Below are 72,089 nucleotides of genomic sequence, written 5' to 3'. Positions count from 1 at the left end.
GTGTAAGCGGTGCACGTTCCTTTTGTCTCCACCTCCTGTGACACACTTGTGTTAAGATCTTGCCTGTTGGTTTACCCGTGATGCTGGTCCTCCCATCTCTTCATTAGCCATGCGACGTTCTCTGTTGGGAAAAACACAGTCACATCGGAAAACGTGAGCTGTAACTATCCCGAGCAGGAAAACCGAGGGATTCTCGGCTTCTCGTTATCGTAAGAAACTTGCAGCCAGTGGTGGAGCCCACCCTGGGCCAGAATTCTTTATGGACATGCATCATTAGACAATGAGTAACAAGATACGAAAACAAAGAAAGACTTGCATTTATATAGCCCCTTTCACGACCACCAAACGTCTGGATGCGCTTTACAGTCAATGATGTGCTTTTAAAGTGTAGTCACCGTTGTAATGTGGGAAGTGCAACAGTGCAAAACAAGCTCCCACAAACAGCAATATGATAATGACCAGATAATCTGTTTTGTTATGTTGATTGAGGGATAAATATTGGCTAAGACACGGGGATAATTCCCCTGCTCTGCTGCGAAATAGTGCCATGGGATTGTTTACGCTCACCTGAGAGAGCAGACCGGCCTCGGTTTAACATCTCATCTAAAAGGTGGCACTCCCTGAGTATTGCCCTGGAGACTCAGCCTAGATTTATGTGAACCCACAACTGCCTGACTCAGAGGCCAGTGTGCTACCCACTGAGCCAAAGTTGTCACATATTGTGCAGAGGGGTCAATAACCAGAGGGTAGATTTAAAATAGTTGGTAGAAGGATTAGAGGGGAGATGAGGACATTTTCCTTCATCCAAGAGGGTACTGGAAGTATGGAATTCAATGCCTGAAAGGCTGATAGAGACAGAATCCCTCATCACATTTAAAAGTTACTTGGATGTGCCCTGAAGGAGCGGTTAGCTACAGGGCTGAATATGGGGCGGTGCATAGAACAGGCGACCAAGATGATTATCTGCCACCATATGTTTAAGTACTCTGGAGTTTGAATTTAGCTGTGCTCCTTGCACATTTTCTCTGCGCACAGCTTGTCATATTAGCTCTGATAGCTTTGGTGGGTCTGCCCTTGCATAACACTTACCAGTGGGTCCAATTCTATGCACAGCGCACAGTTCAGATTGAGTCCCAGTTTGAGATTGCACATCACTGGGGAATATTTTTTGACATCTTACTCTCACAGATTTTTACCACCTTTTTAACTGCTTTTTCTTTCAATTCTGCCATAATCAGCATTACTTCCTCTTCATCATGCAGGCAATCATGTTCAAACTCATAATAAGATTCCGTCGCGCATCTACGAGTGCACCCTCGAAGACTGTCGATTAATACCAACGCAGCCAGCATTCCGATCAATAAACTGCCACCTGTTAATGCGTGGGTGGAGTGATAAGAAATTGAATTAAACTATAATCCATGGAATCCTAGAATGATACAACTCAGAAGGAAGCCATTCAGCCCATCGTGCCCGTACTGGCTCGTTGGAAGAAAAATCCAATTCGTCACAACAATCCTGCTCGTTACCCATAGCCCTACACATTTCCACCTTTTATTATTTATGCTAATTGCTATTGAACGTTATTATTGAATCTGCTCCTATCACCTTTCATGCAGCACATTCCAGATCAAAGCAACAAGCTGTGTAAATTAAATTATTCCTCACGTCACCTCTGGTTCTTTTGCCAATTATCTTAAATCTGTGTCCTCTGATTACTGACCCTTCTGTCACTGGAAACAGTTTCGCCTTCGTTACTCTATTCATTACTTTTGACACCTCGATCACATCTCCCCTTAACCTTCCCTGCTCGAAGGAGAACAATCCCAGCTTCTCTCGACTCTGCACATAACTGAAGTCCCTCAGACTGGTACCATTCTGATAAATTTCCTCTGCATCCTCTCTATTCCCTTGACATCCTTCCTAAAGTGTCAGAATTAACTTTCAACAGAACTGTTCCATTCTAGAGGTTTACCGGTCTCTTTTGTGATGGGTGACTCAAATTTTGAAATCCTTGTTCTTGTTTTCAAATCCCTGCACCTTTACTCCTTTAATCTCTTTGAGCCCAAAGTCTCTCCTGCATTCTCTGCTATTCAAACTGAGGTGATACACCATGCCTTTCATTTCCTCCACTCTACCATGTTGATAGGCTTTCAGCCATCTTGCCTTCATGCTAAACTCCTCAAGAATACTACATACCCCCTTTCGACATACTTCCGAGGTAGTACTTTCAGCTGCCTATCTTCTACTCCAACTCGAGGCTGATCTTCAATTGTGAAGGGTTTTAGGTGATTTGCTGCATTTAAAGTGCCACATTAATGCAAACAACTTTGCAGTTTCTGGCCTTGGAGGAAGTGCAGTGTAGATTTACTAGAATGATATCTGGACTCGAAAAGTTAAATTACGAAGTGAGATTACACAAACTAGCGTTGTATTTCCCAGATTTTAAAAATTAAGTCATGATTTGAACAATGTTTTCAACATTTTAAGTGGAACTGATAAGGTTAAGAGAGATATACGATTTACGTCAGTTGTGGAATCGAGGACTAAGGACATAGTCGACAAATTAGAGCCACACCTTTCAGGAGTGATATTTGGAAACACTTCTACAAACAAATGGGCTGAAATTGGTCAACGTTCCGCCCGCAATCGCCGAGGTCCCGCCACAAATGTCGGGTTTCCGTGTCCGGATACGTCCATCTGCCATCAATGTCTGTCTGGCGGAAGATTGGAGAGGAAGGGTTCCGCCAAAGTCAGATTGTGCTGCCCTCCCATGCCGGATGTTGGAAAAGTGCCATTTTCTTCAGTTATACTGGCTTCAGATCAACCTTATGCCCGCCAAAAGCTCCACTTGGGAAAAGCAGGTCTGATCTGGACGGCAGTCAGCCACCAGTGTGATCGGGTGGGAGGGAGAGGTGGATGGCAGTCCGTCAACATGGAGAACGGAGGCTGGTGATCTGATGGCAGTCGGGCAGCAATGCCTGATGTCCTCTTCCTCCCTACACCTCAACAACGGAGTGGCCCTCCCTTACCTGTCACTGCCTCTGCTTGAGTAGGTTATGCAGGAGGGCAGCGGGATGTCTGCAGATGTGTGCGTCTTGATGATAAGGTAGGTTATGGGACCGAGGGTGCGGGAATATCCAGGTCCTCCAGATCTGTCTGCCCTGAGGGTGTGAAGTCAGGGGCTTGCACGACACATGCAGCAGCCATCTCTTGCCTCATGGCCTCAACACTTTCCATCGTGCGCTCCAAAACTGAAATGAGCCGGTCCATTCTCCGATCATACTGCTGGGTGAAGGAAATGATGCTGCAAGCTATCCTAGCCATGTTCTGCAGTATGTTACGATCTATCTCCATGCCAGTGCCCTGGGTGGCGGAGGTGGCAGCGATAGAACTTAGTGTTCTGGGGGCGGAACGGTGGGGGTTGGGACGGGGGGGCGGGTGCAGGAATGATCTGCTGTCTTCTGGTGTTGAGAACGGCGGGATGGAAGATGCTGGGGCCTAATGGATTTTGTGAAGGCCAGAGATCGATGGTCTTTCTAGATTCGCGCTGTACGACACATCATCTGCAAGAAGTGTACAACATTTCAGTCTGTAGGAGGGGAAGGGGGAGGAGTGGTGGTGGTCAAACTGAGAGATGAGCCGTACCATCTCACATTATGCCAACAAGTTGTTAAATCTGTGCATGTCCACACCAAAAAAGGGCGACAAAATGTCAGTTTAAGCGTGAGTGCATTAACATTGCACATCCTTTCATGTCATGAGCGTTGCTGACACTAGAGATGAGTATAACCTTAGCACGTGGTAGCGCCGGATCTGGAGCAATGTCTGTGGTTGCATGGCGGCAGTCACCCGCCAATGCCAATGCACGCTCCTCCAGCCTGGTCAATTCGACCATCTCTTCTGTGGCCCCTACAGTCGCACTCAGGCTTGCTTGGCTGGCTGCTTGTTTTTTCTGCACGAAGAAACGTTGCTGCCTTTAGCCCCTTTGCTGATGCCGCCACCCCCCCAGCCCCCAACCCCCACCCCCGGCCCCACCCGCGCCACGCACACACATACATCTGCCGCACAACGTTTTCGGCTTTGGAGAGACAGGGGCAAATAAATTTGCACTCACTCTAACTGACACCAGCAAATTGTTCCATTTGCGGCATTGGTTCCCGCTCAATGTTGCCCATTGCAGTCACCATCTCACCGATGTCCATCCAAAGATGTCGATATTGGGCTGGGGAGGCTTGCCAGCTGGGGATTCATGTAAACATTCAGTCTTGAATGTGATGATACCTGATATACAATGAAAGGAAAATATGCAGCGTAATGATAAGACAATTTTTCATCAAATATGGCTGAGATTTTCGGGCGATCAGCACGCAAATTCGATCGTGGGTCAGGTTCGAAATTATTTTTTTTCTGTCAGCGGAGCGCAACCCCACTATCAAACCGCCACCACGCTATATGCCCAGAATTAGGTTCTGTCAGGACTAAGCAGACCGACACGCAGTGTCGGGGAGGAAATTTAGATAATTTTATGACCTTGTTAGCAGCCTATTAAAACGAATTTTGAGCTGAACTTACCGTTTTACCAGGTTTTTCATGGGGTGTACGCTGCTCGGGAATCTCGTCAGGTATGGATGTTAGGAGTTGCGTGACCATTAATTCATTTTTTTACTTGCCAGCTGCAATTTTTTTGTAAATGCTCCCATCTTATCGCTTTTAGCTTCCCAAGATCAAAAGCTATTTCTTACTGCATTAGGAAGGGGGATTGAGCTTTATGTTTGGAATGAACTCTCTATCCAGTGTCATCTCATTGGAACATCCTATCTCACCATTGACATCTCAGCTTCACCAGCCATCTATTACATTAGAATTGGTGCCCATGAAACTATATCAGCTTGCTCCTCAGACTCCCACCATAATCAGCCACACCACCGGCAGCACCAGGCACACTAGCAGCACCAATTAAAACATCGACATTCTTCACAATCATTTGGTGCTGCACAGGTCACAGGGCATCAGCACCCGACATTGCTGCCCGGGAAGCCAGATTTACCTTACTTGATACTGTACACCATAGATGTCACATGATGCGCCCAGTTGGCACCACCCCACACCAGCATCATAAAGCATAGGTACAAAGAACAAGCCATTCATTCACATTCATCACCATTGTGGGGAGTACCGTTATGTCTCAACATTCACTGCAACTCACTGTGCCACATACAAAGGTGCAGACAAACCTGACCACGAAGGCAAAGTGTTGAAAATAATGTTTTCAATCTTTGACAGCAGATTAATAGAAGAGCCGACGGCCTACGGGCAGCAAGGGCCTGCCCAAACTGCAAAATTTAGATCATTTAAAGACCTAGGTCCGTGCAGCAAAGCAGGTCTCCAGTCGTCCTGGTTAATCCTTGGCAATGGATAATATCCGAGCTCTGTCAAGGCCGTGTGGTGGTTGATGTGCAACGGTCACCACACGTTTAAAAAAAAATCACGCAGTGGCATCTTCCATCCCCTCAACTGGAGTTCAGGAGAGGAACATGCGGGGCTTCATTGAAATGTCTGTGAACTTTTGCGGAAGCAAGTCATTCTCGTTCGAGGGATCGCCCATGATGATGAATAGAAACTTTACATTAACATTTTCAAAAGACCCAAATGCTTGCACTTGTGTGTTAAGAGTTGCTATGATTAGACTAGGACGAGGGTGAGTATGACGGTGGCTAGTGAGAAGTGGAAATTATAATGTAGGTAGAGAGGCGTAGGTGGAGGTTCAAGGTAAGTTGGTGTGAATATGTACAGGAGTAGAGTTAGGAAGGCAGACTGGTGGGGATCTGGTGGGTGGCACAGCAGCATGAGGTGGAGTATGGCTTTGTATAATGTTTTGTGACCCATTCAGAACATTAAAATTTGTGCTACTGCAGCAGGCTCCATCTGACGACAGTACTGCTTGTGCCCTCATGTGCAATGTGCAACCAGACTACAACTGTCTCCTGGGGAGGTACCTTCCACCCATTGGAAGGGAATTTTCTGTAACTCCGCCCATAAGGGTTTGGAGGGAGACATGGAAGAGCCTGAGTTCAGTCGTGCATTTTTGTGCAGAGCTTGTCAAAACTTTTGCTGGTGGCACAGTCACGGAATTTGCGGGCTCTCTGGAAAAGAACTATTCTAAAGCAGAGGTTCCATTTTTGATCTTTGGATGTTCGGGGATTTCACAATTAATTTCAGTGTCCAAGGGTTTGGGAAATGTCAAAATCAGGCGGGGTGCAATCTCCTTGGTCAAATATAAATGTCCCCACTACAAATTGTCCCTGTACGGCGGATGGGTTCAACCCATACGGTTTACATGTCACGAGGGCAATTTTATCCAAATTAATTTGCCCGGCAACACCACACGGGGCGCGGGGGGGGGCGCGGGGGGAAGATGCTAGTTTTACTTCTCGCCCGATCTAACTCTGCATGGACTTCACTATTGTGCTGGAGGTAAAATCGACCTCCCCGTGGGTTTCACGTCCAGCGAGCGAATTTAAAATTACCGCCGCTTTGTCCCCTCACAATGGAAGGATGGTGCACTTGGCTGAGACGTGGAACCAAATCTCAGCAACGGAGCAGCGTAAAGGGAGTATTCAGGCTGAGATCATGGAAATAAAGCCCCATTACCATTCATGTATCGGGCACAATGGAACTGTTACTGGTTGTAAGTAGTTGCCAAATACAGTGTCACATAGCAGAACGTGTATTTACAGTTATACAACCGTTAATGAATTTCAGAATTTGTCACAGCACCAACCGGACAACTCAATCAGGTCCAACTGGCTCCTTCTTTCAAGACGTGTGTTGAGATTTGCTCAGCAAATTGAATTCAATGTGTTCGTAATCTTACTGGATCTTACAAAAGGTTCCGTTAAAGAATTGTGTGGAAATAATTTCCCTCAGAATCTCAACGAGTAGCATTGTCCCATCTCCTGAGCCGAAGGCTACTCAATAAGCACGTGACTCGCGTTCGAAGATGTGGCCATTAAATTATGGAAAAAAAATCAATGATCCGGTGATGGTAAACTTGTATAGGAAACGTGGGCAAATTGAAACAGGAAAGTAGATTTTATTGTGGCGCTGTCAACAAAATCGAGGGGGAGATCGGATGAGGAACGATGAATGGAATTGATATTGGAAAGGAAGCAACATGGAGAGAGCAGGTCCTGCTCAGCTCCTCAATAAGGAAACTTAATATTCGAGGCTGCATGGTCCTCAGAAAGCATAGCAAATAGTGAAAGGAGGAGAGGAAGGAATTTCCATAAAATACAACGTTACTGCAATTGAAAGAAAATATATCAGTAAGAGAGAGCAGGGAGTGGAAACACTCCGGATAGAATAAGAAACAGCAAATAATGATGGAATCATTCAGCACAGAATGAGGGTATTCGGCCCATGGTGCTTGTGCCGGCTCTTTGAAGGAGCTGTTCCATTAGTTCCACTCTGCTGTCAGCTTCCCATTGCCGTGCAGTTCTCACTTTCAATTATATGTCCAATGGCCTTTCAAAAGTTACTATTCAAGCTGCTTCCACCACAATTTCAGGCAGTGCTCCCAGATCACAACAATTCGCTGCATTAAACAATTTCTGCTGATTGCTAAAATCGTTCTTTCGCCAATTATATTCCAGCCTTGTCCTCTGGTTACAGACAGTCCTGGCAATGGAAACACATTATCCCTATCTCTACTATCAAAATCTTTCATAATTTTAACTACCTCTGTTAAATCTAACCTCGTCTGAACTAAGACATAATTCTAGTAAATCTCTTCTGCACCCTCTCTAAGGAACTGAAATTCTTCCTATAGTGTGGGATGCCAAAATAGATTACAGTACACCAGCTCAGGCCCCAGCAGTGATATAAACTGGATTAGCTTAACGTATTTGCTGTGGTACTATGCATCTCAATTTATAATGTCCAGGGATCCGCATGCTGTTCAAAGAAAGGTTGCAAATTAACTAGAGACATACTGATATGAATGAGGTAGCTTCGGGAACATAAGTACGGAGAACAGTGAGGCATGCAGAAAAGGCAATGCTGTTAAAAAGAAGAGAGTGGGGCTAAAGGATACATACTCTGATTGTCGAGAAGTGTTAAGTGATGTTCCACAGTGGTCTGTTGTCGGAGCTCAACATTTCACGGCATTTACTATTAACTGGGATACAGGAATTGAGACTTAGGCAACTGGCACAATCTTGGGAAGGGAGGCAAGACATGGTGTTGGAAGCATAGGCTGCAAAGTGACATAGACAGATTCAGTGAGTGGTCAAAACTATAGCATATAGAGTTCAATGTGGGCAAAGAGAAATTGGAGGCTATTTCTCTGAGGTATATATTGGTACGCAAATCATTGAACGTTATTAGACAGATACAAAAAGCAATCGATAAGACTCATGAAATTTTGTCCTTAATGTTCGGGGAGCGGGTTGGTAAAGTGAAGAAAGTTATGAATCAACTCTTTCTAATGTTGAACACACCACATCATCTGGAGAGCTTCCTTCTGTTTTGGGCACCTCAGGAAGGAAATATTGGCCTGCAGTGGGTGCAGCCCAGACTGACATTGGGCTAAAACGGTTAAATTACGAGGACAGGTTGTATATGCTAGGGTAGTGTTTCCTCAAGTAAAGAAGATTAAATGGTGATCAAATTGGGGTATTTAAGATGATTGAAGGCTATGATAGAGGAGATAAAGATAACTTATTTCCTCAGGTATTTGAGTCCAGTACAAGGGGGCATAACCTAAAATAGAGCTAGACAGTTCAGACGTGATGTCAGGAATCTATTTAATCTCAATGTGAAATTATCTGTGCCATTAAAATAACCGGATGCAATCGGAGTTAATTGTCGGGTATCTCAGCTGGAGGGCGCCAGCCGATCAGTTCAATGGGGGAGGTCTACCCATGCATCGCCTCTCGTCCTTTACCGGAATCAACCCCTGCCTCTTCCCTATCGGCGGAAGGTGATGGTACTCCTCCCTGCCGCTCTGAATCTCATCACATCGGTTCTAATAACAGAATACAACGCTGAAAGTTTGTCTGACAGTCAGTGAATCTTCACAAAGTTATCACCAGTTGATATTTCAGACAGCTGCAGCCAAGCGGAGGTCAGTGTGAAAGTGGAATTTATTTACGCCAGTGCGTCTGGAGGAATTTTAGGGAATGTAGCTGGCGATAAAGTCCCTTTGGTAAAATATTGAGGAGGTTAAAATTTCAAGATTAGAGGAGCTGGTAATGAACGCTGATGTGTGAGGATGTCCGGAGTGTCATAAACAAGCTGAAAGACATTCATGAGCACACCGAACTATTGATAGCAGCTCACCTAACCAGTACACGAGCTTACCACTCCACAACCTATACACATAATGCGCTGATGTGCTGGATCCTGTAGATAACCACATAAGTACATGCCACGCTGTTGTACTTCATGATTCTGGATTTAGAATCATAGAAATTTACACTACAGAAGGAGGCGAATGAAACAATCGTTTCTGTGCCGGCCGACAATGAGCTATCCAGCCTAATCCCACTTTCCAACTCTTGGTCCGTAGCTCTTTAGATTACGGCACTTCAAGTGCACATCCAAGTACTTTTAAAATGAGATGAGCGTTTCTGACTATACCACCCTTTCTGGCACTGAGCTCCAGACCGCTATACTCTCTGGGTGATACAAGTTCTCCTCAATTCCCGTCTGATAGTTCTACCACTTGCTTTAAATCTTTGCCCGCTGGTATTGACCTCTCTGCTGGGGAAAATAAGAGCTTCCTATCCATTCTATCTCGAATCTTTTCAAAATTCCTTACACCTCAATGAAGCTTCACATCAGCCTCCTCTGTTCCAAAGTAAACAACTCCAGCATATCCAATCTTTTCCATCTTTTTTCATCGCAAAATTCTCCAGTTCTGGCAATCTGACTTGAAGCTGTTGTGACCGATGTAGAGAAGCCTGCTCCCCAGCCTTGGTGTGTGGCATACCTGTCAGTCTTTGACTCATGTTCGACACTGCATGCCATGGGCTGCATTGGCGTGTTATTAATAAACGTTATTGATTGGATATCTGGCTATTTCCTGGTCCTTTACCACACCTTAAGTTGAACAATAGTGTGCCTCCTCAGAACCTAACACAGAGCTGGCTAGTTTGACACATTCTGAAATGTTATCAATCAGGAGCGTAAACTATTACCGATTTCGCTCAAACATTCCGATTATTGGGAAATCCTTAACATTTTAATAACAGAACCGTGGGAACTAGAGACAGTTATATCTCTGACAATTAAATGCTTTTATTTTCTTTCAAAAGATTCACCTTATGATGATATGCCAATCCATCGTCTGGAAAAATCACGTGTTCAGCACTTGCCAGCATCACGAGCAATATCCAGACTGTGCACGCTATCACTCCTTGAAGGTCACTAAAGTTCCAAACTGTGTTTTGCTTTGTCACCTTTAATATAATACTTACCTGCATGTCGTGATAGGGGTTTAAAATTGGTTTTGTTTAATTATTCTATCATAAAATTAAATAAAATGCGTGTAAGCTTATCTAACCATAGTAAAAGCTGCGAAGCAAAGCATGATGGTAAATTGAGCCAATATTATTTTAATCATTGTAACTGCTGAAGTAGATTTGTTATGTTAGAACTGGATGGTCACGGCCAGAACAATAGTTAGCCACGAAATAAATCAAAGGTCTACAATGCATTTGTTATCGCTAAAGCTACAGGCCAAACTATTGTTTATATAGAAGTTCTGCAAAATATCAGATAAGGTATTGAATGTCGAAAGCTGGAAATTAATAGCAAGTGTTGAAACCCAGGCAGCTGCAAGCTGTCACATGTGGCAGGTGGGGCGGGGCGGGGTTGGGGGTGGTAGGGGGAAGGTATAAAAGAAGCAGCTATTGAACCCTGAAGGCACTATGGACACAGAGGAAGACTGGAAGAGAACTACCATCAACAGAACACAGCAAGCGACTGTGTCACAGTCCCGCGGTGGGCACCGCCGGGTTTTGGAGAATAAGATTGTCGACTATTACCTTGTTCGGTTTTACGTCATTGTATTGGATGTAAACCATTTAATAATATATGTTGTGCTTATTTCTAATAGACCTGTAATCAGCGTGGTTTGTTGTGGTCATGGACATAATTCCCACAATTTATACACCCTCGCTGATACAATGTTACCAAACATGCATCCTGGTCATTACAGCAGTGACTACACTTCATTGGCTAAAAAGCACTCTGGCACATCCTGAGCTCATGAAAAGCATTATCGAAATGCAAGTCTTTCTTTCATTAATCAGCATATTGTCTAATTCTTGCTGGGTTTTACTGTTAGCTCTTGTTACACTGTTATCTCCATATTCGAATGTAATCTCCCAGTTCCAATTTTATCTCATCAATCTACATATCTTTGCTGTTCCTGAAGTAAAGCTTTACTCAGTAGTGACATTGTGATCAAAGATAGGGTCAGCAACCGCAGAGTTAAAAATATTTCTGAGCGGCTTAAACAAAAGAAAAATGTAAATGTTGGAAATTTGATATATTAAAAAAAATGCTAGTAATACTCAGCAGGTCAGGCAGCATGTGTGGATTGAAACAGAGTTAATATATCAGGTTGATGACCTGATGAAAGGTCGCTGATCTGAAATGTTAACGCTTTTCCTCTCTCCACAGATACTGCTCGACCTGCTGAGTATTTCTCGCATTTTCACATTTTAATTATCATCTATTCATAGTGTTCACGTATAGTTCCTATATTAGCGGTTCTGCCTTTGTCCCTTGTTAAAAAAAGCAATGCAAAAACGTCCATATTCTTATACTGGGTGGATAAAATGCGTTGCTGCAATCTGTGAAGTTTGTGCAAGTGCAGAAAGCAGACTGACAAGTACGTCACCAAGCAAAGAATCACAGGTTATCAGCTGTAATTATCAGTCTGCTGCACCAGCAGCAAATTAAAGTACTGGGACAGCCACTGCTTCCAGTGTGAGACATCACTGATCAATGATATGTCTTCATCTCAGTTCTATTCAGGTGGCATTGCTCCATTTTATCACGGAAAGCAGAGATGGTGTAAACATAATCACTCCCTAATAGGAAGAACAAGCCTTACTGTCCATTGAGACTTTTGTCCAGATTCCATTGCTATAACTCAGTGCTCAAGCTCCCGTGCCATTGAACACTTTAGGTCAGAAATTGCAGCTGGAGGCTTCACGTAGGCGGATGCCTCTGATGGAAAATATTTTTCCAAAATTACCTGGTGGTCCCGGAGGAATGAATACTTCTGCTCCGAGACCTCGATGCGCAGCCCAGCGCAGATGACGACGCGTTCCATGAACATGGAGTCGTCTCATTGATAGTAATGGTGAGTTCCGTTTGCATGGAGCTCCCATTACTTTCAGTGAGAATAGCCCACAGAACTCAGAAACACAACAACACAACACATAAATACAAAAATCACCACAAACATTTAAAATTCATTGAAATTTAAATAAATTAAATGTTTTAGAAAGACATTTTTTTGATTTTTTTAATCATTGGGGGCTTTATTGCTTTCATGCTGCAATATTTCCAGATTTCCACTATTCTATGTGATGAAGTGATTTTGACCTGATCCTTGAACTGTCTAGCTATAATTCTAAAATTATTCCCCGGATTCTCAACACCCCCAACAAAGCGAAGATGTTATCACTATCCACCCTACGAAGTCCTATGATCATCTTAACCACTTCAGTTAGATCACAATCTATTCTGTTATGCTCAAATGAAAACAAGCCTTGTCTCGGCAACCAGTTCCCTTAATTTAACCCATTAGACCCGGTATCATTCTGTTGAACATGCCCTGGAACGCCTCAAATGAAAATATGTCATTCCTGAGGTGCAGTGTGCATCACACAAGATGGAGCGGCGGGCTGTATGATGGCAGCGCGGACCACGCTAGGGCCATCCTTGAGGTGACGCGGGAGTAGGCAGACAAAAAACGATGGCGGCCCACAGCGCTGACACATTCTTTTTAAGAAATGGCCCGAGAGCAGCAGTCCATCATACTCGAATCCCACGAAGCTGGCGTTGTTATCCACTCACGCCAGCCTCGCGGTCAGCGGGGCAATTCCACAGCGGGGCATTAAGGGGCCAGCGCGGATTGGTGATGGGTCGCGGCACATGGCGATGACGTCATCGCTGGTTACACGCCAGTTCATGGCGCTAACTGCTGAAGCGGAAGCGCCCAGCGGCCGAGGTGAAAATTGTCGTGCGCTTCCGGGCAATGAAAAGGGTCAACATCGCCCCTAAATTGTTTATTTTTCGTTAAAAGCAGTTTTGTATAATTAAATCAGGAAACTGCTATTGTGTGATGGATTCCACGCCCCACCGCCCGCTATGGAGTTCCGAAACAAGAAGATGTTAAACTCATCCTTCTGTTTTCTACATTGCATTCCTGAACTAATATTTTAAACGATGCAAACCATGTTAATGAAGGAGCCATCATCAAAATTTTATGACACAAATACATCAATCTTTTGAAACAATTTACAATTTATACCTGCTCTCTTATTTTTGGCATCTGTATATGTTCTCGTCTCATATATGTAATTGAATGTAGATAGAATTTTATCATGAGAGAAATTGTACACTTTTTTTAAATACAGTTCGGGAAGACACTTACGTGAAAGCAGATAGAAACAATCGGATAACAATAATGCAACAGACATGCAATTAGGGGGATAGATAAAGGAATCGATAGGTATACAGGGCATGTTATATCAGAAAAATGTGAATTTTAATAAAAGGAAAGAAATAAAGATTAGTAGGTGTTAGGGAAAATGACCCTCATTCAAAATAAAAAGATCGTGAAGAAAAATTGCCCTCAAAGACGATTATATATGCGGGTTTTTTACATAAACTTGATTCAAACGAAAATACGAACAATTATGCAGGCAAAGATCTGGTCCATCGAGCCTGTCCCACAAAATTGCGATATCTTGCGTATCACAACATATAAATTCCACCCATCGGAAACCAGGTGATCTCCTGGGAGAGCTGTTTAAAACCAGCGAAAATTGGGAAAGAAAATTCTGGGAAATTCTTCTCCGACACATCTGGGCGATCGAATCTAGTCCAGGAGATCACCACAGCCTTGAATTCCCCGCAGTACGAACTCTGTAATAGCTGAGCTCCGACCCAGCCGGAAACAAATTCAGCTTTCACTTGAAGGAACTCAGTGAATCTGTATCCAATACATCGTCCGGCAGCTTGTTCTAGAGGTCTACTATTGGCTGGTGAAAGAATCACCTCCTGACGTCTAACCGAGATCTTGCACCACACAACTTAAATGTGTGCCCCCCTGGTCCTGCCTCTCCTATTTCATTGAAATTAACTGAAAGCTGGAACATCATCTGCTCCCTTAATTATCTTATAAACCCCAATCAGATCCCCCCCTAATCTACGCTGCTATAAAGCAAGCAGTCTCAACTAATTTAGAATATCTTGCTAACCATGATGTTTTAAACCTGGAATTAGTGCAGTAGCCCTCTTCTACGTGCATTCCAGAGCCTCAAATCGCCCACCATGCGAGGAGAACAAAACTGGACACAGCATTCCAGGTGCAGCCTGATAAATGTCGTGCACAAGGACAAAACAGCACACCCCGTATTATACTCAATTATCCAACGGATACACTGCCGCAGCCTATTTTCTCTAGCTATCATGACATTGGTAACCTACCTTAAAGGATGTATGCACTATAATGACCAAAACGCTTCCTATCTCCACCATCTTTAATAGCTTTCGCTGGAGTGTGTTTGAATGTTGAGCATTTGCACCGCCCACGTGCATAACATGGCACTTCTCAAAGTTGTGCATCATTTTCCAGTCTTCAGCCCAATCTTCCAACACATTAAGATCTGCGTGAAGTAGCAGAGCATCTTCTCCAATTCTAAGACTTGCACAGTCCTTTGTGTCATCTGCAAATTTTCAAATTGTGCCCCTAAATCCAAATCATTAATAAAAACAGTAAAAAGCAACTGTCCCAAAACTGATCCCTGAGGGACACCATGGTGACCAGTCTCCAAATAGATCCAAATACATCTATAACTATTCTTCGCCTGCGACCTGCCAGCCAGTTCTAATGCAAACTTGTAGATAAGCCTTTGTGCAGTATCTTATCTAAAGCTTTGTGGAAATCTAAGAAGACAATGTCTACTGGGCTTCCCTCATGCAACAACTTTGCAACTTTTTCAAAAATTATAAATAGATTTGTGAGGCATGACCGAAGTGTTATGAAGCCAGGTCGGCTGTCAATGACATGTCCCTCCTTACACATGCATTCATATATTGCTTCCATTAGGATTTCGTCATGCATCTTAGAATTACTGATGTTAAGCTGATGGTATTATATTTACCCGGGTCTCTCTTGTCACTTTTTAAAAAAAATAGGGACTACATTAGCCTCCTTTCAGTCTGTAGGAACCATTCCACAGTGCAGTGAGCTGTTAAATATACAGGCCAGAGGCTCTCACAACACATGTCCCTTCTCCCAGGATACCCTTGGGTGGATAGCATCTGGCCCGTTTACTCTATCTATTTTCGAGCTATTAATTCTTCCTGATACGATATGCTTATCGATGTTACTGTTCCTAACAAACAAGTATTATCCTTCATTTGTATAGCAGTAGCAAAGCGAATAAATGTCAAAAACTAAGTTGGATATCCAAGCCAAAGCTTGCAGTATAACAGTCTGGATATATTGTAGGCTGCCTGCGAATTTCCTCTGAGGGCAGTGCTCAATGACGTGCACCAGCGTCTGATTAGGAACTCCACAGTCGCATGATGGGGATGCTTTAATCTTCCATCTATAGAAAAGGTGGCAGCATCTACAATGACCTGTTCTGAGGCGGTTGATGCTTGTCCACTGTTTGCAAGGAAGATTTGATGCATCAGGTTGTACTGTCGGGACGTCTATACGGAATGCATTGAATATTTTGCAGTTATTCCAAGCATCTTATCGTTGGTTACCAAGTCTGAGGGGAGATCGCTGAAAGGCATTGGCGACTGTCCACATGGGCTTTCTAGATTTGAGATGGATTGGTGATAGTTTGTTGAAGTCTGCCTGGAATGGCATGTCTTTGTCGGTGTAGTAGTTGTATTCTCAGGAAACTGCAGATTCGCTGTGTTGGTGTGGTGGTACGATGTTTGCAAGCATGAGCAGCCAAGGTGTTGCTGTCAGTGTAATTGTGCCGATGATAATTCTCATAGTGGAGTTCAGCTGGACAACAACGGATTTGAGATGCGGACTTCATAGCTATGCTGGAGAGCAGTACTCCGCTGTCGAATATACCAGGGTGACTACTGCTGTAGAGAGGGTTTCAGAATATTTTCTCCATGTGGATCCGGGAAGATTCTGGATCAAGTTGGCTCTACCCTTTCGTTTCCACCCAACATTCCGGAGACGTTTTCTATATCATGGGAGGCGATCAAGCATGACTCCTAAATCGGAGGGATTTTTTGGCATAGTTTACCTCTGCGTCGCAAAAGGAGCTATTCAAAGCTGGGTTTGCTTGTTGCGTGTTGAAGCTGAATGTCGAGGTTATGATTTTCTTTGCGCATTTGGGCGGAGTTGCCATCGACAGTACTGGGCCTCCATCCTCTCCAAATCAATGGTCAGGATTTCTTCCGTGATGGACAGAGTCGTGCTTTGCATGGCCAAGCAATGTAATCAGCGTATATAAACGTGTGAGACTCTGTTTTGGGAAGATCACTGGTGTAAACGTTCAATAACATGGGTGCCAGCACAGAACCCTGTGGGAGTCCGTTGTTTAATGACTTGTATCTATTCTACTGGGTGTGACAGTACACATGGAAATGTCGGTTGCGAAGCATTAGCAATATGAAGCCAACATTTTGGAGCATCATCGTCAAGGGTGAAGACTACTGCAAAGTACTAATTCAATATTTCTGTCATACCTAGTGACTCTTTTCTAACCTGTCCTTGAACAACCTGCTGTGGTCCAGTAGAGATTTTGATAGTTCCCTCAATCTTCACATAACTACACATGCTCTTCCCATTACTGCCACAGTGGTCTAGAATCAATTTTTCGATTAGCCTCATGATCTAATACAATCCACCTTTTCTTTTATTGTCCCTTGTATTCAACCCTGTTTAGTTGAGAATTAACTGTTTTTAATTTATAGAAACGTTTCTGTCTACATCTTATTTAACTGTGTGCATAGCCAGCCAGCCACCTTGACATTTTGCTACCACATGTCTTTTTTTGAGTTTGGGTACAAACTTTCTGCATCGGTCTCATCAACACCGAGGAGTGTTAGTCAATTTACACATTGAAAGTCTTCTGACATTTTGGAAACGTTTGCTCTTCTGCAATCCGTTACAAGATGCAGGTTCTCAGTACTATATCTCTGCAAGTCAATTGGAACTGTATCTTCCTCTTCTTTCTTATACAACCCTCCCAGTCGTGGATAACTTGCTTCCACACTAAAATGAGTTCTAAGGTGACTAATGAGACCAATGCCGGATCTATAGACTCTGTCACAGGTCTGGCAGATGGTGGTTGCAGGGATATGTGGGCGGGGTGCTTGATTTATCATATGCTCCTTCAGCTGTATGTACTTTGCTTCCGTGTGCTGCCGACAAGGAGACTCGAAGTGTTCAATGCCTTCTCGGATTCTTCTCCTCCACTTGAATCGGTCTTAGGTTCGGAATTACCAAGAGTCGGTGGGGATGTTACATTTTTTCAATGAAGCTTTGAGGGTGTCTTTGAAGCGCTTCTTATGTCCTCCAGGCTTTCACTTGCCGTTGTGTACCTCAGATTAGAGTGCTTGTTTCAGGGGTCGAGTATCGGGCATATGGACAATGTGGCCGGCACAGCGATGCTGATCGAGCATGGTCAATGCCTTGATGATGGCGATCTTGGCGTGAGAGAGAATGCGGATGTTGGTGCGCCAATCTTGGCAATTAATTTTCAGGATTTTTTAGCAGTGCTTTGACGTGCTTACTGCACATAGTCCATGTTTCTGAAGCATATAGGATGGCGGCATTCACTACTGCTCTATAGACCGTAACATTGTTGCCTTGTTTGAGTTCCAGGTCTTCGAGCACTCTTTTCCTCAGGCGACCGAAGGTTGGTACAAGTGTCGAGGTGTCAAACAAGGCACCAGCACTCTTTTCAATCTTTGTCGCTGCTATGCTTCATCTCACCTTTAAAAATCCCCTCCCTGGTGCGGAGTTAATCTTCAATACATGCGGAAAATTGTTCAACCTTAGGCGCCTTTTGTATAGATCCAAGGTGTTTCCATCCTATGTCATTGAATTGCAGTGTGCAGTTGAAGCTTGTGTTTGCATTTAGGGTAAGGGTTAGGTTCGTTAATGGGGAGAAAAAGCAACAAACCTGAGGACTGGGAGAAATTTAGAATTCAACAGAGGAGGACGAAGGGATTAATTAAGAGGGGGAAAATAGAGTACGAGACGAAGCTTGCATGGAACATAAAAACTGACTGCAAAAGCTTCTATAAATATGTGAAGAGAAAAAAATTACTGAAGACAAACTTAGGTCCCTTTCAGTCGGATTCAGGTGAAATTATCATGACGAACAAAGAAATGGCAGACCAATTGAAGAAATACTTCGGATTTGTCTTCACGAAGGAAAATACAAATAACATTCCGAAAGTACTGGGGATACTTTCGAGTGAGACGGAGAAACTGAAGGATATCCTTATTAGGAATGAAATTGTGTTATGGAAATTGATGGGATTGAAGGCCGATAAATCCAAGGGCCTTGTAGTCTGCATCCCAGAGTACTTAAGGAAGTGGCCCAAGAAATAGTGGATGCATTGGTGATCATTTTCCAACAGTCTATCGAATCTGGATCACTTCCTCTGGACTGAAGGGTAGCTAATGTCACACCACTTTTTTTTTAAAAAGGGGGGGGAGAGAAAACGCGAGGTTATAGACTGGTTAGCCTGACATCAGCAGTGGGAAAATGTTCGATAAAATAGCAGGGCATTTGGAAAGCAGTGACAGGATTGGTCCAAGTCAGCATGGATTTGTTAAAGGGAAATCATGCTTGACAAATCTTCTGGAATTTTTTGAGGATGTAACTAGCAGAGCGGACAATGGAGGACCACTGCGTGTGATGTATTTCAAAAGGCTTTTGACAAGGTCCTGCACAAGTGAATGGTGTGCATACTCAAAGTGCATGGTACTGGCGGTAATGTACTGATGTGGATAGAGAACTGGTTGGCAGACAGGAAGCAGAGAGTTGGGTAAACGGGACCTTTCCAGAATGGGATGCAGTGATTAGTGCAGTGCTGCAGGGCTCAGTGCGAGGATCCCAGCTCTTTGCAATATACATTAACGATTTAGATGAAGGAATTGAATGTAATATCTCCAGGTTTGCAGATAGCACTAAATTGTGTAGAGGTGTGAGCTGTGAAGAGGACGCTAAGAGGCTGCAGCTTGACATGGATGGGTCGTTGCGTGGGCAAATGCAGTATAATGTGGATAAATGTGAGGTTATCCATTTGGGGGGCAACAACACGAAGGCACAATATTATCCGAATGGCGGCAGATTAGGAAAGAGACCTGGGTGTAATGGTTCATCAGTCTTTGAAAGTTGGCATGCAGGTACAGCAGGCAGTGAAGAAGGCAAATGGTAACTTGGCCTTCACAGCTACGGGATTTCAGTACTGGAGCAGGGAGGTCTTACTGCAGTTGTACAGGCCCTTAGTGAGGCCTCACCTGGAATAATGTGTTCATTTTTGGTCTCCTAAACTGAGGAAGGACGTTCTTGCTATTGAGGGAGTGCAGCGAAGGTTCACCAGACTGAATCCAGGGATGGCTGGACTGTCATATGAAGAGAGATTGGATCAACTGGGCCTTTATCACAGGAGTTTAGAACGATGAGAGGGGATCTTATCGAAACGTATAAGATTCTGACGGGACTGGACAGGTTAGATGCGGGAAGAATGTTCCCGATGTTGGCGAAGTCAAGAGCCAGGGGATATAGTCTTTGGATAAGCGGTAGGCCATTTAGGACCGAGATGAGAAGAAACTTCTTTACTCAGTGAGTTGTTCACTTATGGAATTCCCTGCCTCAGAGAGTTGTTGATGCCAGTTCTTTGGATATTTTCAAGAGGGAGTTAGATATGGCCCTTAAAGCTAAGGGGATCAAGGGGTATGAAGAGAAAGCAGGAAAGATTTGCTGAGGGAATGATCAGCAATGATCTTATTGAATGGCGGTGCAGCCTGGAAGGGCCTAATGGCCTACTCCTACACCTATTTTCTAAGTTTTTAAGTTTCTATGATTTCTCTTGCAGCAGACAGCAAGCAAATTCGGCTATAATTACTGCAGTCGGATTTATCACCCTTCTTGAAGATTGTCACGATTACACCCTCTCTGCGATCCACTGACATGCTCTCCTCCTTCCAGATAAGAGGGATTAGTTCATGGTCTCTTGCCATGAGTACTTCTCCAACCACACTTTAGTACTTCAATGGGGATTTCATCTGCTCCGGAAGCCTTCCATTTTTTTCTATTTCCACAAACATTCAATCTGGGTTCGATGGTTTAAATAATTAGAAACAATTAGATACCAAATTTACTAATGGATGAGCAAATGACAATCTGCAAAATCAGGTGACAATTTGGTTTGGTGTAAGTGTAAAGATTTGGGTTTGTGTGGGGAGCTTGCAAGAAAAGGGACCTTGTTTCAGGTGGCAATAATATTTCTACCTGCTGATGATAAACTGATGCAAGTATTTACAGTGGAATCAGTGTGCCTGTTGCACGATAGTATACAACTGGCATTTGTGAACTATCTGATGATGTTAGTGAGGTGAAAAGAAGGGATTGGATTTGGCAAATAATTCAAGCATCTAATTAACTAGAGCTCATTCGTGAGATCAAAGTACTTGGAGGTACCATAGACCCAGAGCTGGCGATTCCTGAGCCTGAACGTTCCAACTATAACCTTGTTTTTCGCAATCCCAAATTAGTGTCCGCAGAGCTAACTTTGCTCATTGATTTCGAAAGAACAGTCTTAAGGGTGTTTATTGGATTGCCTGTCCCTAATGAACGCCCTAATGTAACTTTGGTGACTCATCGGAGAATTTTCTCTTGTATAAATCAGGGCTGCTTTCAATGCGTTACTTCAGTACATCAGCAGGAACCTTGCTCCCAACCGTTGTTCCATTTCGTTGAAAATGGGTTTAGCAGACGGCACAGTGATTTGCTATTCGATTCTTGCAATTATCGGCATTCCTGGTAAGTAAAGACGCGCAATTGTTAATTTTGGATGGCCATTCTTTGAATGCATTGTTTTATTTTCCATTTCTACATGCTGTTTGTCTCCACATCTTTGTTCCTAGATGCCAAGTTTCTGGTGGCAGATTATGAGCAGAAGTCTCTTACTTTTCCTTATTTGCTTTAACATGACAACTTTTGTGATATCATCGTCATTACAATCGGCCATCTATCATCGGAAAGGACCTTGTTCTCTGAATGTATAGTTCGCACGATATCGATACCATCGGCGATTTTAACACGCCTTTTGATAAATGTTGCCCATCCAGAGTCCCAGGACGTTCCTCCAGACGGCCATCCACTTGAAGCTGTTGGAATTTTTTAGCGTTGACCACATCACTTAACCGCTTCACTGTTGGCCAAAAGTCGATCCAGTTACTTTAATTACGGTAGCAGGTGTTAGGGCTTGACCTGACATACTGTAATGTTACAACCATCGATGAAAGTCAGCAACAAATGCACATTGCCGATATATGAAAGGTCTGCAGTTTGCTCGTAGTGGGATAACATGAGCCAAAGTGGCCAGGTGGGAACCCACCGGATCGGGTGGACCGCTGCTTCTAAACCCGCACACTATTTTAATCTGGTGACTTTAATAAATAGTAAAATCAGACAAGGTGTAAAGCCAGCCTTCCATCCAATCTTGTTGTTTCCCGAAGGGCGGGTAAGATGAAGCTTGCCTCGGTGCCCCATCAGTGTTAACAAATGCTGATCCGTAAACGGAGCCTTAACCTGTTTTTTGTTCCAAGGGTTGAAACAAGATATTTGTTTTCAATACGCCGATGTGTCCAATATATGGGACAATATTTACTGTCAGGGTCTTAGATTCTGATCCATAGATTCATTTAAACCAGAGTATTTTATGTCACAGAAGGAGGCCATTCGGCCCATCGTGTTGGTACCCGCTGGAAAATGGCTATCCAGTCTAATCCCTCTTTCCAGTTCGAGGTCAGTAGCACTGTTGAAATGCCAACTACATATAAAGTCCTTATAAATGTGATGAGGGATTTCTGCCTCGACCACCATATGAGGCAGTGAGTTCCAGACCCCCAACACCCTCTGGGTGAAAAAGGTTCTCTAAATTCGCCTCTAATCGTTCTAAGATTACAATTAAGTCCTTTCCCCTGTTCATTGATCCATCCGATAAAGGAAATAGATCCTTTCTATCCACTGTGTCTTGGTCCCTCATAAAGTTACATACCTCACTTCAATCTCTCCTCAGACTCCTCTATTCTAAAGTAAACAACCCCGACCGGTCCAATCTTTATTCATTGCTAAAATGTTCCAGTCTCAGCAACATACTCGTCAATCTCAACTGTAACATCTCTGATGCAATCGTATCTTTCCTGAAATGTGGTTACCAGAACTGTACGCAGTAAGCCAATGACTTAAAGTAGAAATAATTCAAGACAAACGCAGGATGGACCCTACACAGTGAGTGTGGAGAGACCAGTAACACTTATGGAATCATGTAACAATCTCCCGGACAGACTATTGCTAACCACGCAATTAACCTGAGCTGTCATTTCAGACCACAGATCAATTTCTTTGCTAACTCTCTTGTTTTCCACTTTCTTGCAGCGAACCTGATGTCGATTGTCATCCTGTCCCGGGGAACGTGCGGTCTCACCAAAGGAATCACTCGTTACATGGTAACCATGGCCATAGCAGATCTGATGGTCTGTGTCTTTAATATAACTATAAATAATATCTTGACTTCTCATTTCCTCGATTCATTCTTGATGTACACCAATGTTTGTCGTTTTAGTGCATTCATACAAGTATTCAGCGTCCAACTCTCTGTCTGTTCGACAGTATCGTTCACCTTTGACCGCTACGTATCCATTTGTTGTCCGAAACTGAAATTAAATTATTGCACCCACAGAACTGCCACTGTGGTTCTAACAATCGTGGGTGTGCTCAGCTTTCTGATAAACATTCCAGTTTATTTCCGGTATGAGCCCTACTATCTTGTTGGGGATATAGAGTGGGGCTGTCGGACAGTAACGGAATATGGTTCTTCCCCGGCATGGATAGCTTACAAATGGATCCTGAATCTCTCAGTCACATTAGTGCCATTCCCTTTTCTGTTGCTGTTAAATTCCCTCACTGCCAGGTACATCTTAATAGCCAGTCGAGCTCGCAGAGCCCTGAAGAAATGCAGCAATGGGGACAGCAGCAGTGATCCCGAGATGAAGAACCGAAGAACATCCATCATTCTGCTCTTCTCTGTATCTGGGAGCTTTATTGTATTGTGGACGCCAGTTCTGATGATTGACATCTGTTTCAAGCTCACGGAAACTATTACATGGGAAGGTCCAAACTCGCTTTATTTGGCGATTAAAATCACGGTCTTTTTGATGTACACCAGCACCTGTACAAACACCTGTGTTTATGCATTGACCCAGAGGAAGTTCCGGGAGGAGATTAAGAACATTGTGAAATATCCATTTTCTTTCATTATTAAATTATGTAAACAATATGAGTACTCGCAATCGATCAGAGTTCATTGCCCATTAGCTCGGTCACTCGATCATTTAGGTACGCATGGACTGCAAACCTGGAACTTGTCATTTGCCAGGAATCTTCTTGACTGATCCGCCGCATCCCCGGGAAAAGGGATTCTGCGGGTGGGGTGTTGGGCTTCATGCCCAGCGAATGACCGTGAAATTCTTACACCTGGTAGAAGCAGAGACAAACCCTGTTTTTACCAGCGTGAATTTACATCAATATCTATTTTCTTGAACCATTTAAACACTAAAATGCCATTAAATAAGGTAAGGTTACTTTTTAGCCCATTTAAACATTAATAATTATTTTTCAAAAGATTACATTTCTTTAACTGTTTAATTAATTGGCACTTTAATTATTTTTAAAAACATAACTTTTTTATTTATTTGATGTGAACATGTTTTTTGGGAGTATTATCCTTCATGCATATGGGTTTTCTGTGCATACATCTTAGGAGGTCCCTCGTATCAAGAATAACTTGCTTCCAGGCAAAATACGGATGAGTTCACAGGTTTTTTTAATGCAGGATCTGACATTCCAGGTCCAGCACTACAGCCTGAATGGTGGAAGAGCCCTGTGCGTGGAATTTTTTAACGTGAGGTGGCCGTTGCACTCCAGCCACCACATGGGCTTTACAGAGCTTGGTCTTGGTCCAGTGGCAAGCATTAACCAAGACGACTGGAGACCAGCCCTGCGACATGGACCTACTGCGCGCACATATCGCAGTGTGGGCTGTCCAGTCATGCCCCTGGACTCTCGGCCACGAACACTCACGACTCTCCTGTGCCCTGATCATGTCCCACTACAATCTCTCGCTGCTCATTCGGCCGACCTCGCCGTTCCTCTGCTACATGCTACCCCTCGTCCTGTACCTGCTGACGCAAGGTTTCTGTACATATCAAATCCGCTACCCCGCCGCATAATCATGAATAGCGATCCGCCTACTTTCATTCATTGGGTTGCCCATGTGATTCCAGGGATGCTGGCGAACCGCCAACATCCCCGAGATTTATGTGCCTCTCTCCGCATGTTCCTGCAAAACCAGGAGAATGAGTGACCATGGAATCCGAGCTGCCAGATGGGCGCGATTTTGCTTCGTGGAACGGAGGTATTTCCAGGCAGGAAGCCTTCGACAGCAAATTCAAGGCCAATAAATATGCTGGGTAACATTGGGTGGCGTGTCGAATTTAGAATTTTAATCTAATTAGTTAAATTAGAGGGAACATGTATTTCACATTGCGATATCAAAGCCACAGAGGAAAGATTTCCTAAAGGTACATTAGATACATTTTCACTTTTATGGTCTGGCAGAAAGCGGACTGTTTCCATTGAAGCAAAATCGGGCGCTCAGTAAAGCGATGGAGAGATTTGATACTGCCAGTTTGCCAGCTCGTGATTAATGTAAACATTCAGTCTTGAATGTGATATCTGATACACAATGAAAGATAAATATGCAGCGAAATTATAAGACAATTTTTAAACAAATATGTCTGAGATGTTTCGGGAGATCAGAACACAAGGTCTTCAGTGGGTCAGGTGGGAAATTATCATTTATCTGTCAGCAGATCCCGATTCTGCTATCAAGCCTCCGGCACGCTACATGCCCAGAATTCGGGTCTGTCAGGGCTGAACAGACCGACACGCACTGGCGTGCAGGAAATTCAGTTCATTTTATGACATTGTTAACAGCCTGTTCAAAAGAATTTTCAGCTGAACTTTCCATTTTACCAGGTTGTCCATTGGGTATGCGCTGCTTGGGAATCTCGTCAGGTAAGGATGTCGGGAGTTGCGTGAATATTAATTCGTTGTTTTACTTGACAGCTGCAATGTTGTTATAAAAGCTCCCATCTGAGTGCTGTTCACTTTCCAAGATCAAAAGCTGTTTCTTACTAGATTCGGAAGGGGGATTGAGCATTATGCAGGTTGCAAGCGTTTGGAATGAACTCTCTATCCAGTGTCACCTCATTGGAACATCCTAAATGACCATTGACATCTCAGCTTAAACCGGCATCTATTACATTAGCATTGGTGCCCCTGAAACTATATCAGCTTGCTCCTCAGACTCCCACCATAATCAGCCACAACACCGTCAGCACCAATTAAAACATCAACATTGTTCACACACAATTGGTGCTGCACAGGTCACAGGGCATCAGCACCCGACCACATTGATGACCGGGAAGGCAGATTTACTTCACTTAACGCTGTACACAATAGCTATCACATGATGCACCTGGTTGGCACCACCCCACACCAGCATCATAAAGCATACCTACAATGACCAAGCCATTCATTTCACATTCGTCACCATTGCGGGGAGTACCGTTATGTTTCACCATTCACTGCAACTCACTGAGCCACATACAAAGTGCACACAAACCTGACCACGAAGGCAAAGTGTTAAAAATAACACTTTCAATCTTTGACAGCACATTAATAGAGGAGCCGAGGGCCCATTTGCAGCATGGACCTGCCCTCACTGCGATATGTGTGCGCACTAGATATGTGCAGCAAACAGGTCTCCAGTCGTCCAGGTTAATCCTTGCCACTGGATAATGGCCTAGCTCTGTCAAGCCCGTGTAGTGGCTGATGTGCAACGGTCACCACACGTTAAAAAAAATCATACACAAGCATCCTCCGACCCCTCAACTGGAATTCAGGACAGGAACTTCGGGTCCTTCATTGAAATATCTGTGAACTATCGTGGAAGCAAGTCATTCTCGTTCGAGGGACTGGCGATGATGATGAATAGAAACTTTACATTAACATTTTCAAACGACCCAAATGCTGTGTGTTGATAGTGGCTATGATTAGACCAGGATGAGGGTGAGTATGAGAGTGGCTGGTGACAAGTGGAAGTGATATTGTAGATAGAGAGGGTGGGTGCAGGTTCATGGTAAGTTGGTGTGAATATATGTAGGAGCAGAGTTGGGAAGGCAGACTGATGGGGATATGATGAGTGGCACAGCAGGATAAGGTGGAGTATGGCTTTGCAATGTTTTGTGACCCACTGCGAACATTGAAAGTTTGTGCCACTGCAGCAGGCTTCACCTGCCGACAGCACTGCTTGTGCCCTCATGTGCAATGTGCAACCAGACTACAACTGTCTTCTGGGGAGGTACACAAGACAGTCGAACACAAGAGTATGGCGAGGCAGGTAGTACAGGAGTCCCCTGAGGCTATCCCGTTCTCCAACCGGTACTCTATTCTGACAACTGGCGAGGGCAGTGATGTCTCTGGGGAGTTAAGCCAGGTTCAAATCCACAGCACCGTTGATGGCTCAGCTGCACAGGGGGGGAGGAAGAAGAAGGGAAGGGCTATAGTGACAAGAGATTCAATAGTTCGGGGAGCAGATAGGTGCTTCTGCAGCAGCAAAAGTGACATCAGGATGATGTGTTGCCTCGCTGGTGCAAGGGTCAATGATGTCATTGAGCGACTGCAGGGCATTCTGGGGAGGGAAGGCGAACAGCCAGTGGTGGTGTTCCACATTGGGACCAACGACACAGGTAGAAAGAGGGGTGAGGTACTGAAAGATGAGTTTCGGGAGCTGGGAGTAAGATTGAAAGCCAGGACCTCAAAGGTGATAATCTTGGGATTACTGCCAGTGCCACGTACCAGTGAGGTGAGAAATAGGAAGGCTGGTCAGATAAATACGTGGCTGGGGCATTGGTGTAGGAGGGACAGCTTTCGTTTCCTGAACAATTGGGACTGCTCCTGAGGTAGGTCGGACTTGTACAAGTCAGACAGGTTACACCTCAACAGAGATGGGACAAATGTTCTCGCGGGTGGTTTTAATAGTGTGGTTGGCAGGGCTTTAAACTAGCTTGGCAGGGGGATGGGAACCCAGGAGAGGGCTCTGAGCTAGTTTGAGTGGGTGAGATCTCAGAAGAACAGAACCCCAAGAAAGGATGCAAAAGGCAGGAGGCAACAGAGCAGAGTAGCACTGGAGTAAGTGTAAACCACAACGTGATAGGAAGAAACAATATGTGTGAATATAAAGGGGCTGCAGGAGGGGTCAAAACTAAAAATCGTGGTTTAAAAACTAGTATTAAAACATTTTTACCTAAAAGCACGCAGCATTCGAAATAAAGTAAATGAGTTATAGAAACATAGACATAGAAAATAGGCACAGGAGTAGGCCATTCGGCACTTCTAGCCTGCATTCTCATGCAATGAGTTCATGGCTGAACATGCAACTTCAGTACCCCATTCCTGCTTTCTCACCATACCCCTTGATTCCCCTAGTAGTAAGGACTTCATCTAACTTATTTTTGAATATATTTAGTGAAATGGCCTCAACAACTTTCTGTGGTAGAGAATTCCACAGGTTCACCACTCTCTGCGTGAAGAAATCCCTCCTCATCTCGGTCCTAAATGGCTTCCCCCTTATCCTTAGAATGTGTCCCCTGGTTCTGGACTTCCCCAACATTGGGAACATTCTTCCTGCATCTAACCTGTCTAACCCCGTCAGAATTTTAAACGTTTCTATGAGGTCCCCTCTCATTCTTCTGAACTCCAGTGAATACAAGCCCAGTTGATCCAGTCTTTCTTGATAGGTCAGTCCCGCCATCCCGGGAATCAGTCTGGTGAACCTTCGCTGCACTCCCTCAATAGCAAGAATGTCCTTCCTCAGGTTAGAAGACCAAAACTATACACAATACTCCAGGTGTGGCCTCACCAAGGCCCTGTACAACTGTAGCAACACCTCCCTGCCCCTGTACTCAAATCCCCTCGCTATGAAGGCCAAAATGCCATTTGCTTTCTTAACCGCCTACTGGACCTGCATGCCAGCCTTCAATGACTGATGTACCATGACACCCAGGTCTCTTTGCACCTCCCCTTTTCCTAATCTGTCACCATTCAGATAATAGTCTGTCTCTCTGTCTTTACCACCAAAGTGGATAACCTCACATTTATCCACATTATACTTCATCTGCCATGCATTTGCCCACTCACCTAACTTATCCAAGTCGCTCTGCAGCCTCATAGCATCCTCCTCGCAGCTCACACTGCCACCCAACTTAGTGTCATCCGCAAATTTGGCGATACTACATTTAATCCCCTCGTCTAAATAATTAATGTACATTGTAAACAGCTGGGGCCCCAGCACAGAACCTTGAGGTACCCCACTAGTAACTGCCTGCCATTCTGAAAAGTCCCCATTTACTCCTACTCTTTGCTTCCTGTCTGACAACCAGTTCTCAATCCATGTCAGCACACTACCCCCAATCACATGTGCTTTAACTTAGCACATTAATCTCTTGTGTGGGACCTTGTCGAAAGCATTCTGAAAGTCCAAATATACCACATCAACTGGTTTTCCCTTGTCCACTCTACTGGAAACATCCTCAAAAAATTCCAGAAGATTTGTCAAGCATGATTTCCCTTTCACAAATCCATGCTGACTTGGACCTATCATATTACCTCTTTCCAAATGCACTGCTATGAAATCCTTAATAATTGATTCCATCATTTTACCCACTACCGATGTCAGGCTGACCGGTCTATAATTCCCTGTTTTCTCTCTCCCTCCTTTTTTAAAAAGTGGGGTTACATTGGCTACCCTCCAATCGATAGGAACTGATCCAGAGGCAATGGAATGTTGGAAAATGACTGTCAATGCATCCACTATTTCCAAGGCCACCTCCTTAAGTACTCTGGGATGCAGTCCATCAGGCCCTGGGGATTTATCGGCCTTCAATCCCATCAATTTCCCCAACACAATTTCCCGACTAATAAGGATTTCCCTCAGTTCCTCCTCCTTACTAGACGCTCCGACCCCTTTTATATCCCGAAGGTTGTTTGTGTCCTTCTCAGTGAATACCAAACCAAAGTACTTGTTCAATTGGTCCGCCATTTCTTTGTTCCCCGTTATGACTTACCCTGATTCTGACTGCAGGGGACCTACGTTTGTCTTTACTAACCTTTTTCTCTTTACATATCTATAGAAGCTTTTGCAATCCGTCTTAATGTTCCCTGCAAGCTTCTTCTCGTACTCCATTTTCCCTGCCCTAATCAAACCCTTTGTCCTCCTCTGCTGAGTTCTAAATTTCTCCCAGTCCCCGGGTTCGCTGTTATTTCTGGCCAATTTGTATGCCACTTCCTTGGCTTTAATGCTATCCCTGAATTCCCTTGATAGCCACGGTTGAGCCACCTTCCCTTTTTTATTTTTACGTCAGACAGGAATGTACAATTGTTGTAGTTCATCCATGCGGTCTCTAAATGTCTGCCATTGCCCATCCACAGTCAACCCCTTCAGTATCATTCGCCAATCTATCCTAGCCAATTCACGCCTCATACCTTCAAAGTTACCCTTCTTTAAGTTCTGGACCATGGTCTCTCAATTAACTGTTTCATTCTCCATCCTAATGCAGAATTCCACCATATTATGGTCACTCTTCCCCAAGGGGCCTCGCACAACGAGATTTCTAATTAATCCTCTCTCATTACACAGCACCCAGTCTAAGATGGCCTCCCCCCTAGTTGGTTCCTCGACATATTGGTCTAAAAAACCATCCCTTATGCACTCCAGGAAATCCTCCTCCACCGTATTGCTTCCAGTTTCGTTAACCCAATCTATGTGCATATTAAAGTCAGCCATTATAACTGCTGCACCTTTATTGCACGCACCCCTAATTTCATGTTTGATGCCCTCCCCAACATCACTACTACTGTTTGGAGGTCTGTACACAACTCCCACTAACGTTTTTTTCCCTTTGTTATTCTGCAGCTCTACCCATATAGATTCCACATCATCCAAGCTAATGTCGTTCCGAACTGTTGCCTTAATTTGCTCCTTAACCAGCAATGCTACCCCACCTCATTTTCCTTTTATTCTATCTTTCCTGAATGTTGAATACCCCTGGATGTTGAGTTCCCAGCCCTGATCATCCTGGAGCCACGTCTCCGTAATCCCAATCACATCATATTTGTTAACATCTATTTGCACTGTTAATTCATCCACCTTATTGCGGATACTCCTTGTTGGCAGCACAAATCATTACAAATGGGTATTATTTGGTGGCCATTACAGAAACGTGGTTGCAGGGTGGCCAAGACTGGGAATAAAACATACAGGGGTATTTGACAATTCGGAAAGATAGACAAGAAGGGAACGGAAATGGGGTAGCTCTGTTAATAAAGGATGATATCAGGGCAGTTGTGGGAGACGATCTTGGCTTTAATGAACAAAATGTTGAAACATTGTGGGTGGAGATTATAGATAGTAAGGGGAAATAGTCACTGGTGGGCGTAGTGTATAGGCCCCCAAATAATAACTTTACGGTGGGACGGACAATAATCAAGGGAATAATGGGGACATGTGAAATAGGAACGGCAGTAATCATGGGGATTTTAATCTACATATAGATTGGTCAAATCAAATCGCAGAGGGAAGCCTTGAGGAGGAATTCATAGAATGCATATGGGATTGTTTCTTCGAACAGTATGTTACAGAACCTACAAGTGAGCAAGCTATCTTCGAGCTGGTCCTGTGTAATGAGACAGGAATAATAAATGATCTCCAAGTAAAAGATCCTCTCGGAATAAGTGATCACAGTATGGTTGAATTTTTAATACAGATTGAGGGTGTGGAAGTAGTGTCTCAAACGAGCGTACTATGCTTAAACAAAGGGAACTAAAGTAGGATGAGGGCAGAGTTGGCTAAAGTAGACTGGGAACATAGACTATACGGTGGCACAATTGAGGAACAGTGGAGGACATTTAAGGAGCTCTTTCATCGTGCTCAACAAAAATATATTCCAGTGAAAAGGAAGGGTGGTAAGAGAAGGGACAACCAGCAGTTGATAACCAATGAAATAAAGGAGAGTATCAAATTAACAACCAATGTGTATAAGGTGGCCAAGGTTAGTGGGAAACTAGAAGATTGGGAACATTTTAAACGACAGCAAAGAATTACTAAGAAAGCAATATAGAAAGTAAACTTGCGCAAAACATTAAAAACAGATCGTAAAAGCTTTTAAAATGGATATAAAATGGATAAGAGTGACTAAAGTAAATGTTGGTCCCTTAGAAGATGAGAAGAGGGATTTAATAATGGGAAATGTGGAAATGGCTGAGACCTTAAACAATTATTTTACTTCGGTCTTCACAGTGGCAGACATAAAAACTATTCCAAGAATTGCTGGTCACGGGGATGTGGGAAGAGAGGACATTGAGACAATCACTATCACTAGCGGGGTAGTGCTGGACAGGCTAATGGATCTCAAGGGAGACAAGTCCCCTGGTCCGGATCAAATGCATCCTAGGGCATTAAAAGAGATGGCAGAAGTTAAAGCAGATGCATTCGTTATAATCTACCAAAATTATCTGGACTCTGGGAAGGTACCATCGGATTGGAAAGCAGTTAATGTAACGCCTCTGTTTAAAAAAGTGGGCAGACAAATGGCAGGTAACTACAGGCCGGTTAGTTTCACATCTGTAGTGGGGAAAATGCTTGAAGCTATAATTAAGGAATAAATAGTGGGACATCTAGATAGGAAGAGTGCAATCAAGCAGACGCAACATGGATTCATGAAGGGGTAATCATGTTTAACTAATTGAGTGGAATTCTTTGAGGATATTCGATAAGACACAAAAGGTTACTCCAGAAGATAAAGGTACGCAGATTCAGAGGAAATGTATTAGCATGGATCGAGAACTGGCTGCCTAATAGAAAGCAGAGAGTCGGGATAAATGGGTCCTTTTTGGTTTGGAAATCGGTGATTAGTGGCATGCCACGGGGATCGGTGCTGGGACCACAATTGTTTACAATATACATAGATGACCTGGAAGAGGGGACAGAGTGTATTGTAACAAAATTTGCAGATGGCACAAAGATTAGTGGGAAAGCGGGTTGTGTAGAGAACATAGAGAGGCTGCAAAGAGAGTTAGATAGGTTAAGCGAATGGGCTAAGATTTGGCAGATGGAATACAATGTCCGAAAATGTGAATATCATTTGAATGGGGAGAAATTACAACATGCTGCGATGCAGAGGGACCTGGGGGTCCTTGTGCATGAATCCCAAAAAGTTAGATTGCAGGTGCAGCAGGTAATCAGGAAGGCGAATGGAATGTTGGCCTTCATTGCGAGAGGGATGGAGTACAAAAGCAGGGAGGTCCTGCTGCAACTATACAGGGTATTGGTGAGGCTGCACCTGGAGTACGGCATGCAGTTTTGATCACTTTACTTCAGGAAGGAAATACTAGCTTTGGAGGGGTTACAGAGACGCTTCACTAGCTGATTCCGGAGATGAGGGGGTTACCTTATAATGATAGATTGAGTAGACTGGGTCTTTCCTCGTTGGAGTTCAGAAGGATGAAGGGTGGTCTTACAGAATAATTTAAAATAATGAAAGGCATAGACAAGATAGAGGCAGAGAGGTTGTTTCCACTGGTCGGGGAGTCTAGAAGTAGGGGGCACAGCATCAAAATACGGAGCAGCCAATTTAAAACTGGGTTGAGAAGGAATTTACTTACCTAGAGGGTTGTGAATCTGTGGAATTCTGTGCCCAGGGAAGCTATTGAGGCTAGCTCATTGAACTTATTCAAATCACAGATAGATAGATTTGAACCAATAAGAGAATTAAGGGTTATGGGGAGCGGGTAGGTAACTGCAGCTGAGACCATGGCCAGATCAGTCATGATCTTGGTGAGTAGCGGAGCAGGCTCGAGGGGCTAGATGGCCTACTCCTGTTCCTAATTCTCATGTTCTTGTATTCTTATGTTCTTCCACCCATGTGTGCTGTAACTCCGCCCATAGAGTTTTGGATGGAGGCATGGAAGAGCCTGAGTTCAGCCGCGCATTTCTGTGCACAGCTTGTCAGGGTTTGCAGCAGCTCAATGCTGTAGAACACTGACAGCATATCGTCCAATTAAAGCAAGCGGCTGATGAGGCGTCAACCAATGGCATCATCAGACACACTTCCTTCAATTAGCCAGGAAACCTGCACAATAAAGGAAACTTATTCTGCAGAGCGGGCTGGTACCACCACCAACCCCGGCTGCACCGCGCCTGCCGAGCTCGGGGAGATCGAGCCCTATACGATGATGACAAAAAGGATCCCAGCCCAGTTCAATATGCGATTGAAACGCTGGTGACCAGGAATGTTCCACTCTTGTTGAAAATTAGCGCAAATAAAGACATTATTGTAAAACCCTTTGCTGCTGGCACAGTCAGGGAATTTGCGGGCTCTCTGGAAAAGAACCATTCTAAAGCAGAGGTTCCTGTTTTGATCTTTGGACGTTCGGGGATTTCAAAATTAAATTCAGGGTCCAAGGATTTGAGAAGTGTCAAAATCAGGCGGGTGACATTTCCTTGGTCAGATATAAACGTCACCAGCTGGAAATTGCCCCTGTACGGCGGATGGGTTCAACCCAGATAAGGTTTGATGTCACGAGGGCAATTTTACCCAAATTCATTTGTCGGCACCGCACGGGATCAGCGGGAATGTTAGTTTTACGTCCCACCATATCTAACTCTACATGAACTTCACTATTGGGCTGGAGGTAAAATCGACCTCCCCGTGGGTTTCTCGCCCTGCGAGCGATGTTAAAATTACCGCCGCTTTGTCCCCTCACAAAGGAAGGACGGTGCATTTGGCTGAGACGTCGAACCGTACTTCAGCAGCAGAGAAGCGTAAAGGGAGTATTCAGGCGGAGATCATGGAAATGAAGCCTCATTGCCATTCATGTATCGGGCATTATGGAACTGTTACTGGTTGTAAGTAGTTGCAGGAAACAGTGTGACCCAGCTGAAAGTGTATTTATTGGTTACCAAGAGCAATACAATCGTTAATCAATTTTCAGAACTTGTCACAGCACCAACTGGAAAACTCAATCAAATCCAATTGGCTCCTTTTTTCATGACGTGCATTGTGACTTGCTCAGCAAATTGAATTCAATTTGTTTGTAATCTTATTAGATCTTACAAAAGCTTCCGTTAAACAAAGATGTGGAAATAATTTCCCTCAGAATCTCAACGACGAGCATTGACCCGTCTCCTGAGCCGAAGGCCACTCAATAAGCATGTGACTCGTGTTCGAAGATGTGGCCATTAACGTTTGAAAAAAAAAATCAATGATACGGTGACGGTAAACTTGTACAGGAAACGTGGGCGAATTGAAACAGGAAAGTAGATTTTATTGCGGCGCTGTCAACAAAATCGAGGGAGAGATCGGATGACGAACGATGAATGGAATTGATATAGGAAAGGAAGCGACATGGAGAGAACAGGTCCTGTTCAGCTCCTCAATAATGGGAACTTAATATTTGAGGCTGTGTGGTCCTTTGAAAGCGTAGCAAATAGTGAAAGGAGAAGTGGTCGTAATTTCCATAAAATACAACATTACTGCAATTGAAAGAAAGGACACATTAAGAGAGAGCAGGGAATGGAAACTCTCCCGGTAGAATAAGAAACAGCAAATAATGGTAGAATCATACAGCACAGAAGGAGGGCATTCGCCCATGGTGCTTGAACCGGCTCTTTCAAGGAGCTGTTCCATTAGTCCCACTCTGCTGTCAGATTCCCATTGCTGTGCAGTTCTCACTTACAATTACATGTCCAATGGACTTTCAAAAGTTACTATTTGATCTGCTTCCACCACAATTTCAGGCAGTGCACGCAGATCATAACAATTCGCTGCATTAAACCATTTCTGCTCATCCCTAAAATCGTTCTTTCGCCAATTATCTTCAAGCCTTGTCCTCTGGTTACAGACAGTCCTGGCAGTGGAAACACGTTATCCCTATCGACACTATAAAAATATTTCATAATTTTAAACAGCTCTATTAAAACTGACCTCATCTGAACTAAGACATAACTGAAGTACGTCATCCCCGACATAATTCTAATAAATCTTTCAGCACTCTCTCGAAGGAACTGCAATCCTTCCTGCAGTGTGGGATGCCAAAATCGGTCACAGTACACCAGCTCAGGACTCAGCAGTGATTTATACTGCATTAGCTTGAAGTATTTGCTTGGTGCTATGCATCTCAATTGATAATGTCCAGGGATCCTCATGCTGTTTTAACAAAAGTTGCAAATTAACGACAGACATATTGATATCAATGCTGCAGCTTCGGATTGCATAAGTGCAGAGAACAGATAGGCATGTAGAAAAGGCAATGCTGTTAAAAAGAAGAGAGTGAGGCTAAAGGATACATACTCTGATTGTTGTGAAGTGAAAAGTGATGTTCCACAGGGGTCTGCTGTCGGAGCTCAAAATTTCACGTCATTTACTATTAACTTGGATATATAAATTGAGTCTTAGGCAACTGGCACAAACTTGGGAAGGGTGGCAAGTCATGGTGTTGGAAGCAGAAGTTGCAAGGTGACAAAGACAAATTAAGTGAGTGGTCAAAACTATAGCAAATAGAGTTCAATGTGAGCAAAGAGAAATGGGAGGCTATATCTCTTCGGTGTATATTGGTACATAATTCATTGAAAGTTATTAGACAGATACAAAAAACAATCGAAAAGGCTCATGAAATGATTCCGGAGATGAGGGGGTTACCTTATGATGATAGATTGAGTAGACTGGGAGTTTACTTTTGGAGTTCAGTAGGATGAAGTGTGATCTTATCGAAACATTGAAAATAATGAAAGGGATAGACAAGATAGAGGCAGAGAGGTTGTTTCCACTGGACGGGGAGACTAGAACTAGGGGGCACAGCCTCAAAATACGGGGGAGCCAATTTAAAACCGAGTTGAGAAGGAATTTCCTCTCCCAGAGGGTTATGAATCTGTGGAATTCTCTGCCCAGGGAAGCAGTTGAGGCCAGCTCATTGAACGTATTCAAATCACAGATAGATAGATTTTTAACCAATAAAGGAATTAAGGGTAATGGGGAGCGGGCGGGTAAGTGGAGCTGAGTCCACGGCCAGATCAGCCATGATCTTGTTGAGTCGCGGAGCAGGCTCGAGGGAGTAGATAGCCTACTCCTGTTCCTAATTCTTTTGTGGTTATGTTCGAATGTTCTTACACCCATGCGTGCTGTAACTCCGCCCATAGGGTTTTGGATGGAGCCATGGAAGAGCCTATGTTCAGCCGCGCATTTTTGTGCAGGGCTTGTCAGTGTTTGCAGCAGCTCAATGCTGTAGAACACTGACAGCACGTCGTCCCTTTAAAACAACCGGCTGATGAGACCTCAACCAATGGCGTCATCAGACACACTTCCTTCAATTGGCCAGGAACAGTGCTCAATAAGAGGAAAATCATTCTGCAGAACGGGCTGGAACCGCCATCAACCCTGGCTGCACCGCGCCTGTCGATGTCGGGGAAATCGAGCCTGAAATGGCGATGACAAAAAGGGTTCCAGACCAGTTCAAGATGCGCCTGAAACGCGGATGAGCAGGAATGTTCCACTCTTGTTGAAAATTAGCGCAAATAATGATATTATTGTAAAAACTTTTTCTGGTGGCACAGTCAGGGAATTTGTGGGCTCTCTGGAAAAGAACCATTATAAAGCAGATGTTCCTGTTTTGATCTTTGGACGTTCGGGATTTCACAATTAAATTCAGTGTCCAAGGCTTTGGGAAATGTCAAATTCAGGCGGGGTGAAATTTCCGTGGTCAAATATAAATGTCCCCGTCTGAAAATTAACCCTGTACGGCGGATGGGTTCAACCCAGATACAGTTTGATGTGACGACGGCAATTTTACCCAAATTCATTTGTCGGCAACCGCACGGGATCAGCGTGAATGTTAGTTTTACTTCCCACCATATCTAACTCTACATGAACTTCACTATTGGGCTGGAGGTAAAATCGACCTCCCCGTGGGTTTCTCGCCCTGCGAGCGATGTTAAAATTACCGCCGCTTTGTCCCCTCACAAAGGAAGGACGGTGCATTTGGCTGAGACGTCGAACTGTACTTCAGCAGCAGAGCAGCGTAAAGGGAGTATTCAGGCGGAGATCATGGAAATAAAGCCTCATTGCCATTCATGTATCGGGCATTATGGAACTGTTACTGGTTGTAAGTAGTTGCAGGAAACAGTGTGACCCAGCTGAACGTGTATTTATTGGTTACCAAGAGCAATACAATCGTTAATCAATTTTGAGAATTTGTCACAGCACCAACCGGAAAACTCAATCAAATCCAATTAGCTCCTTTTTTCATGACGTGCATTGTGACTTGCTCAGCAAATTGAATTCAATTTGTTTGTAATCTTATTAGATCTTACAAAAGCTTCCGTTAAACAAAGCTGTGGAAATAATTTCCCTCAGAATCTCTACGACGAGCATTGTCCTGTCTCCTGAGCCGAAGGCAACTCAATAAGCATGTGACTCGTGTTCGAAGATGTGGCCATTAACGTTTGAAAAAAAAAATCAATGATCCGGTGACGGTAAACTTGTACAGGAAACGTGGGCGAATTGAAACAGGAAAGTAGATTTTATTGCGGCGCTGTCAACAAAATCGAGGGAGAGATCGGATGACGAACGATGAATGGAATTGATATAGGAAAGGAAGCGACATGGAGAGAACAGGTCCTGCTCAGCTCCTCAATAATGGGAACTTAATATTTGAGGCTGTGTGGTCCTTAGAAAGCGTAGCAAATAGTGAAAGGAGAAGTGGTAGTAATTTCCATAAAATACAACATTACGGCAATTGAAAGAAAGGACATATTAAGAGAGAGCAGGGAATGGAAACTCTCCCGGTAGAATAAGAAACAGCAAATAATGATAGAATCATACAGCACAGAAGGAGGGCATTCGCACATGGTGCTTGAACGGGCTCTTTGAAGGAGCTGTTCCATTAGTCCCACTCTGCTGTCAGCTTCCCATTGCCGTGCAGTTCTCACATTCAATTACATGTCCAATGGACTTTCAAAATTTACTATTTGATCTGCTTCCACCACAATTTCAGGCAGTGCACGCAGATCATAACAATTCGCTGCATTTAACCATTTCTACTCATCCTTAAATCGTTCTTTCGCCAATTATCTTCAAGCCCTGTCCTCTGGTTACAGACAGTCCTGGCAGTGGAAACACGTTATCCCTATCGACACTGTAAAAATATTTCATAATTTTAAACAGCTCTATTAAAACTGACCTCGTCTGAACTAAGACATAACTGAAGTACGTCATCCCCGACATAATTCTAATAAATCTTTCAGCACTCTCTCGAAGGAACTGCAATCCTTCCTGCAGTGTGGGATGCCAAAATCGGTCACAGTACACCAGCTCAGGACTCAGCAGTGATTTATACTGCATTAGCTTGAAGTATTTGCTTGGTGCTATGCATCTCAATTGATAATGTCCAGGGATCCGCATGCTGTTTAAACAAAAGTTGAGAATTAACTACAGACATATTGATATCAATGCTGCAGCTTCGGGATGCATAAGTACAGAGAACAGTGAGGCATGTAGAAAAGGCAATGCTGTTAAAAAGAAGAGAGTGAGGCTAAAGGATACATACTCTGATTGTTGAGAAGTGATAAGTGATGTTCCACAGGGGTCTGCTGTCGGAGCTCAACATTTCACGTCGTTTACTATTAACTTGGATATATGAGTTGAGACTTAGGCAACTGGCACAAACTTGGGAAGGGTGGCAAGTCATGGTGTTGGAAGCAGAAGTTGCAAAGTGACAAAGACAGATTAAGTGAGTGGTCAAAACTATAGCAAATAGAGTTCAATGTGGGCAAAGAGAAATGGGAGGCTATATCTCTTCGGTGTATATTGGTATGTAAATAATTGAAAGTTATTGGACAGATACAAAAAGCAATCGAAAAGGCTCATGAAATGTTGTCTTTAATGTTAGGGGAGCTGGTTAATAATGTGGAGAAGGTTATGCATCAATTGTTTATAATGTTGGGCACACCACCTCTGTAGTACTTCCTTCTGTTTTGGGCCCCTCAGGAAGGAACTATTGGCCTGGAGTGGGTGCAGCCCAGACTGACATTGGGCTAAAACGGTTCAATTATGAGGAGAGGTTGTATATGTTATGGTAGTGTTCCCTCGAGTAAAGAAGATTAAAGGGTGATCCAATTGGGGTAGTTAAGATGATTGAAGGCTATGATAGATGAGATAAAGATAACTTATTTCCTCAGGTGTTTGAGTCCATTACAAGGCGGGCATAACATAAAATAGAGCTGGACAGTTCATACGTGATGTCAGGAATCCATTTACTCTCAATATGAAATTGTTTGTGCGATTAAAATAGCCAGATGCACTCGGAGTTAATTGTTGGGTATGTCAGCTGGAGGCGCCAACCGATCAGTTCGATGGGGGAGGTCTACCCATGCATCGCCTCACCTCCTTTCCCTGAATCTACCCAGCCTTTTCCCTTTCGGCGGAAGGTGGTGATACTCCTCACTGCCGCACTGAATCTCATCACATCGGTTCTAATAACAAAACACAGCGGTGAAAGTTTGTCTGACAGTAAGTGAATCTTCACAACGCTTTGACCAGTGTTGATATTTGTGACAGCTGCCGCGAAGCGGTGAATGTGAAGGTTTTATGTATTTACGCCAATACGTCTGGGGGAATTTTATGTAGTGTGGCTGGCGATAAAGTACTTTTGGCAAAATATTGAGGATTTCAAAGTTTCAAGGTTAGAGGAGTTGGTAATGAACGCTGATGTGTGAGGATGTCCGAAGTGTAATGAACAAGCTGAAAGACATTCATGAGTATGCCGAACTATTGATAGCAGCTCACCTAACCACTAAACGAGCTTACCACTCCACAACTTATACACAGAGTGCGCTGATGTTTTGGATCATCTAGACAACCACATAACTACAGGTTACACTGTTGTACTTTATGATTCTGTATATAGAATCATAGCAATTTACACCACAGAAAGAGGCGATTCAACCAATCGTATCTGTGCCGGCTGACAAAGAGATACCCAGCCTAATCCCAAGATCGAGCTCTGGGACCATCGCCCTGTAGCTTACGGCACATCAAGTGCATATACAAGTACTTTTAAAATGTGATGAAGATTTCTGCTTCTACCATCCTTTCAGGCAATGAAGCATGTAGCAATGGCAAAGAAGGGAGTGGGGCTAAAGAGTGCATACTCTGATTCTCGAGATGTGATAAGTGCTGTTCCACAGTTATCTCTTCTCGGATCTCAACTTTTCACCACATTTATTATTTAGGTGGATATAGGAATTGAGATTTAGGCAGCTGGCACAAGTTGGTAAGGGTGTTATGTAGGAGTTGGGTGTGGAAATTGCAAAGGGAGATAGACAGATTCAGTGAGTGGGCAAAAATATGGCAACTCGAGTTCAATGTGAGCAAAGAGATGTGGAATATCTCTTCGGTTTGTGTTGGTACGCAAGTCGTTGAAAGCTATTAGACAGTTACGAAAATAAATCGAAAAGGCGACTGAAATGTTGCCCTTAATGTAAGGGAGAGTGGGATTAAAATTGAAGAACGTTATGCGTCAATTGGTTATAGTCTTGAACACACCATCTCTGTAGTACTGCCTTCTGTTTTGGGAACCTCAGGAAGGAAATATTGGCCTGGAGTCGGTACAGCCCAGACTGACCCGGGGTTAAAACGGTTAAATTACAAGAACAGTTTTCACAGGCTAGGCTTGTGTTCCCTTGAATAAAGAAGATTAATCGGTGATTTAATTGGGGTGTTTAAGATGATGGTATGATATGATAGAGTAGATAAAGATAGCGTATTTCCTCGGGTCTGTGAGTCGACAACAACGGGGCATAACGTAAAATAGAGCTCAACAGTTCAGACGTGATTTCAAGAAGCATTTATTCACACAAAGGGTACCGGAAATCTGGAACTCTCAAAAAAACTGACCTGAGTCTCGGCCAATTGAAAATGTGAAAACCAACGCTCTTAACTCGATTTGCTTATCGGTATTACGGGATATGGAATCAAGGCAGGTAAATGGAGTTAACATACAGTTCAGTTAGGGTCTACTGATCGAATAGAACGGCAGAATAGGCTCAGGGGTTTGAAAAAGTTAACCCTAATACGGGTCTGAATTGGTTCAATTATGAGGACAGAAATCATAAACTTGACTTGCATTCTCTTAAGTTTAGAAGACTGAGGGTGATCTTATCGAGGTGTTTAAATATTAAAATGATTAGATAGGTACATTAAGATCAAGGAGACGTCAGAAGCAGAATCCAGGAGGAATTTTTCACACAAAGTGTAGCAGAAATATGAAACATGACAGGGCTGGGGACATTGTTTGCTGTCAAGACAGAGATCAATGGAGGTTTGTTCGGTACAGGTATTCAAGGATAGGGAGCAAAAGCAGGTAAATGCTATAGATCTGCTACGATTGTAAAAATGGGGAACAGGCTCAAGCGGCTAAATGCTCTACTCTTATAACTGTTTGCTATGCTCTTGGATTCAGGGAATATGCTATTAGCTACTCTGCAGATTGAGCAATATCTGAGGACGTTTTACACTGGCGAGGAAATCTTTATTTCAAATCAGATGATGGAGCTGTGTTAAGAAGATCAACTGTCAGACCTGCATTCACTTTTGTAATGTCAAGCATCAGGAACATTAACTCACCAAAGAGCTCACTGGTCGGAATGTGCAGATGCACAGAGGTGGTAACGAATCCACTGGTGCAGCTGTCACATTTGCACCCATTCTGATGATCAGAGATTGGAGGCGAACTTTCTTTTGTGTAATTAGTTTGATATTTAAATAAGTGGAGTAGCTTTAGTTTGAAGAAATTATCTCATAGAACATAAGAACGCTGGAACTTAAAACAGGCGGAGGCTATTCAGCCCCTCCAGCCTGTTCTTCCATCCAAGTAGATCATGGCTGCTCTGCATCGTAACTCTATCTGTCTACCTTGGTTCTGTAATTCTTAATACCCTTAAATAAAAATTCTATCAATCACACTTTTCAATTTTTCAATTGATCTTGCTTCAACAGCTTTATGGGTGTGATAATACCAGATTTCTACTCTTCTGTGTGAAGAAATGATTTTGACCTCACGTTTGAACGGCCGATTTATAATTTTAAGCTCATTCTCCATTGTTCTCCCACCAGAGGAAAGCATAGGCAATCCCTCGAAATCGAGGAAGACTTGATTCCATTCTAAAAGTCAGTTCTTCGGTGACCAAACAGACCAATATGGGCTTTACAGTCTGTCACAGGTGGGACAGACAGAGGTTGAAGGGAAGGGTGGATGGGGAGTCTGGTTTGCCAAATGCTCCTTCTGCTGCCTGCGCTTACTTTCTGCATGCTCTCGGCGTGAGACTCGAGGTGCCAGCGCCCTCTGGGATGCTGTTCCTCCACTTCGGGCTGTTTTTGGCCAGGGACTCCCAGCTGTTGGTGGGGATGTTGCATTTTATTAAGGAGGCTTTGAGGGTGTCCTTGAAACGTTTCCAGGATAGTTTATCTCTATCTATCATATCAACATATTTGATCATCTTAAATACTTCAATTTGATCACCCTTTAAACTCCAATGTTCTAAAGCATTCTATGAATAAAGTCCTCTTAATTTAACCATTTAGCGCAGGTATCATTCTGGTGATCCTGCGCTGCACTGTTCCAAGGCCAATATACCTTTCTGAGGTACAGTGCTCAGAAATTAACGCAGTTCTCCAGATGGGGTCAAACCAGAGCACTGTTCATCCGTAACATAACCTCCATCCTTTCGATTCCAACTATCTTGCTATGGAAGCCAAATGACATAGTCTCAACAGATTTTGGGGGAGGGAGTTGCAGACTCCAAGGATACATATTTCCGTTGTGTTTCTAAGGCACAGGACATTCTCACCTTGCTTTAACAGTAAAAGGAGAGAAGGAAAGGAGGTGCAACTGAATGTGCATAAGAACGTTATGTATCCAGACACATGGTGAGATTTTCAACCGCATGGTCCAATGCACAAATTGCATGGGAGGGGTAAAATTTTGAAAATATAGCTCCCGGCTCCAACCCACTACATTCCTGGATGGGCCAACTTTACATTCAGAAGTCGCAGTCCAATGGCGTCATGTGCTGAGACATAATGGGGGGAAAATTGTGGTAAGAGGCTTCCTTCGTACGATCGCTTTCAACCCAAATACAATCTACAAAAGTGCCTGGTGGTCCCGGAGGAATGTAGAGATCACGGTCGCAGACCTAGATTCGCTGTGCAGCGCACGGGGAGAGTCCTTTCAGGTACTTACACACAACCTGGAGTCACGTGGGCGTGGACCACCAATCACTATACAGTATTTGCATTGATAAAATGGGAGATCTGTTTGTCCGGCCTCCCATCCTCATCAATGAGAAAACCCCTAAAACACCAAAATACAGCTTAATAAATAAATAAATGACCTCACGTGTTTAAAATTAATTGAAATTAAATGTAATGAAATGTTTTAGAAAAAATATATATTTTATGGATTTTGTTAATGTATTTTAATAGTGTTAAAATGCACAGGGATTTTAATTAAAAAATGAGTGTTTAAATTCAATTTTTATATGTTTTAAAACACTTATGCTGGTAAAAGTAAGCAAGACACCTGCTTTTGCCAAGCATAAATGTTTGAAGGCCATTTGCTGTGCATGAGTTGTGCAAATAGCCGTATCTCTCCGGTGAGAATGTCCTTCTCCCGGGGATGCGGAGAGTCTGTCAAGAAAAGTCTTGACAGAGCCGAAAAGCCTGTGTTCGGCACATGCACATCACGCCCTGAAAACCGGCTTTTGTGATGCTTCACCGGGTCTGCGCACTTCATGCTGGCAGCAGAAACATGGTTTAACAAAATTTGCTGCTGTTAGTACAGGCAACTCTCGATTGTCCGCACACAGATGCAACGGGAAACCTTTGTAACGCCATTTAAAATTCCGTGTGTGTGACGTCACTTTAAAACTCCGATGTTCCTTTCGAATGTTGTCTGTTGATCCTTGCTTCGAAGCGCTCTGCCTTGCCTCAGCTCCCGTTGCTGCTCGCGCAGAGTTCCACTGCCTCTGTCGAACCTGCACTTGCCGCGCTGCTTTTAAGGGCTCTGCCTTGCCTCACTCCCGCTGCTGCTCGCACACAGGTCCACTCTCTCTCTGTGGGCCCGTTCTACATGGAAATCAGGAATTGTCAAAAGTGAAATATAGATACAGGCTCGCTGAAAGCTAGGCATTGCAGAAAATACACAGTAGATACATAGAAGCATAGAAACATAGAAAATAGGTGCAGGAGTAGGCCATTCGGCCCTTCGAGCCTGCAGCACCATTCAATAAGATCATGGCTGATCATTCCCTCAGTACCCGTTTCCTGCTTTTTCTCCATGCCCCTTGATCCCTTTAGCCGTAATGGCCATATCTAATACCCTCTTGATTATACCCAATGAACTGGCACCAACAACGATCTGTGGTAGGTAATTCCACAGGTTAACAACTCCCTGAGTGAAGACGTTTCTCTTCATCTCAGTCCTAAATCGCCTACCCCTTATACTAAGACTGTGTCCCCTGGTTCTGGACTTTCCCATCATCGTGAACATTCTTCCTTCATCTAACCTGTCGAGTCCTGTCAGAATCTTATAAGTTTCTATGAGAGCCCCTCTCATCCTTCTAACTCCAGGCCCAGTTGATCCAGTCTCTCCTCATATGTCACTCCAGCCATCCCGGGAATCAGTCTGGTGAACCTTCGCTGCACTCTTTCAATAGCAAGAACGTCCTTCCTCAGAATTGGAGACGACAACTGAACACAATATTATAGGTGAAGCTTCACCAAGACCCTGTACAACTGCAGCAAGACCTCCCTGTTCCGATACTCAAATCCCCGAGCTAGGAAGGACAACATACCATTTGCCTTCTTCACCGCCTGCTGTACCTGCATTCCAACTTTCAATGACTGATGAACCAGGGCACCCAGGTCTCGTTGCACCTCCCCCTTTCTTTATCAGCCACCATTCAGCTAATATTCTGCCTTCGTGTTTTTCCCCCAAAGTTGATATCCTCACATTTATCCACATTATACTGCATCTGCCGTGCATTTGCCCACTCACCTAACCTGTCCACGTCACCCTGCAGCCTTTTAGCAAACTCCTCACAGCTCACACCGCCACCCAGTTTCGTGTCATCTGCAAACATGGAGATATTGCACTCAGTTCCTTTTTCTAAATCATTAATTCATATTGTAAAGAGCTCGGATCCCAGCACTGAGCCCTGCAGCACTCCACTTGTCACTGCCTGCCATTCTGAAAAGGACCTGATTATCCCGACTCTCTGTTTCCATCCTGCCAACGAGTTCTCTATCCACGTCAGTACATTACTTCCAATACCATGTGCTTTGATTTTGCACACCAATCTCTTGTGTGGGACCTTGTCAAAAGCCTTTTCAAAGTCAAAATTCATCACATCCACTGGTGTTCCCTTGTCCACTCTGCTAGTTACATCCTCAATAAATTCCAGAAGATTTGTCAAGCATGATTTCCCTTTCATAAATCCATGCTGACTTGGTCCGATCCTGTCACTGCTTTCCAAATGCGCTGCTATTTCAACTTTAGTAATTGATTCCATCATTTTCCCTACTAATGTAGTCAGGCTAACCGATTAATAATTACCCGTTTTCTCTCTCCCTCCTTTTTTAAACAGTGGTGTTACATTATCTACCCCCCAGTTCAGAGGAACTGAACCAGAATCGATAGACTGTTGGAAAATAACCACCAATGCATCCACTATTTCTATGGCCACTTCCTTAAGCACTCTGGGATGCAGATTATCAGTCCCCATGGATTTATCGGCCTTCAATCCCAACAATTTCCCGAACACAATTTACTGCTTTAAAAGGATATCCTTCAGTTCCTCCTTCTCACTAGTCTCTCGGTCCCCTAGTATATCTGGAAGGTTATTTGTGTCTTCCTTCATGAAAACAGAACAAAAGTATTTGTTCAAAAGAAATGATAATGACCAGATAATCTGTTTTTGTGATGTTGATTGAGGAATAAATATTGACCAGGACACCGGGAATAATTCTATTGCTCTTCTTTGAAATAGTGACATGGGATCTTTTGTGTCCACCTGAGAGAGCAGACATCGATTCGGTTTAACGTCTAATCCAAAATAAGACATCTCTAATAGTGCAGCAATCCGTCAGTACTGCACTGGGCATGTCAGCATATATTTTTGTGTTCAAGTCTCTGCAATGCGAATTGAACTCGCAGGTTTTTGTTTCAGAGACTAAAGTGCTACCCACTGAGCCATTGATTAACACAAGAGCAGAACAAGGAGGCAGAGAGACAGAAAAGACAAACAGAGGCAGAGATTTTGTTTCGGTGGTCTTGGCGTCTGAAACCCCATCATAATTTGGAGGCTATTCCAATCACAAAGGTTCATAGCATCTAAACCAAAGGAATGAGAAAAGCCCCTCGGTAACAGTTGGGTAAAGAGCATTGGTTACAATATTAGTTGTAAACTGGCCGTGTCACCCCAACAAAAATGGCAGCTCAAACTGACCCCGGCTCTGAACTGATGGATTCATAGAATCGTAGAAATTGCCAGCATAGAAGTAGGCCATTTCAGCCCATCGTGTCGGCACTGGTCGAACAAGAGCTATCCAACCTAATCCCACATTCCAGCTCTAGCTCCGTAGCTCTCGGTCCGTAGCCCTGTAGGTTACTGCACTTCAACTGCACATCCAAGTAGCTACTAAATTTTGTGAGAGTTTCTGCCTCTACCACCTTTTCTGGCAGTGAGTTCCAAACCTCCACCACCCGCTGAATGAAGAAATTTCCCCTCATATCTCATCGAACCTTCCCCCCAATTACGCTAAATTTATGCTCGCTGGTTGTTGACCCCTCTGACAAGGGAAACAGATACTTCCTATCCAGGCCCCTCATAATTTTAGACACATCAATCAGGTGTCCCCGTATCCTCCTCTGTTCCAAATGAAACAGACCCAGCATCTCCAATCTTTCTCCAAAATTCTCCAGTCCAGGCACCATTACTGTAAATCTGCTCTGCAGCCTTTCCGGTACAATCACATCTTGCCTGAAATTTGGTGACCAGAACAGCAAACAGTACTCCAGCTCCAGCCTAACCAATGTTTTATGCAGTTCAAGCATAAACTCCTTGCTCTTGTAATCCATGCCTCGACTTAAAAAGGTCTCCTCAACCGCCTTATCTACCTGGCCTGTCACCTTCGGGGGTCTGTGGACTTGCACTCCAATGTCTCTTTGTTTCTCTGCACTTTTCAGTTTCGTATCATTTTATGTGAATTCCCCTGCCTTGTTGGACCTCCAAAATGCATTACCTCACACTTCTCCGGATTGAATTCCATTTGCCACTTTTCTGCCCACCTGACCATTACATTGCTATCTTCCTGCAGTCCGCAGCTTTCAACTTCATTAACAACCACATAGCTTGTTTTAGTTTGATCTGCAAACGTCTTAATCATACCCCAAACATTTAAATCCAAGTCATTGATATATACCACAAAAAGCAAGGGATCCAGCACTGAGCCCTGTGGGATCCCACTGGAAACAGCCTACCAGTCACATAAACACCCATCAACCAAGGTTCTTTGCTCCCTCCCTCCGAGCCAATTTTGGATCCATCTTCCACTTTGCCATGGATCCCATGGGGATGAAGCCGAAATTAGGGAAATATCACAAATATCATCCAATACCCACAAACTGATCACACCCTACAGACTAAACCACCACCTTAAATAGATGTTTGGTGTTCGCGGGGCAACAGACCCAGTCATCCAACAATGACTCAATAATCCGAACTAAATCATCAACCTACAATTGACACAATCAATCCATAGTGAGACATCAACTATAAAATTAAACCATTATCCTAAAGCAACAGTGTAGTGGTTGTGTTACTGAACTAGGAATCCAGAGAGCTGGACTAATATTCCAGAGAATGTGAGTGCATACTGCACTATGACAGTGTGAGAATTTGACTTCAATTAAAAAGAAATAAAATTCTGTAAATTTAACAACAAGTTTTGTTGGGATCTAAGATCACGTAACAGCGTAAGCCACGAGAAGGCTGACATCGTCCACCTATTGCATCAGAGAAAGTTACCATGAAGGTGTTGGATTATCATAAAATCACAACTGGTTCACCAATGTCCTTTTGGGATGGGAACCTGCTCTCTTTTTCTCGTCTGGATTATATGTGACTCCAGTCTCACACCAAAGTGGTTGACTCGTACCTGCTCTCTGAAGCTGCCGAAGAATCCAATGGGATCGGTTGTAAGTAACCACTTGAGCTTTCCAAGAAAACTGCCCAGTAATTTCTCAAGGACAACTATGGATGGTCACTAAGCGACGGCCTTGCCAACAACGGCCACATCCGAAAATATATTTTAAAATGACAGGTGGAAAGGCAGAGAATATGACATAGAGAGAAAGGTGACATGGACAGCGAGGGCCGAGACCATGGATGGATTTGAAAACAAGGGTAAACATTTTAAACCTTTTCATGAGAATTCTTACATCCCACAGGCATATGGAGCTTCGTGTTAGCGTATTATCTGAAACATGACACGCCCACCAATCCAGGACTCTCAAAACTGCACCGAAATATCTGCTCAGGTTTTTTGGAAGTACGGCTTAAAGCAATTATCTTCTCAATCAGAGGCGACAGTACTGCCACTGAGCCAAGCTCGCTTGCCGCTAGTTTCGCATTTGGGAACGCTGCTTCTTGGAGGCTGGTTAATAACACCTGGAAACTCAAGAAATGGAAATCAACTTTCTGTTGGCCTCCTGCTTCTTGCACATAGTTTAATTTCGGATAAGCTTGCGAAGACTGACTTGGAAGATATTCAAGTGAAATTCCACTAAATTGTATTCCAGGCATTTTTGAGGCCACTTTATGTATTGCCATTAAGATTATCATAGAATGTGCGTTGGATCCTGCACTTCATTGAATCCAAAGAACTTTACTTCTGGTAGAATCCTTCCTATGAACATTGATATGCATGTTCCTGATCTTAACCATGTGTTCCGTTTGTGCAGTGTCGAGTGCATTCACCCGTCCTTTCGTTGTACAGATATATCTGTTTATAACTTCCTATCCAGAAACTCTTAAGGCATATCGCGCTTTGTTGGTGGATGTATCGGTGTTTACGATCGCAACAAACGGTTGGTGGTCCTGGAACAATAACCTCTCCGTGATTCAGGCCCGAGGGGTTTGAAACTACAAAGTTTTATATACATTGACTGATAACAGTATGATTCTTATACAACTGCTCCACATATTATATTAAATGGCAAGCAAATAATACAACCTGGTTCCCAGACCCAGATTGATCAGTTCCGGCACTCTCGGCAACCATTAAGTGAAATGGACTCCTGACTGTTCGTACAACACTTTAACCTTTGAAATAAACAATTTCGATTCTTATTCTATTTGGCTACCTTAGGCTGCACCTACGCACAGCAGTATGCATAAGAACACGTCTGCTGAATACACGTTTGAGTAGTTTATCTCATGGTCTAATCTTGTCGGCCTCTTTGTCGGACAAGCTGGGCATTGTACACGAATGTTTTGGCACATCTTCATCGTTTACTGTGGTATGTGATGTCTCAGTCACAAGTCTATTATCCCGGTATGCGCCATTTCTTGACCCGGGTGTTAATCATTATCTATCTTTTAAACTTCTAAGCTATCTTCGTTATTAAACAGAGACACGATTCAATGTCCCCTTTACTCCATATCTGCCCGCGGGTAAAATTGCTAATGCAAAGTATGCTGAGATACTTGAGCCATTTAACCCACTTAAAAAGATTATAAACACATTTAAACGTTTGTTTCCAAAATTAAGGAGGCAATTTTAAATCATAAATGATTAATCCATCTGAAATGTCTCCTCCTTCCCCGATCATTAGTATGGGGTTCGATGTGGCATTTCTACTACTACTACCGCTACTTCTACTACCCTCTTTGGCGCCTTGCTGCTCCACCAGATTCCTACTGGTGAGCACTTTGGCGATTTGGGTTTCTGATATTCAACGCTATTGACAGGGTTTGACATTTCACATCTAAACAAACTAATATAATAAGAGTTTTAATGAATATTTTGCTCATTGCTTTCAAACTTCCTTCTAAAATGATGCACTTGGGGGCGGGGGTTGACTAATGTGGAAAGACAGTATACTAATGGAACGATTTTGAAAAGTGCAGATGTACACTTGGTGTCCATACACACAAATTCTTAAAGGTGTCAAGGCAGGCTCAGAACGTGGTTAAAACATCATATTGGTTACCTATGTTTATAAATAAAAGAATCGAATGTAAAAGCAAAGATATAATGATAGTCATTATAAATAACTGGTTAGGCCTCAACTTGAGCATTGTGGATAATCCTGGACACAGCACTTCAGGGAGTATGTAAAACTCTTTGAAAGGGGACAGAGGAGGTTTGCCAGGATGTTACCAGGGATTAGGGACTTCAGTTATGAGGAGCGGTTGGTAAAGTTAGGAATGTACTCCTTGCAACAGAGAAGGTTAAGAAGAGGTGACCTAATAGAGGTTTTCAATATGATGAAAGGTCTGAATAGCATAAAAATATTCCCTCTTGCAAGTGTGTCAATAACCAGAGGTTATCGATTTAAAATGATTGGCAAAAGATATAGAGGGGAGCTGAAAAGACGTCTTTTCACTCAGACATTTTGTGGGATCTGGAATGGTGGAGGAAGCGGATTTGATGAACAATTTCAAAAAGGAGTTGGACAGATAGATGACGATGAGGAACTGATTGGGTTATGGGCAAAAAGCTGGGCGAGGAGGGGAATGATGACGACTAAGCAGGACTGCTCTTTCAAAGAGCCAGTGCAGGCACAATGTGCCAAATGGTTACCTTCTGTGCTGTAACTTTCTATGATTATATGATCTATATGACCCACTACATGCACAGTTTCTCATGGACTACTCCATGACTCTTTCATTGTGAAGCGAGGAGCAACCCAGGATCTATTTCTCCATCAAGCACTTCCTTTCGTAAAATAGTTACTTTCATCATTGATCTTCTAATCATATCCAGTATTTTATTGCTAGCCAGACAATGTCATCACCTTTTCTCTTTTAACGTGCCCAAAGTTTTCCTCATGTGACCACTGCATTCTGAATGAAGTCATTCGCACATCTGCCTCTTCGAACATCACTAACGTTCTGAGAGAATGGCCTTCAATTTGTTAAGCAGTTAAATAATATCAAATCAAATTGCATGGAGAAGTATTTTTGCAGGTTTGTCTAACCACAAGTATTTTAAAATCCCTGGTATTTATTGTAATTTGGATTCACATTTGCTGAGCACATCAAAAAGCAATTAATCAGGCATGCCTGTAATTCATTTATTTGCTGTTGTGGTCGAGTTTTAATCAATTCCGAAGATTGATTTACATTAACAGTATACTGGCAGAAAATGTTGAAGTACAAGCCCCAAATTGGACAATTTCATCCAGATGTTTCAAGCCACTAAACGATAGATAATCAGAAGTGAGGTTAGGTATATTTAAAAGTTACTTCAGAGCAGCTTTTGGACATTCAGCGCCTTGAAGCTGTTCCACCATTCAATTAGATCGTGGCTGATCTGTATCTGAACTCCATGCACTCACCTTGGTTCTGAAATGATTAAATATAGGGCCAAAATTTCAGGCCTTGCCGGGTGCGTACAAAATGCACAAGGACCTGGCGAGGCATCACAAAAGCCGTTTTTGGGGGCACGATGCGCATGCGTTGAAAACCAGCTTTTCCGATCTGTCAAGATTTCTCTAGACAGATCGAATGCATCCCCACAGGAAGGAAATCGACGCGACATCAATTGGGCTATTTGCCCAGCACATGTCCAGTGAATGTCCTTGAAACATTTTTATGCCTGGTAAAAACAGGCGCATGACTTACTTTTACCAGCAAAAAACTTTTTTAAAGGTACAAAAATTAAATTTAAGCACTTATTTTTATTTCAACAACTTTGTACATTAAGGTAAGTTTATTTTTAACCTATTAAAACAATTCCAAAACATACTTTTTTTCTACAACATTTAATTTCAATTAATTTTAAATATATGACGTGTATTTATTTATCGTGCTGTGTTTTGGTGTTTCAGGGGGTTATTCTCATTGTTAGTAATGTGAACTCATACAAACGGAGTTCCCATTTTTATCAGTGAGAATACTGAATAGTGATTGGTGGTCCAGGCCCACGTGACTTCAGCACACACGTATGTACCGAAAAGACATCTTCCCATATGCTGACCGGAATCCTGCTTTCTTGTACTGTGTGCTGAGGCAGGATTAATAAATGATCCCGTAGTAAAAGATCCTCTAGGAATGAGTGAGCATAACATGGTTCAATTTCAAATTCAGTTGGAGGGTGAGAAAGTTGGTTCCCAAACCACAGTCCTAAGCTGCAATAAAGGAGACTACAAAAGGTGTGACCGCAGAGTTGTCTAAAGTGGACTGGAAAAATAGACTAAAGCATGGGACAGTTGATGAGCAGCGGCAGACATTTAGGAAAGATGTCATAACTCGCAACAAAAATATATTCCAATGAGAAAGAAAGACTGTAACAGAAAGGATGACCATCCGTGGCTAACTAAGGAAATAAGGGATGTTATCAAATTGAAAACAAAGGCACACAATGTGGCCAAGACTACTGGGATGCCAGAGGATTGGGAAATGTTTAAAAGCCAGCAAAAAAAATGATTAAGAGCGGGAAGATAGATTATGAAAGTAAACTAGCACGGAATATAAAAACAGATAGTAAGAATTTCTACAGGTATATAAAAAAGAAAAGGGTGGGTAAAGTAAATGTTTGTCCCCTGGAGGATGAGACTGGGGAATTAATAATGGAGAACAGGGAAATGGCAGAAACATTGAACAAATATCGGTCTTCCAGGTAGAAGACACAAAAAAATCCAAATAGTGGATAATCAAGCGGCTATAGGTAGGGAGGTACTAAATACAATCACTATCACTGATAAAGTAGTAGCAGGTAAAATAATGGGACTAAAGGCGGAAAAGTCCCCTGGTCATGATGCCTTACATGCTTGGGTCTAGAGAAGTGGCTGCAGAGATAGTGAATGCATTTGTTGTAATCTACCAAAATTCCCTGGATTCTGGGGTGGTCCCAGCAGATTGGAAAACCGCAAATGTAACGCCCTTATTTAAAAAAGGAGACAGAAAAAAAGGAGGAAACGATAGAGCAGTTAGCCTAACATCTGTCATTGGGAAAATGCTGGAGTCCATTAATAAGGGAGCAGTAGCCATTTGGACTGTTGGACATTTGAAAAAGCGTGCTTCAATCAAGCAGAGTCAGCCTGGTTTTCTGAAAGGGGAATCATGTTTAACAAACTTGCTGGAGGTCTTTGGGAATGTAACGAGCAGGGTGAATAAGTGGGAACCAGTGGAAGTGGTGTATCGGGTTTTCCAGAAGGAATTCGATAAGGTGCCACATCAGAGGTTACTGCACAAGATAAAATGTCACTGCGTTGGGGGTAATATAATATCATGGATAGAGGATTGGCTAACTAACAGAAAACAGAGAGTCAGGATCAATGTACCATTTTCCGGTTGGCAAACAGTGACTAGTGAAGTGCCGTAGGTATCGGTGCTGGGAGCTCAAATATTTCTGATCTATATTAATGACTTGGATGAAGCGACTGAGTGTAATGTAGCCAAGGATCCTGGTGATACAAAGATGTGTGGGAAAGTAAATTGTGAGGAGTACACAAAAATCTGCAAAGGGATATAGACAGACTAAGTGAGTGGGCAAAAACTTTGGCAGATGGAGTATAATGTGGGGAAATATGAGGTTATTCATCTTCGCAGAAGTAATAGAAAAGCATATTATAATGTAAGTGGAGAAAAATTGGAAAATGCTGCCCTACGAGGGACCTGGGGGTCCTTGTGCAGGAAACACAAAAATTTAGTATGCAGGTACAACAATTAATCAGGAAGGCAAATGCAATATTGGCCTTTTTTGCAAGGGGGAAAGAGTATAAAAACAGAGAAGTCCTGCTACAACTTGCAGGGTATTTGTGATGCCACACCTGGAGTAATGCGTAAGTTTTTGATCTCCGTATTTAAGGAAAGATACACTTGCATTGGAGGCTGTTCAGAGAAGGTTCACTAGGTGGATTCCAGAGATGAGGTGATTGACATATGAAGATAGGTTGAGTAGGTTGGGCCTATATTCAATGGAGTTCAGAAGAATGAGAGGTGATCTTATTGAAAATTATAAGATTAATAAGGGGGCTTGGCAAGGTGGATGCAGAGAAGATATTTCCACTCACAAGGGAACTACAACTATGGGACATAGACTTAGAAAAGGATCCGCCCATTTAGAACTGAGATGAGGAGAATTTCTTCTTTCAGAGGGTTGTAAATCTATGGAATTATCTGCCCCAGAAAGCTGTGGAGGCCGGGTCATTAAATATATTTAAGGCGGAGATAGACAGATGTTTGAGTGATAATGGGTTATGGGGAGCAGCAGGGATACAGAGCTGAGCCCCTGATAAGATCAGCCATGATCTTGTTGAATGACGGCGCAGGCTCGAGGGGCCAAATAGCCTATTACTGCTGCTATTTCTTATGTTCTTATATTATATCAATGCATTTCCTATATCCTCATACAACGAACAGAAGGACACCTTCCCGTGTTTCTGATATCTTTATACACAATGACCACATTGATGTCCTTACAGACTGGAGGCAGAAGGTATATTCCCAATGAGGCCCTGATGTCCTCACACATGTAGACCTGATGAAAACTTCCCATTGTGTATCTGATATCTTCAGCCACGGGAGCCAAAGGGAATTTTCCGCATTTAGTCAAGCTCCAATGGGGATCTTTGTCGGCTCTATATTCATCTCAAAATGAAGAATGGAGAAAGGTTGTAAAATCAACATGACATGTTTCACAGCAACAGCATAAATGCCATCTCCTTGCAAGTTAGGAACTGGTGATGTGGAAGGATGAGAAAGATTGAGCGGAACACCTGCCGCAGCCAAACTGATCAAGTAACAACAAGCTAGATCATGGGAAAGTGCGTTTATTTTACCTGTAGTATTTCGATTACCTACATAATGTAAGAATGACAATAAACGGGCATTTCATCATATTCTGCATCTCCTACAGGAATCTCCTCTGGGTCAACGTTTATCCAGGAGCTGGAATACATCAACAGAAGGGTGATTCGAATCGCCAAATAAAGTGAGTATGAACCGGTGAATGAAATGATCTCGGTGACACCGACAGAAAGATGTATTATGGTAATCGGTGCCGTCAACACAATAAAGCTCCCCGAGATAGCAAAGAGCAGAATCATGGATGTTCTTCAGTTCTTCATCTCGGGATTACTGTTGCTCTCCCCATTGCTGCGGCTCTTCAGCGCTCTGCGAGCTCTACTGGCCACTAAGATGTATCTGACAGTGAGACAATTCAACAGCAGCATCATAGGGTATGGAAGTATTGGGGATGAGAAACTGCTAATCCATTTGTAAGCTATCCATTCAAGCGAAGAAACATATCCCGTTACTGTCCTGCAGTCCCACAGTATATTGTCAACAATATAGTAGGGCTCATAACAGAAATACATCGGGATATGCATCAATACACTGAGCACCCACTGCGCAGTTATCACCACAGTAGCAGTTCTTTCGGTGCAATATTTTGATTTCAGGTTATGGCAACAGATGGCTATGAAGCGGTCAATGGCGAATGACACTGTGAACCAGACAGAGAGTTGGCTACTAACTGCTTGTTTAAAGGCACTCAAACGACTAGCGTAAGTTTAGCTCAAGAATAAATCTGGCAAATGAAACCAAAAAATGCTTTCTACAGTTATATTGAAGATACAGACCATTAAATCTGCTATTGCTATGGCCGCCATGTAACGAGTGATTCCTTTGGCGAGACCGCACTTTCCCCGGGACAAAATAACAACTGACAGGAGAATTAACGAAGAAATAAATCAGCGATCTGAGATCACACCCGCATGGAATTGCGTATTATTCGCATTGTGAGGACAGAGACCTGTTACTGGAACCGATCCCTCCCAGTCTCACTAAGTGTGGTTCTGAGTCAATCACAACAAGATGTTGCCAAGTTCACTCGCTGCTCTCACCTCGTTTAACTGGCCTCAGTGGAGAAAAAAACACCAGGGTAGCTTACCCATTGCTCGAAATTGCCCATTTATCTGTCACACGTGTGGCAGCTTCACGAATTTTTCAATGATTTTTCGGGAGATACATTACTGATCAGAAGGCTTTTTCGTTTTTGTAAGGTAATGAACACCGTTAATTAAAATAGTTAGCAAGCCATTTCTTTGATTCAAGTTCTGATACAGAAGGTGCATTTTCAACCTGAGGATCGATTTTATATCCCTTCGACTTCAAAGAAGAGTAAAATCGGTCAGGGAGCACTGCTGGCATTGCAGCTGATACCGCTAGTTTCCCAGAGGGCGGACTATGTTCAAGTTTCCACCAAGGAACAGTGTTCTACCATGCGTCAGTGAGGAAAAAGAAAATAGCGGATTGGCACGACACGCGTGTTCACATCAGTAGGCATGGTGGCTCAGGCTTGATCGATCTGATGGCAATTCTTAGTTCAGGAATAGGATTCCGAGGCCTCACAGAGGCGAAAACTTGCTTTTAGGAAGCATTCCAATATCAGGAACGTTGACATTTTAAAGCAACTAAGGAAAAGTGAGACACGTCTACTCAATAAACAACGATCATGAAATGGCAAAGCAAGGGACGAAGATATGGAGACCGAGAGCACATAGAGAAAGTAGCAAGGCATTGAAATAATGGTCCACTTAATAGATGCTTACCAAGAACACCAACCATGCAAAAATTGGATAGCAAATCGCTGATTCGTCGGGAACCGCCGAGCCTCTCATTTCCTGCATTAACCAGACAATGGTGGAAGCGATGGTCTGGTTTGGGCACAAAGGCACTGCACAGAAACAGTTGCTGTTTTATACACAAGCCAATCCCTGAAGGAGACCATTGTCTTAAAAAAGGGATCAAGTTAGCCACGGGACTACAAACAAACACATCACAACATACTTTTCTCCAAATCAATGATTAAGGTGCGCTCCACGATTATGTAATGAAGCAATGCAAAATCCGGGTAATTGGCACTCAGGCTATCGAATGGCCCCGCTCTGTCAATCTGTTACACGCTGCAACTTATTGACATTGCTCTTAGTCACAAGCTGCTTTCATTAATGTTGCGAAGATGACATCTCCTCAATTATAACATTGAAATGTGAAATAAAGAAGAGGTATAAAATATGAACCCGCCCCTCGTCAGAATGCAGTCAAAGTGTACATGGTCGCCAAATACACTGTGAGAGGGACAGAGTTAATCTCACTGATTTCATGAGGGGCATTGTAAAAGCTGGCAGGAGAGTTAAAAAAATGTTTATCACCCTTCTGCATCTTTCATTCAAGTGCAAGAACCATGAACATATGTTCACCAGCACGGTGTCGTCAACGATTGAGTGAAAATTGGTCACATATCAACCACGAATGATTATTTGATAAATATTTTAAAAATAATAAAGGCTACTGATCTCTTACACTCCCTCACCTCCACCTACGGTGCCGAAGACCCCACTAAAACCATTGCTCTCAATTATACTCGTCTTTGCCTATGTATGGCCTTCTTTACCACGGACTTTAACATCAAGGGACGCAGATTTGAACGTTTATGGTGGACAGTTGGTTTTGTCATTCATGGCCAGAACTGGTTGGGTACAAGGGGATCGGTTCCTGCTCTCCTCTGCCAAAAGTCCTCGCTACAACATCTGTCTTCTCTACTCCAATACAAACCGTATTCTTAAATATCTCCCCGATCCCTGCACCCTCACATTCAATAGCAAGTGTGTGGAACTCATGGACTTTTTTGTCAAGAAGATTGAAACCCTCTGTTCAGCTGCTTTTGCTGCTTTTCCATCTTCCCCTGCCCCGCCGGGCCTAACTCCCCCCAAGATTTCCCCCTGCCTAGCCCTGATCTCGCATCTCTCTCCAGTTTATCCCCAATCTGGCCTCCTGTCCACTGCGAGCTCATCTTGTCCAAGAGAATTAACTTCTGCTCTCTTGATTCTATTCCCCTCAAACCGCTGAATACCGAACTTCCCTTCCTGGCTGCCATGTTCGCAGATATTGTTAATGGTTCTCTCCCCTTCAAATATGCCTGCATCAACCCAATCCCCAAACAACCATTGACCCCTCTGTCCTTGGAAAGCACCGTCCATTATCCGACCTCCAGTTCCTCGCAAAAATCCTTGGAAGTGTTGTCAGCTCCTAAATCAGTGCCCATCTTTCCTGCAACTCCATGTTTAAATCCCTCCAATCAAATTACCGCCCCTGCTACAGTACCGAATAGGCTCTTTCGAAATTCACAAATGACATTCTATGTGATAGTGACTGTGAGAAACTATCCCTCCTCCTCCTCCTCGACCTGTCAGCAACCCTTGACAGGGTGGAACACATCATCCTCCTCCAATGCCTCTGTTCCGCTGTCCAGCAAGGTGGACTACTCTTGTCTCATTCTATTCCTATCTATTTAGTCATAGCCAAATAATCACTTGCAGCAGCATCTCTTCCCGCTCCTGCAACGTTAGCTTTGAGTCCCCCAAAATCTTTGGGCCCTCCTATTTCTCAAGTCCATGCTACCACTCAGCGAGATCATCTAAAACTAAAACAACTCTGGCCCAAATGCATGCTGATTACAACCAGCACTATCTCACCACCACCACCTCTCTAGATCCCTCCACTGCCTTTGGTTTGTCACAGCGATTGCCTGGCATCCAATAGTGAATGAGCAGAAATGTGTTCCAATACAGTATTGGAAACACTGAAGCCATTGTTTTCGGTCCAGCCATAATCTATGTTCACTAGCCACTGACTCTAGCCCTCTCCTTAGCCTCTGTCTGAGGCTAAATCAGAACATTCGTAACATTGGTGTCCCATTTGAGCCTGAGCACAGATTACGACCTCATATCCTGTCTATCACCAAGAAGACTTACATTCACTTCCTTACATTGCTCAGCTCACTATCTGCCTTCGCTGATCTTCCGCTGAAATCCTCATCCACATTTTTTTTGTACAACCGGACAGGACCATTCCAATACACTCCTGGCCGGACTCCCACCTTGCACACTACATAATTTGAGCCTATTCAAAACAGTGCAGCCTCTATCATGCCTCCACCAACTCCCATTCGCCCATCACCCCTGTGCTCGATGAGATAAATTCTGCACAAACACAAAAGCGAAATACTGTGGATGTTGGAAATCTGCATTAAAAACAGAAAATACTGGAAATACTCAGCAGGTCAGGACAGCATCTGTGGCGAATGAAGCAGAGTTAACATTTCAGGTCGAAGATCTTTTGACAAAAATCTGTGTCCCGCAATGCCTCGATTGTAAAATTCACATCCTTGTTTTTAAATCTCACCATCGCCTCGCCCTCCCTACTTCTGTAATCTCCTCCGGCCCCACAACCACTCCCCCACTTCCCACCCCGTCCCGACACACACACACACACAGATCTCCATGTTCTTCCAATTCTGGCCTTTTGTGCACTCCCGATTTTCTTCCCTCTACCATTGGTGGCATGCTTTCAGCTGTCTGGAGCATAACTTCTGGAATTCCCTCCATAAAGCGAACGCCTCTCTGCATCTCTCTCTTCCTTTAAGATGCTCGTTAAAATCTACATATTTGAAATTAATTTTGCAACTTGTCCTGATGAAAGAACATAAGAATATAAGAATTAGGAACATGAGTAGGCCATCTACCCCTCGAGCCTGCTCCGCCATTCAACAAGATCATGGGTGATCTGGCCGTGTACTCAGTTCCACTTACCCGCCCGCTCCCCATAACCCTTAATTCTCTTATTGGTTAAAAATCTATCTATCTATGATTTGAATACATTCAATGAGCTAGCTTCAACTGCCTCCTTGGGCAGAGAATTCCACAGATTCACAACCCTCTGGGAGAAGAAATTCCTTCTCAACTGGGTTTTAAATTGGCTCCCCAGTATTTTGAGGCTGTTGCCCCGAGTTCTAGTCTCCCGACCAGTGGAAACAACCTCTCTGCCTCTATCTTGTCCATCGCTTTCATTATTTTAAATGTTTCTATAAGATCACCCCTCATCCTTCTGAACTCCAACGAGTAAAGACACAGTCTACTCAATCTATAATCATAAGGTAACCCCCTCATCTCCGGAATCAGTCTCTGTACCCCCTCCAAAGCCAGTATATCCTTCCTTAAGTGAGGTGACCAAAACTGCACGCAGTACTCCAGGTGCGGCCTCACCAATACCCTGTACAGTTGCAGCAGGAGCGCCCTGCTTTTGTCCTCGATCCCTCTCGCAATGAAGGGCAACATTCCATTCGCCTTCCTGATTACCTGCCGTACCTGCAAACTAACTATTTGGGATTTATTCACAAGGGCCCCCAGGTCCCTCTGCACCGCAGCATGTTGTAATTTCTCCCCATTCAAATAGTATTCCCTTTTATTGTTTTTTTATTCCAAGGTGGATGACGTCACATTTTCCAACATCTGCCAAACCTTAGCCCATTCGCTTAACCTATCTAAATCTCTTTGCAGCCTCTCTGTGTCCTCTACACAACCCGCTTTCCCACTAATCTTTGTGTCATCTGCAAATTTTGTTACACTACACTCCGTCCCCTCTTCCAATTCATCTATGTGCATTGTAAACAATTGTGGTGCCAGCACCGATCCCTGTGGCACACCACTAACCACCGATTTCCAACCCGAAAAGGACTCATTTATCCTAACTCTCTGCTTTCTGTAAGCCAGCCAATTCTTGATCCATGCTAATACACTTCCTCTGACTCCACATACCTTTATCTTCTGCAGTAACCTTTTGTGTGGCACCTTATCGAATGCCTTTTGAAAATCTAAATACACCACATCCATCGGTACACCTCTATCCACCATACCCGTTATATCCTCAAAGAAGTCCAGTAAATTAGTTAAACATGGTTTCCCCTTCATGAATCCATGTTGCGTCTGCTTGATTGCACTCTTCCAATGTAGATATCCCGCTATTTCTTCCTTAATGATAGCTTCAAGAATTTTTCCCACCACAGATGTTAAACTAACTGGCCTGTAGCTACCTGCCTATTGTCTGCCTCCTTTTTGAAACAGAGGCGTTTCATTAGCTGCTTTCCAATCCGATTGTACCTCCCCAGAATCCAGAGAATTTTGGTAGATTATAACTAATGCATCTGCTATAACTTCCGCCATCTCTTTTAATACCCTGGGATGCATTTCATCAGGACCAGGGGACTTGTGTACCTTGAGTCCCATTAGTCTGTCCAGCACTATCCCCTTAGTGACAATGATTGTCTCAAGGTCCTCCCTTCCCACATTACCGTGACCAGCAATTTTTGGCATGGTTTTTGTGTCTTCCACTGCGAAGACCGAAGCAAAATAATTGTTTAAGGTCTCAGCCATTTCCAAAATTCCCATTATTAAATCCCCGTTCTCATCTTCTAAGGGACCAACATTTACTTTAGTCATTCTCTTCCGTTTTATGTATCGGTAAAAGCTTTTACTATCTGTTTTTATGTCTTGCGCTATTTTACTTTCGTAATCTATCTTTCCTTTCTTTATCGCTTTCTTAGTCATACTTTGCTGTCGTTTAAAATTTTCCCAATCTTCGAGTTAACTACTAACCTTGGCTACCTTATACGCATTGATTTTTAATTTGATGCTCTCCTTTATTTCCTTGGTTATCCACGGCTGGTTATCCCTTCTCTTACCGCCCTTGGTACGAGGCCCCTTGGGGAAGAGTGACCATAATATGGTGGAATTCTGCATTAGTATGGAGAATGAAACAGTTAATTCAGAGACCGTGGTCCAGAACTTAAAGAAGGGTAACTTTGAAGGTATGAGGCGTGAATTGGCTAGGATTGCTTGGCGAATGATACTTGAGGGGTTGACTGTGGATGGGCAATGGCAGACATTGAGAGACCGCATGGATGAACTACAACAATTGTACATTCCTGTCTGGCGTAAAAATAAAAAAGCGAAGGTGGTTCAACCGTGGCTATAAAGGGAAATCAGGGATAGTATTAAAGCCAAGGAAGTGGCATACAAATTGGCCAGAAATAGCAGCGAAGCCGGAGGCTGGGAGAAATTTAGAACTCAGCAGAGGAGGGCTAAGGGTTTGATTAGGGCAGGGAAAATGGAGTCCGAGAAGAAGCTTGCAGGGAACATTAAGACGGATTGCAAAAGTTTCTCTAGATATGTAAAGAGAAAAAGGTTAGTAAAGACAAATGTAGGTCCCCTGCAGTCAGAATCAGGGGAAGTCATAACGGGGAACAAAGAAATGGCGGACCAATTCAACAAGTACTTTGGTTCGGTATTCACTAAGGAGGACACTAACAACATTCCGGATATAAGAAGGGTCAGAGGGTCTAGTAAGGAGGATGAACTGTGGGAAATCCTTATTAGTCGGGAAATTGTGTTGGGGAAATTGATGGGATTGAAAGCCGATAAATCTCCAGAGCCTGATGGACTGCATCCCAGAGTACTTAAGGAGATGGCCTTGGAAATAGTGGATGCATTGACAGTCATTTTCCAACATTCCATTGACTTTGGATCAGTTCATATCGAGTGGAGGGTAGCCAATGTATCCCCACTTTTTAAAAAAGGAGGGAGAGAGAAAACCGGGAATTATAGACCAGTCAGCCTGACATCGGTAGTGAGTAAGATGATGGAACCAATTATTAAGGATGTCATAGCAGCGCATTTGGAAAGAGGTGACATGATAGGTCGAAGTCAGCATGGATTTGTGAAAGGGAAATCATGCTTGACAAATCTTCTGGAATTTTTTGAGAATGTTTCCACGAGTGTGGACAAGGGAGAACCATTTGATGTGGTATATTTGGACTTTCAGAAGGCTTTCGACAAGGTCCCGCACAAGAGATTAATGTGCAAAGTTAAAGCACATGGGATTGGAGGTAGTGTGCTGACATGGATTGAGAAATGGTTGTCAGACAGGAAGCAAAGAGTAGAATTAAATGGGTACTTTTCAGAATGGCAGGCGGTGACTAGTGGGGTACCACAAGGTTCAGTGCTGGGGCCCCAGCTGTTTACACTGTATATTAATGATTTAGACGAGGGGATTAAATGTAGTATCTCCAAATTTGCGGATGACACTAAGTTAGGTGGCAGTGTGAGCTGCGAAGAGGATGCTATGAGGCTGCAGAGCGACTTGGGTAGGTTAGGTGAGTGGGCAAATGCATGGCAGATGAAGTATAATGTGGATAATTGTGAGGTTGTCCACTTTGGTGGTAAAAACAGAGAAACAGACTATTATCTGAAAGGTGACAGATTAGGAAAAGGGGATGTGCAACGAGACCTGGGTGTCATGGTACAGCAGTCATTGAAGGTTGGCATGCAGGTACAGCAGGCGGTTAAGAAAGCAAATGGCATGTTGGCCTTTAAAGCGAGGGGATTTTAGTAGAGGGGCAGGGAGGTGTTGCAACAGTTGTACAGGGCTTTGGTGAGGCCACACGTGGAGTATTGTGTACAGTTTTGGTCTCCGAACCTGAGGAAGGACATTCTTGTTATTGAGGTAGTGCAAAGGTTCACCAGACTGATTCCCGGGATGGCGGGACTGACCTATTAAGAAAGATTGAATCAACTGGGATTGTATTCACTGGAGTTCAGAAGAATGAGAGGTGACCTTATAGAAACGTTTAAAATTCTGATGGGTTTAGACAGGTTAGATGCAGGAAGATTGTTCCCAATATTGGGGAAGTCCAGAACCAGGGGTCACAGTCTAACAATAAGGGGTAAGCCATTTAGGACCGAGATGAGGAGAAACTTCTTCACCCAGAGAGTGGTGAACCTGTGGAATTCTCTACCACAGAAAGTTGTTGAAGCCAATTCACTAAATATATTCAAAAAGGAGTTAGATGTAGTCCTTACTACTAAGGGGATCAAGGGGTATGGCAAGAAAGCAGGAATAGGGTACTGAAGCTGCATGTTCAGGCATGAACTCATTGAATGGCGGTGCAGGCTAGAAGGACCGAATGGCCTACTCCTGCACCTATTTTCTATGTTTCTTCCTTTTCACTGGAATATATTTTAGTTCAGCATTATGAAAGAGCTCCATAAAATTCCTCTACTGTTCCTCAATTGTGCCACCGTTTCGTCTGTGTTCCCAGTCTACTTTAGCCAACTCTGCCCTCATCCCACTGTAGTCCCCTTTGTTTAAGCATAGTATGCTCGTTTGAGACACTACTTCCTCACCCTCAATTTGTATTACAAATTCAACCATACTGTGATCACTCATTCCCAGAGGATCTTTTACTCGGAGATCGTTTATTATTCCTGTCTCATTACACAGGACCAGATCTAAGATAGCTTGCTCCCTTGTAGGTTCTGTAACATACTGTTCTAAGAAACAATCTTGTATGCATTCTAAGAATCCCTCCTCAAGGCTTCCCCGTGCGACTTGATTTGACCAATCGATATGTAGGTTAAAATCCCCCATTATTACTGTCGTTACTTTTTCACATGCCACCATTATTCCCTTGATTATTGTGCGCCCCACCGTGAAGTTATTATTTGGGGGCCTATAAACTACGCCCACCAGTGACTTTTTCCCCTTACTATCTCTAATCTCCACCCACAATGATTCAACATTTTGTTCATTAGAGCCAATATCGTCTCTCACAACTGCCCTGATATCAACCTTTATTAACAGAGCTACCCCACCTCCTTTCCCTTCTTGTCAATCTTTCCGAATTGTCAGATACTCCTGTATGTTTAATTCCCAGTCTTGCCCACCCTGCAACTACGTTTCTGTAATGGCCACCAAATCATACCCATTTGTATGATTTTTGCCGTCAACTGATTTACTTTGTTTCAAATTCTGCGAGCATTTAGGTAGAGTGTTTTAATACTAGTTTTTAAACCATGAGTTTTAGTTTTGACCCCTCCTGCAGCCCGTTTATATTCATACATATTGTCCCTTCCTATCTCCTTGTGGTTTACACTTACCCCAGTGCTACTCTGCTCTGTTGCCTCCTGCCTTTTGCATTCTTTCTTGGGGTCCTGTTCATCTGAGCTCTCACCCACTCGAACTAGTTCAGAGCCCTCTCCTGGGTTCCAAATACTCCTCGCATTGAGGCACCGAGCTTTCAGGCTTGCCTTTTTATTACACTTTGACTCTTTAGAATTTTGCTATGCAGTGGCCCTTTTAGTTTTTTGTCTTGGTTTTCTCTGCCCTCAACGTTTACGCATCTCCTTTCTGTTTGTTGCTTCTGTCTCCATTTTGTTTCCCTCTGTCTCCCTGCATTGGTTCCCATCCCCCTGCCATGTTAGTTTAACTCCTCCTCAACAGCACTAGCAAACACTCCCCCGAGGACATTGGTTCCGGCCCTGCCCAGGTGCAGACCATCTGGTTTGTACTGGTCCCACCTCCCCCAGAACCGGTTCCAATGCCACAGGAATTTGAATCTCTCCCTGCTGCACCACTTCTCAAGCCACGTATTCCTCTGAGCTATCCTGCGATTCCTACTCTGACTAGCACGTGGCACTGGTAGCAATCCAGTGATTACTACTTTTGAGGTCCTATGTTTTAACTTAGGTCCCAGCTCCTTAAATTCGTCTCGTAGGACCTCATCCCTTTTTTTACCTTTTTCTTTGGTACCAATATGCACCACGTCAACTGGCTGTTCACCCTCCCTTTTCAGAATGTCCTGCACCTGCTCCGAGACATCCTTGACGCTTGCACCAGGGAGGCAACATTACATACTGGAGTCTCGGTTGCGGCCGCAGAAACGTCTATCTATTCCTCTTACAATTGAATCCCCTATCACTATCGCTCTCCCAATCTTTTTCCTGCCCTCCTGTGCAACAGAGCCAGCCACGGTGCCATGAACTTGGCTGCTGCTGCCCTCCCGTGATGAGTCATCCCCCTCAACAGTTCTCAAAGCGGTGTATCTGTTTTGCAGGGGGATGAACGCAGGGGACCCCTGCACTACCTTCCTTGCACTGCCCTACCTGCTGGCCTTCCATTCCCTATCTGTCTGTGGACCCGTTACCTTCGTTAATACCAACTCACTACACGTGCTACTCACGTCATTCTCAGTATGTGATTTGGAGTGAAATTTTCTTTGATGACCACTACTCTGAAGTGACTTGGGGCGTATTACTATGTTAAAATGGAAGTTGTTGTGAATAATAAATCAAACAACCTGCATTGATGACACGCCTAAAATTGGTTTGAAACCACTACGTGGGAGGAGCTCTGAAATATAATAACCAGTGCTTCTTTTTTGATCAATTGCCAGACTAAATGCGGCCAGTCAGCCTTACCTCAGTGTTGGGAAAATTATTGGAAAAAGTCCTGAGGGACAGGATAAATCTTCATTGGGAAATACATGGATTAATCAAAGACAGTCAGCGTGGATTTGTTAAGGGAAGGTCGTCTCTGACTAACTTGATTGAATTTTTTGAGGAGGTAACCAGGAGGGTCGATGAGGGTGGTGTGTATGATGTAGTGTATATGGGCAAAGTGGCAAGTTGGATCCAAACTTGCCTCAGAGACAGGAAGCCAAGGGCAATGGTTGATGCCTGTTTTTGTGACTGGAATGCTGTATCCAATGGGGCTCCACAGGGATCAATGCTGGTTTCCTTGCTGTTTATGATATATATCAATGACTTGTACTTGAATGTTGGTGGTTTGATTAAGACGTTTACAGATCACACTGAAATCGTCTGTGTGGTTGATAATAAAGAAGACAGCTGCGGATTGCTGGAAGGTATCAATGTACTGGTCAGGTGGGCTGAAAAATGGCAAATGGAATTCAATCAAGATAAGTGTGAGGTAATGCATTTGAGGAGGTCTAAAAAGGCAAGGGAATGAACATTAAATGGTAAGAAACTGAAAAGTGTATAGGAATAAACGGCCTTCGAGTGCAGGTCCACAAAGTCCTAAATGAAGCAGGCCAGGCAGATAAAGTGGTTAAGAAGGCATATGGAATGCTTGCCTTTATTAGTCGAGGCATGGAATGCAAGAATAAGGACATTATGCTTGAACTGTATAAAACACTATTAGGCTGCAGCTGGAGTACTGTGTGCAGTTCTGGTCACAACATTACAAGAAAGATGTGATTGCACAGGAAAGGGTCGAGAGGAGATTTACAAAGATGTTGCCTGGACAAGAGAATTTTGGTTATGAGGAAAGATTGGAGATGCTGGGTCTGTCATCTTTGAAACAGATGAGGCTGAGGGGAGATTTGATTGAGGTGTATAAAATTGTGAGAGGCTTGAATCAAGTGGATAGGAAGGACCTATTTCTCTTAGCAGAGGGGTCAACATCCATGGACAGAGAATTGAAGTAATTGGGCTGAGCTTTAGATGAGATATGAGGGAAAAACTTCACCCAGAGGGTAGTGGGGGTTTAAACTCACTGCCTAAAATGGTGGTAGAGGCAGAAACCGTGAACACATTTAAAAATACTTGGATATGCACTTAAAGTGCCGTAACCTGCAGGGCTACGGACCAAGAGCTGGAAAGTGGGATTAGGCGGGATCGTTCTTGGTCGGCTGGTATGGTAAAGATTGGACCCAAATGACTTCCTTCCACGCTGTAACTTTCTATGATTCTAAGATTCTTTGAAATTTGAGACTATTAATAATAATACAATTCGGCATTCCGAAAATCGTGGAACGTTGTGCCCAAGAAGCGACATTAATTATCTGCACACGAAGTGTATACCTCACCGGATGTAGAGAGGTTTCCGCAATTGACTGAATGGTGGAAATTGGACATCATTGTCCGTGTTGAATTTTTCTGCTTCGCATATGCGGTTATTTGCCAAATTGTTCATTCTTAGTGTCGGTGGTTTTCTGATTTATTTCAATGTTCTCTGGAGATAAGGGAGAGGTGGGTGGTGGGGATGCAACCATTCAATTTTCTGCTGCAGTTTATTTTCCAGTTCCCGTTTGACGTTTCTCTTCTCTGGATCTATTTCCCAATTTCGCACTTCTGAAGACACGCTGCTGTTTCCATCTTTACCATTCATTGTTATATATAAATGAATTGATTGCACTATGTAACCCAATTGTTTATCTCGTTCCACAGTACTTCAAGTAGCATTATACGGCACATTATACGGCATTCGATATGTTTCAAGGGGCATTTTCTGCTTGCAGCCAACATGACTGACTTTTCGAATGAAGTTCGCGCTGCTGTTAAATCAACAGATTGTAAAACATGAAAATGACCGCATATCCTGTCACAATGCCAATAGACGATGCACTATTTTCTGACTTCTGCCATCTGATGCATTACTGTGATAGAAAGATGTGCTGTGTGATATGCTTGTTTTGATTTCATTATTCACTATTAGGTCTATTCTATTAATTTGAGTGTTAAGAATAATTCATCCTCTGTCCAGTTGTCAAGTTAGTTTAATAATGTATTCACAATTCATTTTATATTTTCAAGCGAAGTTTCAGCTTGGGTCAGTCTGTATCACTTGTCCCTCTGAAAGAATTGGAGCGTGTCCAAAGCCCCAGTCCAGAACTTGAACAGATGACCTGGACTGATACCGTAAAGTGTTATAAAAGATGTGCTGCATTGTTCGAGGTCTAGTTTTGCTTGAATCTGAGTCGCCTTGGTTATGAAGGTGGACTGGGAAGAGGTGCTCTACAGGGACAGCTTCATTTATTCGAACAGTTGGTTTTACTGACACATCCTGCCGTATTGCAAAGGGGTGCTGTAATAGGACACGGGGCTGTCGTGGGATTTCGTGCTGTATTGCAATAGGGTGCTGTAATGGGACAGGGAGCTGTAATGGGACGCACGAATCTCTTTCTCTCCCCCTCCCACGAGGTCCTTTTCTCTCCCCGTGTCTCTCTCCCCCTCCCTCTGTGTCTCACTCACCCTTCCAACCCGCCCCGTGTTTATCTCTCCACTCCCTCGTGTCTCTCTTTCTCCTCTTCCCGTGTTTCTCTCTCACCCCCTCCCACGTGTCTCTATCCAACCCTCCCATGTCTCTCTCTCCCCTGCCTGTTCTCTCTCTTCCAAGCGTGACTCCCTCTCCCCACCCATGTCTCTCACCTCCTCCTACCCGCCGCTCCCACCACACCCCCAATCCCGGGTCACACTCTCTGTCTCTCCAGACCACCACGCGTCCCTCTCCTCTCAGCCGCCCACCCCGCCCAGTGTCTCTCTCTCTGTCTCTCCTCCGCCACCATCTTTCTCTCTCTGACCCCACCCCTGTGTATCCCTCTCTCCCCCTTGCCCCCGTGTTTCTCCCCCCTCCCCATGTCTATCCCTGTCCCCTCCCCCGTGTCTCTCTCTTTCCCTCGTGTCTCTGTCTCTCTCTACCCCCGTGTCTCTCTCTCTCTCTCGCTCTCTCTCCTCCCGTGTCTCTATCTCTCTCTGTCCCTCTCTCTGTCGCTCTCTCTCTCTCTCTCTCTGTCTGCCCCTCTCTCTCATTCTCTCTGCCCCCCCACCCCCGTGTCTCTCTCTCTCTGCCCCCACGCCCCACACCCCCGGCCCCGTGACACTCTCCCACCCTTTGTCTCCCAACCCCGCCCCCAAGTCTCTCTCTCCCCTCCCCGTGTCCCTCTCTCCCCTTCCCCACTTGTGTCTCCCTCCCCCCAAGTCTCACTCTCCCCCGTGTTCTCTCTCTCCTTAACACCCGCCTCTCTCTCTCTCTCTCTCTCTCTCTCTCAGTCCCCCGTGTCTCTCTCTCTCTCTCTGTCCCCCTGTCTTCCTCTCTCTCTGTCCCCCGTGTCTCTCTCTCTCTCTCTGTCCCCCGTGTGTCTCTCCCTCTCCTCCGTGTGTGTGTGTCTCTCTCTCTATCTTAGTCCCCCTTGTCTCTCTCTCTCTCTCTCTCAGTCCCCCGTGTCTCTCCCTCTCTCTCCTCCGTGTGTCTCTCTCGCTCTCTATCTTAGTCCCCCGTGTCTCTCTCTCTCTCTCACTCTATCACTCTCTCTCTCTCTCTGTCTTTGTCCCCCTGTCTCCCTCTCTCTCTGTCCCCCGTGTGTCTCTCTCTCTGTCCCCCGTGTCTCTCTCTCTCTCCTCCGTGTGTGTGTGTCTCTCTCTCTATCTATCTTAGTCGCCCGTGTCTCTCACTCTCTCTCTCTCATGGCCCCCCGTGTTTCTCTCTCTGTGCCACCCCCACCCCCCACCGTCCCACCCCCGGCCCCGTGTCTCTCTCCCCCCCTTGTCTCTCCCAACTCCGCCCAAGTCTCTCTCTCCCCTCCCCGTGTCCCTTTCTCCCCTTCCCCACTTTTCTCTCCCTCCCCCCCATGTCTCACTCTCCCCCGTGTTCTCTCTCTCCCTCACACCCATGTCTCTCTCGCTCTCTTTCTCTCTCTCTCTCCGCGTCTCTCTCTCTCTCTCTCTCTTTCTCTCAGTCCCCATGTCTCTCTCTCTCTCTCTCTGCCCCCCTGTCACTCTCTTTCTCTATCTCCCGTGTCTCTCTCTCTCTCTCTGTCCCCCGTGTCTCTCTCTCTCTCTCCCCCGTCTCTCTCTCTCTCTCTCTCTCTCTCTCTCTCTCTCTCTCTCTCTCTCTCTCTGTCCCCCATGTCCCTCTCTCTCTCTCTCTCTTAAACCTTCGTGTCTCTCTCTCTCCCCTCGTGTTTCTCTCTCTCTCCCCCCGTCTCTTCTCTCTCTGCACCCCCGTGTCTCTCTCTCTCTCCCTCTCCCGCTGTCTCTTCACTCTCTTTCCCCCCGTGTCTCTCTCTGTCCGCCGTGTCTCTCTTTCTCTCTCTCTCTCGTGTTTCTCTCTCTCTCTGTCCACCACACGTCTCTCTCTCTCTCTCACCTGTGTCTCTCTCTCTCTGCTCCACCCCACATCTCTCTCTCTCTGTCCCCTGTGTCTCTCCGCCCCCCCCCTACCCCCGTGTCCCTCTCTCTCTCTCGCTCCCGTGTCTCTCTCTCTCTCTCTCTGTCCCCCCGTCTCTCTCTTTCTCCCCCCGTCTCTCTCTCTCTCTCTCTCTCTCCCCTCGTGTCTCTCACACTCTGTCCCCCGTGTCTCTCTCTCTCTCTCTGTGCCCCCCGTCTCTCACTCTGTCTCCCCTGTCCCTCTCTCTCTCCCTCGCACCCGTGTCTCTCGCACTCTGTCCCCCGTGTTCTCTCTCTCCTTCACACCCGTCTCTCTCTCTCTCTCTCTCTCTCTCTCTCAGTCCCCCGTGTCTCTCTCTCACTCTGTCCCCCTGTCTCCCTCTCTCTCTGTACCCCGTGTCTCTCTCTTTCTGTCCCCCGTGTCTCTCTCTCTTTCCTTCGTGTGTGTGTCTCTCTCTCTCGATCTTAGTCGCCCGTGTCTCTCTCTCTCTCTCTCTCTCTCTCTCATGG

General features: G+C 44.0%; 1 protein-coding gene across 1 annotated transcript; it reads left to right on the top strand.

Annotated features, from left to right (window-relative positions):
- Positions 1-13,176: 13,176 nt before the first annotated feature.
- LOC139230150 (probable G-protein coupled receptor 139) lies at positions 13,177-55,926 on the top strand. Its single transcript, XM_070861993.1, has 3 exons — positions 13,177-13,252; positions 22,911-23,870; positions 55,853-55,926. Exons 1-3 carry the CDS (start codon positions 13,177-13,179, stop codon positions 55,924-55,926), a joined length of 1,110 nt encoding a protein of 369 aa, XP_070718094.1.
- The last annotated feature ends 16,163 nt before the right edge of the window (positions 55,927-72,089 follow it).

Source organism: Pristiophorus japonicus, chromosome 19 (assembly GCF_044704955.1).
Source record: "Pristiophorus japonicus isolate sPriJap1 chromosome 19, sPriJap1.hap1, whole genome shotgun sequence".
Classification (NCBI taxonomy): domain Eukaryota; kingdom Metazoa; phylum Chordata; class Chondrichthyes; family Pristiophoridae; genus Pristiophorus; species Pristiophorus japonicus.
Note: the sequence above shows the minus strand (reverse complement) of the source record. Positions and strands in the feature narration are given on the sequence as shown.

Coding starts and splice junctions, on each gene's coding strand:
- LOC139230150 (XM_070861993.1), top strand. CDS start 13,177: ATGGCGATGACGTCATCGCTGGTTACACGCCAGTTCATGGCGCTAACT. Junction 13,253..22,910: donor GGAAGCGCCCAGCGGCCGAG/GTGAAAATTGTC, acceptor ACTTTCTTGCAG/CGAACCTGATGTCGATTGTC. Junction 23,871..55,852: donor TCGGTCACTCGATCATTTAG/GTACGCATGGAC, acceptor CATCTCCTACAG/GAATCTCCTCTGGGTCAACG.